General features: G+C 35.7%; 1 long non-coding RNA gene across 1 annotated transcript; it reads left to right on the top strand.

The window, feature by feature from the left end:
- Window positions 1–30,335: 30,335 nt before the first annotated feature.
- On the top strand, window positions 30,336–63,273 carry LOC150069368 (uncharacterized). Its single transcript, XR_016535427.1, has 3 exons — window positions 30,336–30,407; window positions 31,774–31,822; window positions 63,195–63,273. It is a non-coding gene; the product is annotated as an uncharacterized LOC150069368 (long non-coding RNA).
- Window positions 63,274–72,089: the final 8,816 nt, after the last annotated feature.

Genomic DNA, 72,089 nt, shown 5'->3' with positions numbered 1-72,089 from the left:
CTTTTGGACATGTTTTCTCCTAAGTTCCTTCTCATAGTAACCCAGTAAGTATCTATCCAGCCAAGAAAGGGGAAAACTGATATTTAGAAAATCATATCACATTCCTTGAATTAACTTTTGAATTACAATACCCTTGCAAAAGGTTTGTGGTCATAATAAATTTCCCTACAAAGCAAATTTCACTCTGCTGTTGATGAAGATGGACATTCAGACAAAATAGTTTGCTTAGATAACGAAAATGAACACAAACTTATAAAGGAATTACCAAGCAATAGCTTTCCCAAACAGACCTCTTTCTAATTACTATTCTTTATTTTTATACATGATCAATTATTAACTTTCTCTTTATATTTTTATATATCCTTCACAAAGTACCTGATTTTGTCTCATTAAAGCCAATGAATTACTCATATCCAAGCATATCCACAAATAGAAGAAACAAAGCTACATAGTGATTACCTTGTTTATTACTTTCCCAAATGATCCCATTTGCAATAGCCCCCAAAAGAATAAAATACTTAGAAATTAACTTAACCAAAGATGTAAAGGAATTATTTAAGGAAAACTATAAAAGCCTAACAAAAGAAATTAAAGAGGACACTAGGAAATGGAAAGACATCCCATGCTCATGGGTAGAGAGAACCAGTATAGTGAAAATGGCCATACTGCCAAAATTGATATATAAATTCAATGAAATCCCCATCAAAATCCCAAAGACCTTCTTTACTGAAATAGAAGATATAAACCAAAGGTTCATATGGAATAAGAAAATACCTAGGATAGCCAAAACAATTCTAGGCAAAAAGATTACAATACCAGACTTCAAACTCTACTATAGAGCCATAATAACAAAAGAGCTTGGTATTGGCAAAAATAGACCAGAAGGTCAATGGAACAGACTAGAAGATCCAGAAATAGAATCACAAACCTATAGTCAACTTTGTATTTGACAAAGGAGCCAAAGATATACAGAGGAACAAAAACAGCCTGTTCAATTATTGGTGCTGACAAAACTGGGCAGCCACATGCAAAAAATTAAAAATTGACCCTAGCCTTTTGCTATGCACAAGCATATTAACTCAAAGTGGATCAATGACCTCAATGCCAGACCAAAAAACTTAAATTGCTACAGGGTAGAGTTGGAGAGACACTGGAACTCATAAGCACAGGCAAAAGATTCCTGAACAGAATCCCAGGGTCACAACAGATTGGAGAGAGTCTCAAAAAATGGGACTACCTAAAAATAAAAAGGTTCTGCACAGATAAAGGCATAGCTACTAAAGTAGAGAGACAGCCAACCAACTGGGAAAAGATATTTACCAATAAGACATCTGACAAATGCTTAATATCCAGTATCTACAGGGAACTCAAGAAACTAATCCCCCCAAACCTAACAAACCATTCACTAAATGGACAAGGGAACTAGAGAGAGAGTTATCAAAAGAAGAGTTTGAAATGGCAGAAAAACATATGAGAAAATGTTCATCATCTATGGTCATAAAGGAAATGCAAATAAAAACAACCCTAAGATACCACCTTACCACAATAAGAATGGCCAAGATTTTGAACTCAGACAATGACAGATGCTGGTGGGGTTGTGGAGAAAAAGGAATCCTACTGCACTGCTGGTGGGATTGTAAGCAAGTTCAGCTACTCTGGAAAGCAGTGTATAAGTTTCTTAAAGAACTGAAAATAGACCTTCCCTACCATCCCACCATAACACTCTTGGGCATCTATCTTGAGCATCATAACCCAGGATATGATAAGGACACCTGCTCAGCTATGTTCATCTCTGCACTATTCACAATCACCAGGCAATGGAAACAATCCAGATGCCCTACTGCAGAAAAATGGATACAAAAAATGTGATATATATATATATATATCGGAATTCTACATAGCCAACAGATAAGATAAAACAATGGCATTTGCAAGGAAGTGGATTAATCTAACGAATAATGTTGAGTGAGACAAGACCAAAGGAACAAAAGGCACATGGCATCCTTAATATGTGGCTATTAGATCCAAACAGTACAAGAGTGAGGACTCAATTTTTGCACAACCAATGCTATGGACATGGTATTAGAAATATAAACACAACTATATAAACATAAAAATCTATGACCCTATAGACATAATGTTTTATTACATAGATTAATTTTGATTATGTTCTAAAATTTAAGTACCAGTGATTGTATATAAAGATTCCCTTCTTGAATACTTGTTTGCTAAACATGTCATTTGAAATATGATGCAGAAATCAATGTTAATAAATTCTTTAATAAAAAAAAGCTATCATGTCAGTTGGGGTGGCTCACACCTGTAATCCTAGCAACTCAGGAGGCTGAGATCTGAGGATTGCGGCACTGTGGTAGCCTTGAACTGAAGAGCTCAGGGACAATGCCAAGCCCAGATTTCAAGTCCCATGACCAACAAAATTTTTTCTAAAAGTTATAATTCCACAAGTAGTGTATAAGAACAATGCATTTGATGCCCTTTCATCATTTTCCCCATTCCCTTCCAGCCCAATTCCTCCACTCAATTTTCTTAACTTTGTAATATATACATTGTATATTGTAATTGCCTTCTTTGGTACTTCTCCTCTTTATTCATCTACTCTTTTTCATTTTTCATTCTTCCCCCACCTTTCAAATACCAATATCTTGGTATTTATCTTGATGAAGTGGGAATTTTTCTATGGAGTTGTTCTATTTGAATTTTTTCTTATATGAAATATAAGATATATACATATCATATTTTGGCTAATGTATTATATAAACTTGCTTATAGCCCATATGTGTTTATTAGTTGGAACATTCATAAAGTAGTTCTAGCTTCCATATATGAGAGCAAATATGTGTCTTTTTTCTTTTTTTCATATATTTTTTATTGTAATTAATAGAAGGGTTACATTATATTCGCCACACAGAAGGTGCATTAATTCACATACATTGATACCCTTTCTCATGTCTTGGTCCCTGTTTCCTTCCCCCCCACCCCCACTCATCTTGTTTTCCCGCCTTCTCTATGCAATTTCAAATAACCAAATACAAATATATCCAGTATATCAGATAACAAAGTAAGATACTGTAACAATAAGAGATAAACAAGGGACAGCAAAAGAGATGAGAGATAACATAGTACATTAAGGACAACAATCATATGGCTTTTGTTTCTATATCCTAGAGGTCCTTTCATTTAGCATCATACTATATGGCCTTATGTATCTAGGTTTTGCTCTATTGCAAATAGAAGCCCAAGGCTTCTATTGATTATGACAAATGAGGGAAACCATTGAGCCTATATTCCTTTGAGTCTGGCTTACTTCACTTAATATGATTTTTTTCCTAAGTCTTTCCATTTCCTAACAAATGGGGAGATGTCGTTCTTTCTACGTGTCTCTTTTCTGTCTGAACCTGGCTTACTTCACCTAGCAAAACTTTTTTCCAGGTCCACTCAGTTTTGTGCAAATGATGCAATATCATTCCTCTGAATGGATGAGTAACATTACATTGCATCAGAGATAAACAGTTTCAAACTAACACCAAAAAAAAGGAAACTTCCTGTGTCTGAACAAATTAAAATTCTTAATTGGATTCTCACTGGTCTCAGAATATCATTGGATTATTGTTGCATATATGGTTCTCACATTATAAATATCACCCTTTACTTTGCTCTTACTTCAGTACAACCCTACTAAGGGACAATGGATTAACTTTTGAGTCCAATTTAATTTGTTTAAACAGCTCCATTGGTAGAGCAAATATGCTCATTTCTTAAAGCATCTACAATCCAGTTAAGCACAATAATTGTATGCTTGCAAACACTCAGTGCCAGCATTTTATTTTTCAAAATTGCCTATGGCATTTTTCTATTGCAATGACTTTTTTTTTCTTTCTACATTTCCTAATCACATGAAAATGCATACATTTTTGTTTGACTGGAAGTCTAATCTTAATAAAAGGAAATTCCTTTCTACTTTCTGAGAAAGTGTGTTTTAGATCTAAATGCATATTCTAATAGTAGTTATTAAATTTGAAAGATAAAATGTTTTCCTTCTGCTCTCATCCTTGAAAAGCAAATCCAAAACAAAGAGAAAATAATACAGAAATGGAACTCTTATCTTAAAATAAGTGGGATGGAGCTGGGAGTTTGGCCTAGTGGTAGAGTGTTTGGCTAGCATGCACGAAGACCCGGGTTCTACATACATAGATACTCAGTACTACTGAGTACTAATAAAACGCCTGAAGTGGTGCTGAAGCTCAAGCCCAGGACTAGAGACCAGCGTTAGCCTTGAGAAAACCTAAGGACAGTGCTCGGGCCCTGAGCACAAGCCCAGGATTGGCCAAAAAAAAAAAAATAATAATAAAGTAAAGGCATCACTTTCGCCTAATTTGAGAATTTATCAGCAGTATACTTATATCAAAATGGTACCTTTGGTTTGGAATAGTGTTTACTACCTAGGGCTGAACCTCAGCATGAGTTGTGGAAGAAGATTTGAATGTCTGTCCACATCTCTGGGTTTTCCTTTGTGACTGTTGGGTACACTCACTGATAGTGTATTCTCCGTAGAAAGTTTTAGTGCTCTCATTCTTGCTAGTAGTTACTTTATGATAGTCTTTACTTAGAATAATGATCTTAGTAACTATCTTGAAAGACAGATTTTTTGACACCCCACCCAATCCAAGTTAACAAGCTGTAAGACAGTTAAAGTGGTTTTTCCTATAGAAGAATGGATATTTTGAACATTATTTTCTCTTCTTTGGTTACGGAGTGATATTGCCCAGTAAGCGTCTGTCTTCTCAAGCTGTGTCAAATACAGCGGGTCTGCCTACAATACGAGTTTTATAATGACAAATTTATATTGCAGGGCAGGGCCCCTGAGGCAATAGGTCAAATATAAATAGAGATGCACTTTTAAGAGCTTTGGGTTTATTTTTTTCAATGGGACAGAGGGAGTTTCCTCTTTTAAAATCACAAAAATAGCCACGGTTAGAATTCTTCCCTGACTCACAGTTTCAAGGTGATTTTTCTTTTCTTTTCCTTTCTTTTCTTTGATGGAGGCACCCAGCTATCTTTCTCCAGTTTATCTCCTCTTTTAGGTCTCTTATAGCAGCTGGGTGTAGAATGAGAGGGAAAGATTTTGTGTTTGTGTTGTCACAAAATGGTCTGTCACTACTTGGTAGCAACAGAAATATGAATCTAAAGCATTGCATATAAAAGCAGGCTGTCAGTTGGCAGGAGAGAGATGTGTCAATAGACACAAACAACACTGCTACTTGTGCCAGCTCTGTGAGACACAGAAATCTCGTGGAAAGATCCTACACCACAAACTTGTAGTGGAATCTATAAATAGGAGTGTAGCCCTTCCTGATTTGAAGATCTTGATAGTGAAAGCTTTCCACTAGGATGATTCTAAGTCAATAACATTCTCTATTATGAGCTTTCTACAAGGCTTAACATTGCTAATAGAATCATGAAAGGTAATCTGGGGTCCTCGTCTTTCTCTTCCTCTCCTCTCCCCTTTCCTCTCCTGTATCTTTCCTCCCCTCCCAATTCCTCCCTTTCCTGAGCCTGTCTTCTCCCCTTCCTGTAGCTCTCTCCTTTAAATGTAATGGGTGGCATTTTATCATCTATATCTAAAATGTCTCTCCAAAGGAAGGTATTAAAATTTTACCAGCCCATGGTGCTAGGAAGAGTTGATAGGATCTTTAGATCCAACCTTCCTGGAGGAAACTGGTTACTGAGAGTCTTTCCAGCCTTCCTACAGCCTTTCCCTTCCCCTCTCTCTTCAAAGTATGTCTGATTTTCTCTGCCAGCCACTTCCACCATGATGAACTACCTTGCATCATGCAACTCTGTAGCAAATAACTATAGACTCAACCTCTTTAACTATGAGCCCAACAAGCCTTCCCTGTTTTGAAGATGACTTTCTCAGGTAGTTGTCACAGAAGCTTATTGCCACATTCTTCCAAGTAAAATTCGTATACACAAAAATTATGGGGCATTTTCAAACTTGCTCTATCATGAAAATTTTTTAAACTCTTTGAGCCTGTTTCTGTCTCTTGAAAGACTATAACAACAATACATAAGGTTGCCATAATACAGAATTTTGTATTGGAAGGTTTATTAGAATAGTGTCTGTTACATAAAAATGTCAGCTGTTACTGTTTTGTAACATTAGATCTATTATGAATTGTAATTTTTCTTAAAGGAAATTATTTTGGAGAAATAGCACTATTGACTTTACAAACACAGATGTAATGATGTCTAGACAAAAAGGTTTTATTCTTTTTTTCATGTACAATGCATCTTTTTTTTATTATAATTAGTAAAAGGGTTACATGATATTTGCCAGATAGAAGGTGCATTAATTCACATACATTGATTCCCTTTCACATGTCTTGGTACCCCTTTCCCTCCCCCCCCAACACCCCGCAACCGTCTTGGTTTTCCCCCCTTCCCTATCAAATTTCAAATATCCAAATACAAATAAATTCAATATATCAGATAACAAAGTGAGATACTATACCAATATGAGATAACCAAGGGACAGCAAAGGAGATGAGAGATAACATAGTACATTAAGGACAACAATCATTCATTATATGGCTTTTGCTTCAATATCCTGGAGGTCCAAAAAGGTTTTATTCTTTAAGATCAAGAAGCTGAAGTAAGAACAAATACAAAATTTCTTTGTGTTTCTACTGGTATCTGAAAGGGGCTAATTTGTAATGATCTTTCCTGCAGGTAAGTGAATAAAAGCTAAAACTCTAGGCTATCCGTCTTATAACTATACTATATACTATTGACATACAGACTTTCACCTTTTCCTTCATAGTCAGGGTGACTCATTGTAGTTTAAGCTTTCTCAGGCATGAGTCATTGAAAGAATTATCAGAGTTATTTAATATTTGTGATCACAAGAAGCTGATTGTATTTGGCTGCAGGAAGTATGACCAATTTTATACCCTTTCTTTTTATAATTTAACATCAAATTAGTCATAAAAACAGAACGTCCAAGGAAGGTGCCTGAAGAACATTAAGATGTAAAGTATATTTTTAGTTCCAAGTGGTTGCATTACTACTAATAAGTTTCATTTGAGACAAAATAATAGCATCTTCAGGCCTTATTCTGCTCAGCATTTTAAAAATAAACCTTTATTTTTTATTATCTTTAAATAGTTGGAGAAATAAGTTGCCATTTAACAAAGTCATTATGAATACAACATATCTTGATCTATGTCACCCTTTCAGTATTCTTACCCATCCATCCCCTTTCACCCTCCCCTGCTTCTTAATGTGTAGGATATACATTGGGTATCTTTATTGCAGCCTCTTCCTCTTCACTTCTTTGATTTCTTTCCCTCAACAGGACAAATCCAGCCCCAAGTCCTTTGGCTTAGCTCACCCTTGACTCTTTCCACCAAACTATACATATTCGGAAGATATGGCTAATTTGTAGCCACATGGGATATGAATAATGTATGTCTTCTGTGCCTGTGTATGCTGAGTGAATTCCATCTGCCTATACACGTTTTCCACATTGATTGCCCAGTTACTCAAAACAAAGCTATCAGTATACCCACATTGCTGTGAAGTCCTCTCTAGCATAAGCCAATGTGTGCATAAGCACACTGCCCCATAGTATAACCTTGTCTTCTTTAGCGAGTCACTGATCCCAGCCGTATAGGCTTCTATCAGTGATTGACGATGTTTGTTCATTTCTTGCCAACACAAATGATGACCACTTTCTCTTAAGGTGACCAACTACTGGGAATATCCAGACCTTGTAGTTTTGTAGAATATATTTTGAGTTCAGCTTTCCTGTGCTCACTGCCCACATCTGGTAATGGGCATCATTTCACCAAACTCTGAATGAGCACATTTCCTAGTCCTTTTAACCCTGTACAGAACACTAAGTATACTCATAGCCTTACAGTCTTCACATTTGTCAGTTGTGGATTGTCAGCAGTCAATACATATATAGATATAACATATTTGAAGCGGAGACAAGGGCCACAATCTTTCATGGTTAAGATACCTGGGAAGAAGGACAATTCAAAGTGCATTGAGAGTACTTCAGAACATTCATTTGCTCCACTAAAATCGAGATTAAAATCCATTGCAAATCCAGATTACCAGTGCATAGATAATATGAAAACACTGGGGAGTGGAAATCTCATTTTTTTTCTAGATACAACTGAAGAGCTTCTCTCGGACCAAATGTCTGGAAGATTCTATAAAAATCAAGACTTTGTAAATCTCCAGGAATCTGTATAGATTATGTTAGGAAGTTATAGAAAGAGTACTGATTAATACATGAAAGAAATGATTGTAGAATTCTCAAAAACTTCCAAGTTTTTCTCAGATCTCTCTACTGCCTCTTTAATAGACTACAAGATTTATGTATTAGAGGTCTCAAAACTGAATTTCCTTGGCTTTTGCTTACTCATCCCATGTATGATCTGAATTCAAAATAAGTTAATCACATGGACAGAAGGCTAAAGGAAAAAAAGTAACAAAATGCTTGAGGTTCAAATAAAACTTCATTAGACATGTGTTTCCACAGCAGACTATCAAAGGAGTTATTTCCTCTTCGTATCCAAAGGAATGCTTCTCACCATGTAAGAAATCTTGATGGCTTCCACTTGTGTATGTGTTTCTCACTATGCCACCCACCTTCTCTAAACTTCTTGAACATGTTTCCTGAAGTTAGTAGGACTTCCACCACTGTCACTGGCTCCATTACTTTTTAAATTATGGCAACTGAAATGTGGTAGAAAGGCATAGCAGTGTTGCTAGGGAACAGTCAAAGAAGAAGGCCTGGCATAAGCTTGGTTCTTGGGAGGCATGTGCCTGTTTTCTGAAACTAGACCCATCCTCCTAATTGCTCTTTTAGCTGATTGAATTCATCACTCTCAGTAGCATTACCAGATGGATTCATCACCTCTCAGTAGCATTACCAGAAGAGAGTGAAGACCCTAACACATGAGCTTTTTGGAAGAACAGCTCAAATCCAAACAATAGCACCTCCTAAGGGGAGGGAGAGAATTCTGTTCATTTCTCTTTTCCGTTTATTTTTCCTTCCTTCCTTCCTTTATTTTTTTTGCATTTTTTATTGTAATTAGTAAAAGGGTTACATGATATTTGCCAGATAGAAGGTGCATTAATTCACGTACATTGATACCCTTTCACATGTCTTGGTACCCATTTCCCTCCCCCCCCTCACCCCCCACCCGTCTTGGTTTCCATCTCAATTCTACTTGTGTTTTCATCTCTTTTTGTTTCACATCCTGGCAATTGTCAGGTAGATTGCAATTTGAGTCTTATATGTAATCCTTGTGACCCCATCCTTCTTTATTTCCTTGTTTTTCCTTTGTGATATAGTTCAACAACTTTGAGATTTATACTTTCAGCAGATTGAAAGAAGCTTGTATAACTGATATCTAACCATGTCTCATTAAAAAAAAACTCTCCTAAGTTAAATTAATTCCTGTTGTATTTCAAAAGCAAATGAAATAAAATTCTTTATTTTTTTTGGTAGTATCTAAGAAATTGATTATTTTATGTTGTCGTTTTACCACATAAGTTTCATTTCATGGGAGAAATAATTTTATACTGGGCACCATCTGCAGTAAAAATAAAAATGTTCAAACTATCATTGAGCTGGTATATAATCTATAATAAAGATGTCTAATAAAATCAATCTTTCATATTTCAGTCTGTTGTTAATTCTGCAATGACTATCTTGTCCTATCTCAAATTGAACTTTTTCATCCATTACCAAGAGATTTATATTCACAAAATCCTCGATAGATTTTACAAAAACTTTTTAATAGTAATAAGACTATAATTTTACAAGTACAGTGTTTTGTACTAATATTAAATATGCTGAATACAGAACAGGAATAAATATAGAATTACTACTAGCTTTCTCAAGGCTAGAGCTCTATCACTTGGGCCTCAGCACCACTTCCGGCTTTTTTCTATGTATGTGGTACTGAAGAATAGAACCTGGGTTTGAGTGCTAGGCAAGGACTCTACCACTAGGCTAAACTCCCAGCCCCTTAAATTCTACTTTTAAACAAACTGGAAACATGCATTATCAAAACCTACTTGTTAGCTGGGCACTGGTGGCTTATGCCTGTAATCCTAGCTACTCAGGAGGCTGATATCTGAGGATCCCAATCTGAGACTGTGTAGGCAGGAAAGTCCCCATGAATCTCTTATTTCCAATAAACTATCCAGAAAAAGCTGGAAGTAGTGCTATGGCTTCAAATCATAGAATGCTAACTTTAAGCCAAAGAAGACCAATGAAGGTGTGTAGGCCTGAGTTCAAAACCCAGAACTGGCAAAATTATAAAAAGCAAACAAAGAAAAAACAAGCTGTTAAACATTTTAGAGAATTAATTGGTATAAACGTGTTGCAACAGTTTGAAAGTGTATCAACATTATTAAAGTGGATTACTAAAGTATTTCTGTCATTGATCGAGTATACAAGATGATCTAATATACATAACTTATGTATATTTCAGGATGTACAAGGCCTTTATAATTTATAATAGAAAAAGACTGTGTCTAATCCTGGATTAAATTATTCATATTACTCATTTAAATTATACTCATTTTACAAATCATATTTTCAAGAAATATTTAATAATGAAGCATAATCTAAAAGTGAGTAAAATGATAAAAAATTATTTTTAAAGAAAGGTTAATTAATAAAAATGATTGTTAAAGTAATTAAAGAAAGTTTAGAACTTAGTTAATAATTTTACTGGAAACTTGATTTTGCCAGTAATCCCAAAGCAGAACAAAACTGAAGAAACTGAGAAATAGAGTAATGAAACAACTAAATCAAGTCATTTATTTCTTTTCACTAGGAAAATTCACATGAAATACTGTAAAATTCTTATCAGAAAATGGTGTGGTAAAGAAGGCCAGATAATAATCACCATGTGTTTTGTCTTCTTGCACTGAAAACTAGGACTCTTCTTATCCAACTGAGTAGATATTGATAGTCAGTGAGGTAGAAGAAGCTCCTTAGGGTGGGCATTCTCTTTTCTTTAATATATATGCTTTTATTTTTACTATATAGGTGAAGTAAAGAGAGATTACCTAAGTCAGGCAATGAACACAGTTTTTTGAACACTGTCATCTCTTTGTTAATTTTCTCCCACTTTTCCTTCCTATCTCACAACATGTATAGCTCATTTTCAACATAATGTCTAGTAAGTACCACAATTCACTTGTTTATCCTTTGTCCCACCATTTCTACCTCTCCCTCCTTACACTCTCCCCAAAAGATAAATTTACAAACAAAAAATATTGAAAACAAAAGCAAGAAAAATCAACTCCTGTTTCCATTTTTTGAAGTTTATTTTGATAAACATTATTTTATATGATTATATGTGCAGAACTATTAAGCATGTATAATCCTCTCCCAAGGATTTTCTTCACCTCCTTCAGGCATCTTCTGTAAAATTTATATTTTTTTCTCATGGAGGAAGAACTTGAAAATTGATACTCTTCACTGTTCCTTTAAATTGTTTATTTTTTCAGAATGAGACAAATTTGCATAGTTATAATTAGTTAAAAGGATTTCATAGTTTAAGTCTAGAACCACATATCATTATTTAATTTTTTTCTAAATATTTTTAGTTATAAACTTGTAAGTTGTGTGACAAATTTAAGTACTTAATGTCTCAGATTGTCTGAAATTACAATAATAGTAAATGACCTATTTGAATTTTCTAGGTAAAAAGAAAACCATATCAAAAAATAAGATAAAATAAAATAAAAAATATATTGGTTTTAGTGATGTAAAGTTCCTATACCACTAAAGAATTTTAGCTTGCTGCATAGTTTGATCATGTTTTATTGGACTGCAGTATTTGTGAAGGGGGCTGTGGTTATACTCTCTTCTATTTCAGTTACAAAATGCCTAAGGAAAACCATCTATGAAGAAAAATTATTTCCATTCACAACTTCACAAGTTAGTCTGTGGTCAGTTGGTCCCATCGTCTTTGAGGCAAACTTCAAAAATAGTGGAAAAAGCTGCTCACCTCGTGACTGCTGGAAAAGCAAAGAAAGAAAAGAAAGGGTGTGGGTCTCAATATTTTTAAATGGTCAAGCCTCCAATGAGCTAGCTGCCTTCCATTAGGTCCTACCCACTAAGGATATATCTCATTATCAACTCTAGAATCAAGCCTTCAACACACTGGACTTTGATGGACATCTAAGAGTCAAGAGTAGAACAGATAGTATGCATATTCATGGAACATGAAGGCATTTAATATACATATGTGCACACACATGCTGCATATTGTAGCTAAAACTAGGTAAGATGGACTAGATATTTATACATTACAGAGGAAACTACAGAAACTTTGAAAAGAGGATTGTCTTCTATCACCATCATCGGGGGATAATGAGGATATTCTACACAAGCACTCATTGGCAAATGAGAAAAACCTCAAGTTTTCATCTACAAATGACATAGAAAACTTCAAAGCAAACTAAGAAGGCTCAACCTTAAAAATGGAGGAAAAGATATTTGAATAAGAAAAATAATAGAAAACTGGAAAGGGGCATAAAGGAAACAGCTTCATTCTCTTCAAATTTCACAAAAAATACACTTCTAGAAAATTGCCATTATCTATTCATTACCTGAGAAACAAGTTGTTTAAAATAAATACATACAGCCAGAATGGCAGCAATTTCAATTTTTGCTTATCGAGGTTTAAATAGGATCACATGAGTAAATTATGTTAGACAAACCTTCATACTAGCTGCCTGACATTACAGTTTAGTTTTCAGAACATACAGGAAAACAGCAATTCCATTCTGTAGAATCACTAAGATAAAATAACTTTGGGGATAATTCTCAGTGAAGTAGTTCTTTGTAAGACGTCTACAGTCTAGAACATGAAAGACTTTATAAAAAAACATATTTTGGTGATGGGGAAAACATTAAATTCAGAAAATATTCAATTTCACAACAGCTGCTAATACACATAAACAAGAATCTTTAAGATGTCATTCTGGTAGACTTTATAACATTCAGGATAGATTATTCACTTAAAAAACTCCCAGCCTGGGGCGGGGAGTTTGGCCTAGGGGTTAAAGTGCTTGCCTAGCATGCATGAAGACCCGGTACCACATGTAGAAAAAAGCCGGAAGTGATGCTGAGGCTCAAGTGGTAGAGCTCTAGCCTTGAGAAAGTCCAAGAACAGTGCTCAGGCCCTGAGCCCAGGACTGACAAAAAAAAAAAAAAAAAAAAAAAAAGAGAGAAAAAACTCCCAGCCAACTGGAGGATCTATATTTAAAGAATAAAGACTTCATATATAATTCTTTGTACTGCTGAAGTACTAAGTTACAAATGAATGTTGCAGAAAGTCATATGTTGCTGCAGTCTTCAGTTCTTTCCCTGCTTTTCTACACTGAGTAATCATTACAATAACTAAATACCTATTGGGTAGTGTAAGTGATTGAAGAACCTTTGCTATTCCTTCTACTTAGAAATGGACTTGATCCCTCTGCAAATAAATGTCAGCTATCTAGGCGATGCTTGAAAGGAAGGCACGAAGGATCTCCTGAAATGTCTAAGAATATGTCAAAAAGGCATTACATCTTCCTTTTGGGACTCTTGAACCATCTATTTTGGGGACACCAGTCACCTTTAAATAAAACAAAAATACCTTAATCTAAGATTGCCATACTATAAGAAAGTGAAAGCCAACTATGGAGTATTTTGGATAGAGAATGTTAGTCAGCCAAATCTCAGATTCTAGACAATCAGGTTATTAGCCAGATGCATATATGAGATACCACAGAGGACTCCTGTCCTGCTACCATTTGACTACAGTCACAGAAGTAATTGCCTAGCTGAAAAAATTGACAATCAAGGCAACCTAAAAAATGCAAGAAACAATGATAAAATATTTTAAGGCAGTAAAGTAGTTGTGGTTTATTAGATGGGTGTAGTTAACTGGAAAGCGTAAAGAGAACTCTGATTTCATACAGCAAATTTCTCACCTGTGATCTGCAGAGCTCTAGGGATTCTACAATGGATAATATAAAATCAACTCTGATGTTTGAACTTTGAAAATCATGTAATGTCTATCTCAACAGTGATGAGCAATGGCTGAATAGTTCAGTTATAAATTACATTATTAAATACATATAAAGCAAACAGCAATCTGTATTTATTGGTTTGAACCCATTTTCCACCTGGAGCAGTATTGACAACCAATGTTTCCTGCATTTCAATAAAAAATGCTAGGTTGGGACAATAACTTGTTCTTCCCAAATCACCTTCCTTGATTTTCCTACTCGTAAATCATGCACTGTTTTGTGGGCGAAAGAAAACTCCTTGTGTAGTAAAAGTTGGAGACAAAGCTTCACTTTGAAGAATTATCATATACTTGAATTCATCTCTATCAGCTGCTTTGCTATTCTAGAAATAGGTACATTATTCATGAATATATCCATTAGAAATTTAATTGAATTACATAATACTTGCACTTAAAACTTTCCCAATTTAGTTATTTACTATGGCTTTCTACTTTAAATTTACACTGGTGATCTATGAACATGCCTAGGAACTATGATCTATGAACATACAAAGGAGTATGTTAGGCCTGCCTAACAAACAATTCTGATGTGGCTCATGATGAAGAAAATGGAAAGGATTCCAACCACAAAGTGCATGATACAAAAGTCAATTGAAGCTATGTCTCACAGTTTTGAAAAAGCTTTGTAGCAAACTGAAGACCAAGCCAGGAGCCAGGAGCTTGTGCATAGAGTACTAACCTATACAGGAGGTTAAGATCTGGAAGATCATAGTTTGATGAACTGAGGTGGTAACATAACAGAATAGATATATGTAATACGTAGCAGTGTTTTAGTCAGAATTGTTAATATCATTAGCTGAGTGATAATATGTAGGGCTACTATATATATTATATAATTATATGATTATATTATAGACGTTACTGGATATATATAAATGTGTGTGTATATATACATATATATATCCCATTGGTGGAAAGAACAAAAAGAATGTGAAAATGAAAGGCGGCTATGTCTCAAGGCAACTAACTTGGTAGATTCAACTTATTTCAAATTGACTGGTGAGATTAAGGGCAATCTAATCATAGAAAGAAGGTTTCTGGATCCTCCCTGAAGACTCTATACCTGGATACCATCTCACTGCCCTTTCTACTTCTTCATGGAAACAAACTCTGCTATAGAACCGTGAATATAGTATGTTCTTGATAAATATTGAAGTGAATAAGCAAGAAGAATATAAAACAACCCATTCAGTTAATCTTTTTTTTCCTTAAAGCCTTAGGGGAGAATAATAATGTTCTTTAAAAATAGTTTTAGATATATTGGATTTATTTGTATTTGGTTATTTGAAATTGGATAGGGAAGGGGGAAAACCAATACGGGGGGGAGGGTGGAGGGGAGGGTAATGGGGACCAAGACATGTGAAAGGGTATCAATATATGTGAATTAATGCACCTTCTATCTGGCAAATATCATGTAACCCTTTTATTAATTACAATAAAAATATAAAAAATAGTTTTAAAATGCATGTGACATGTATCTCAGCTAATCATACATATATATATATATATATATCCATATAATTTTTTTTATTGCCAGTCCTGAGCTTGAGCTCAGTGCCTGAGCACTGTCCCTGGACTTTCTGAAGGCAAGAGCTCTACCACTTGAGCCTCAGCACCACTTCAGGCTTTTTTTTCTATGTATGTGGTACTGAGGAATTGAACCAGGGTCTTTATGCATGCTATGCAAGCACTCTACCACTAGGCCAAACTCCCGGCTCCTCTCCATATAATTTTAAGGTAATGATCACATACTCATATGAATCTGACAACTAAATCTCATTATCTCATTACTTTCTATGTGAGAAAGTCTTTATAATAGAATATCCAGTGACAATATATTAGATTGATCAGATACTCATGAGACTAGAACAGCTTTAATTTGTTGTTCTAGTTCCATTTACACTTTCTGTTCTCTTCTACAACATGAACACATTGGAGTGTCAATGTTCAGAGTTGCTTATCAATATTTACTGATGTAACAACTCTATTTTCTTAGTAGTTTATGTGTGAATTCTGACAATTTCTGTATTAGCATATCTGATGACAAAGCACTGGTGTTTCATCTCAAAACCAATACTGGATGACATTTTACTTTCTCTAATTTAGTGCTCTGTCATTTTATTTGGCCACTCATATGGCATTCATCAATTAAATTTACCTCCAATATATGCTTGCTAAGATTCCCTTTAAATCACCTTCTCTGGAGGACCATGCTAGATTTTTTTTTTGTTAATCTATCCGAAAACTTGCGTTTCCTCAGACATAATTAAATGATAATTGTAAAGCCCTAAATGATCTCGGCTAAGAAGATGTAGGTAATAAAATAAGTAATAAAAGGAGCTTTTTGTAGATTCTTTTTATAAATCATGAGATGTTTTGCTGAGAAGTAGTTGAAATTTCATGAACAAAATTCAGTTTGGGGATAGGAAATATCTCTATTCTTTTTTTATTATTAGGGATGATGTAAAAAAGGGGTTACAGTTACATTCTTCAGGTAGTGGTTGCATTAGTTCTTGCAAATTGATACCCATCTCATGTTTTTGTCCCCATTTCTCTTTCCCCAACCCCTCCTAATCATCTTCCCCTTCCCTTCCCTATTTCAAATAAACAAATCAACATATATACCTTATACCAGGTAACAAAGTCAAATACAGTAACAACATGAGATGTCACCTCTATTCTTATCACTTAGGTCCCTTATATCTCACTTCTTGGTAGATTCGACCCAGTGATATGCGTTTGCTGAAGGATTCTGAGCAAAAACCTCAGGCTCACTAGAACCTACACCTGCAAATTATACAGACCTTTGTTGTTCAATTAGTCACACATGACCAGGAGCCAAATAATATAGGAAGGACTGATTTCACCTGTCAGATTTAGCCAGATGTTTTCATCTTAAGGCTAGTAAAGGGTTAATAAATCTTAATGAGTTCTTGTAGTCTGAGCATTCTGATAGTGTGATATTGCAGGGAGCAAAAAGGGCTAGGTATGCAGGAAGTACGAACTTCAATCCAAAATCTATTCTGTTGAAATAGATTGTGGTACAAGGTGGAGTTCTCCAACACCACCCATCCTGGGGGTGACACACATAGTTTTAAGAATAGTCTACTGCATGCCACAGTGCTCCTGTTCATCTCTGAATAGAAGGAAGGTCTACGGATCTTTAGGGGAGAGTGAGAAATAAGTTTCAAAAGAGGCTTGAACAAGTGAATGGTACAAAGCCTGTACCATAGAGAAAGGCAATAGGCTAATTAAAGTTTTTGTGGATCCACTTAATTCACTAAGCTAAATAAAGGAGCTATGACTTAATGTGTGGCATAGTTAGTGTGATGTAGGAACCCTACTGGTTTTTTTTGTCTTTTCTGGAAATAAATTTGAATCACATTCTTCCAGTTACTTTAGAAAAGGTGGTGCTGTTAAGAAATTACATGTTATTGAGATGCAGTACATTGTAATAGAGGTCCATAATTTGACCTGAAGGAAACTCAAAAGAGAATGTTTCACCTAGACTATGACCTATTCTGTGTAATGGAAGATGAGGGCATTCCTTTTTCTCCAGGTCTATTTATCAACAAGGCAAGGCATACTGAGCTTGGCTAAAAAAACGTTCTTTATACTAATGCACACGTGGTTATATCCTCCAATGTTTCCCCTCCACTTAGCACACATCTTCAGCGTGGTCTAATAGGCCTTTCTCACCATGGCCCTCTGGCTTTTCTCTCTCACATCTTTGCTAACCCACTCCCCTCAGTGCAAGAGGTAGGGCACTGTCATTCAGAATGTCAGTAATCCCATCTCCCCCAAGGCTCTCACAGTATGAGGTAAGAGGCACTTTCTCTCCTTTCTATCAGATCTGGCCACTTTCCTTCAACACACAATCTAGCCTCAACCTCCTTTATAATGGTAACAATTCTCACATTTTAATTGACATTTAAATTTCCCTTTTTAAAATAAAAAAACATAAATGTCATCATCTTTACATTTAAGGTAAATATGGCAGGCAGCATTTATGATTGTTGCCAATAAACTCTGCTTCCTGTATTCTTTAAATCCTTATCCTTTTTGTTTACTTGCAGAGCCAGAGATTGAACTCAGGCCTTTTACATGCTAGGCAGCTGCTCTACCATTGAACTTCAACCCCAGTCCCTCCTGTCCTCTTGAACAGAACTTATCCATTCAGCAGAAGAAAGGACTAATCACTTCAAAGATGAGGTTACAAACGGACTATGGAACCCATCATGGTCACATTTGGTCTTCTTCCCTGAGAAAAGTCAGCAGTTATATGATGTGTGAATTGGGGAAGGATTTAACTGGAAAGGACCAGAGTGAAGATTTCTAGTCTGAAATGAAATGAGGCCCTCAGAGAATAAATGAAATTCTGACAGCTGTTACATCAAAGATCTTAAAAGTGGTTCATTCCCAGTCTTATATTCAGCTATTACTACAGTGTCGTGGGAGACTGTGAGTCTGAGATATGCTATGAAACTGTACCCCTATCCATACTATAGGAAAATAAGCAGTTACTGTTTTAAGCCTCTTAGTTATGGGGTAATATTGTATGAGCTATTAATACAGAGTAGGAAATTATCATTAAATTATAAAACTAAATTATATGGAGACAGACTAAAGTTCAGTGCCCTAACAAAATGAATTAGGCTTCACTTTGCTTTTTTAAGGTATAGGCAAGACTTGTACCTCTCTCTATAGCTTTGTTGATATGGACTTAATCTCAAAAACATCAATCAAGAATTTATATCACAGAAAGAACTGCTGAGGCATCTGAGAGTCTAAACTAGATGATAGATTATATTCCAGTCCCCTTTAGTGATGGATTAAACCACTGCATCTTCTGATAGCCACATTAATATACTTGGGCAAAGAAGATGGTTGAAGTTACCTGAAAGCCCTGTAGAGTGAACAAAAGCAGACAGAAACAGCAAGAGAATTGAATTTTGAGGGGAATTCCCTCCATCAGCAAAGTTTATAGAGCATCTGGAATTCTAAATGAAATCGGAAGGTCCACCAGTCTGGTGGCAGGAGGGGTAGGCATCAGACCGCCAACATGACTCCAATGTGTGGGAGAAAATCAGCCATGGAGGACAGAGAGAGTAAAAAAATCACACAGAATACAAAGAATTCAGAATCGGCCAGGAGTTTGGCCTAGAGTTAGAGTGCTTGCCTAGCATGCACAAAGACCCAGGTACCTCAGTACCACATACATAGAAAAAAAAAAAGCCAGAAGAAGTGCTGTGGATCAAGTGGTAGAGCTGTAGCCTTGAGAAAACCCAAAGACAGTGTTCAGGCTCTGAGCTCAAACCTGGCAAAAAAAAAAAAAAAAGAATTCCCAATCCACTTCTTACTGCTAAAAAGAAACACTACTCAATGTTTTAAATGGGTAAACAATTTCAAGACTCTTAAAATATCACATATATATGAAAGATCTGTTCACTTCCATTATCTGTGCAGTTTTTACATGTTTGAAAGGAATATAGTAAGCAAGGAAGAAAGGATGCAAGCAAAGAATCAAAGAAGGAAGGAAGGAAGGAAGGAAGGAAGGAAGGAAGGAAGGAAGGAAGGAAGGAAGGAAGGAAGGAAAGGAGGAAAGGAAGAAACAAAGAGAAAATCAAATACTATTCCTGCTTATATGAAGCTAACATGTTACATTATTGTATATTTATTTCTAACTTACTAATTTGTAGTTTCAGGAATGAAATTTGCATGTGAGAATGGACAGGTGAAAAACCCAGAGTCAAGTAACCCACAGAGGCACAGTTAAAGATGACAAAAGAGTTTATTGGCCAGCCAGCTGCTGCCCTGTTTTGGATTCCAAGGATGTCTCAGAACAAAGGGCAGTCCCAACCTCTAGTAGGGGAAGGTTTATAAAGGCAAAAACTACACTCAGGAGGCCAGGTAGGTTCACAAGCAAGCAAGCTGATTCACAGAAGCTAAATTTGCAGTTAGTCTTAACATAAGCAATTTCATAGGCAATTTTCAGGTGGAATTGTCCTTAACCATTTCATGAGGACACATGCTGGAACCATTACCTGCAGGGGACATTTCTACAGCTGTCCAGGTCCCAGGATATCACAGAAAACACCTGGGGGTGTAGGGGAGGGGGAGGCAGGAGGGATCCACAACTGTGATCAGACCAAGGATGCTGCTGTAGGTACTTGCAGTTTCAGGACAGGCTGCATAATCTAGTTTGGGGAAAGGGCTGAGGGTCTACCTAAAATGAGGTTCTTTCTTACACAGGATAAAGAAAGGCAGGTGTAGAATGGAACACAATGGGAAATCACTCCAAGGAACCACTAAAAAGCAATTGAAATCCTTAGCAGGGAGGTTCTACTTGTTGACACTGGCCTCACTCTAGTGAGTAAGAAGCTTTTCCAGGCTTTCCTAGCCTCATAGTTATCCTGCTATCAACACTTGGAATTAATCTTGAAGTCAGGGAAGTAATTACATGTCTTTCCCAAATGGATGCCTTGAGTGCACATCAAATCTGAAAGGGTGGGAGGGGAAGGCCCAGCAGAGAGAAGGATTTTAGCATTGGCCTTGTGTCAGTTTACTAGTGTATGGTAATAACAATAGCAAATTCACTTTCACTATTCTTTTTAATGTGCTAGGGCTTGAACTCAGGGCCTGGGAGATATCCCTGAGTTTTTTGCTCAAGGCTAATGCTCAACCACTTGAGCTATGACTCCACTTCCACCTTTTTTGGTGCTTATCTGGAGATAATAATTAGCACACATCTATAACTCGCCTAACAGAGGATTACAATAGCTCAAAACCTAGGTACATAAGCTCACATATGGTTGAGACTAAATGAAAGGATCTCTAGGATAGGGAAAAAAGAACTTTATCTTATGTGACTGTTGTTCTTAATGTACTATGTTTTTTCTCTTCTCTTTTGTTGCCCTTCCATGAATCTCATATTGTTACAGAATCTGACTTGGTTACCTGGTATATTATATATACGTTTATTTGTTTATTTGAAATAGGAAAGGGAGAGGGGAAAACAAGATCATTGGGAGGGGGTGTGAGGAGGGAAATGGGGACAAAAACATGAGAAGGGGTATCAATGTGTGAGAAGTAATGTACCTACTACCTGGTGAATGTAACATAACTGTAACCCCTCTATCGATTTCCCTGACAATAAAAAAATTAAAAAAGAAGAGTTTCATTGATTTTCCTGCCCAAGCTGGCTTTGATTTATGATCCTCAAATCTCAACCTCCTGTGAGCCACCCATGTCAGGCTACATTTTCACTATTCTTTTTTTATTATTGCTTTAAAATCTCCTATCCAAACCCAGACCTCTTATGGCTTTCACTAGTTAAGTTCCCCACCCCCCACACTGACAATTCTTCCTGGATACAGCTTTGGATCACTCCACTTGTTAAAACTAATTTAGATAGGATGCTACTGGACTTTAGATACTGGCTGGAGTCCCCTAAGTTTTCAGATTCTTTTGTTTTACCACCCTCCATCTGCACAATAGAAAGAATGCTAAATGGAGACTCAGGACCTGCAGTCCTGAGCCACATAATCACATGTGTTCCATGCGATAAGTATATGGCACTGGAATTGCATTCTCCTTTGAAATTTAAATGAAATTGCTGAAACTCACTAACCCACAATTTTCCCATTTTTGTGAATTCTTGAGGATTTAGTCCTTCATAATTACATCTGGGTTGGTGATATGACATTTTCTTTATTTTCCTTGCTTTCTTTACAAGGATGTTCTTCTCTACTTTTTCTAGCTTAGCTGTGGAACATCCCATCCTTAGATTTCACCATATCCACTCTCTCAGGGAAGGCAACTATGCATGTGTACGTCCATTTTAAAGTTTGAGATGAGAGAAGACAACTACAGCCAACTAATAAACAAAGAGTAAATTTCGACTTCTATTTTTTCAAGCCCTTGGGAATTCCTCCCATAGATCTGTTCCATGCTTGGTTTTTCACCAAGTAATAGCCCAAAATATGCGCCTCTCCTGATTCCCTCTGTGTTTCCCGAAGTCATTTTCCCAATAAACTAATTTTTATTTCCAGATATTTATGTAAGAGCTTTTCGAGACAGAAATATATCTCCCTACTCTGAATTATAAATTCAAGCAGCCTGGCAAAACAAGTAAAAGTGATATATTCCATCCTGACTCTTTTTCACTCTGACATGGAATTCTCAAGTAAAAGGTAGAAAGATTTCTGTCTCCATTGATCTGCTTTGTGCCATTCCTCCAAAGCAATATACTATTAGAACTGTCCTTTTAAACGTAAGTGCTATTTTTCTGCAAACTACACACATTTTAGCATATAAAATCCATTTAACTAATTTTTGTTCCTTTTTTTCCCTTGTGTAATAATTATCGCTCAAACTACTACTTCAACCCCCATGGCCTTCACATCCATCTTAGCAAATTCAGTAGTTTTTAGCCCATGTGATGTGCCAGGAAAAAAAATAAAGATAAAAAAATGAATAGTCTCTTTCTTTAAGCTATTTATTCTTACTAAATTAACTATAATACTGGATTTCTCACAAATATTATTATGTGCAAATATTCATGTATAATCATACACATAGATTTATATATGGTTATATACACATTATGTATATTATATATTTACTGATGGACAGCATTTCTGAAGAATTAATAAAAATACCTATCTAACATAAAATATTTCTTACATTATCTGTAATTATTGATATGCTATACTTGAAATTTTTCAGTTTAATGGCACCATCAAATGTAAAAGGGAATATGAACAACTAGATTTTCCTAAAATAGCTACATCTAGAAGATTTATTTCAAATAGTTTTTCATTACATTGCTTGTTGTCTGGAACTGACTAACATCAGCAAGTGATCTAAATCTATTAAAGAAGGAAAAATTTATTGGATTCTCTCAAAGAACTGGAATACCCTCTAAACTCCCTAGATGGCTACTCTAATTTTTCTGATACTGGAATTACAGTATGGTTGTTTTATTGGTTGTTCCTTTCACCAAACACCTGATAGAAACAACTTAAAAGCAGGATATATTCATTTTACTTGTGCCTTTACACACTTAAGTCTCTGATTTCTGTGTCATTGACTTTGGGTCTATGGTGAAGTAGAACATCACAGCCTCAGGAGCCTGTGATAAAGGAAACTTCCTTACTTCATGGCAGACATAGAGGGGATGAAGAGAGAAGGAGGCTAGAGGGAGGAAGAGAGAATAAAAGAGATTGAGACAGGGCGAGAGGAGAGATGGGAGGAGAGAGAGGGAAAAGGAGGGAGAAGAGAAAGAAGAGTAGGGAAAAGAGCAGAAGGGGGGTTGGGAGGGAAGGATAGCCAAGGAGCTAGGAAGGGACAGAGAGAGGGCCAGGGAGGGAGAGAGGGAGGGACACAGGGAGAAGGGAAAGAAGCACCAGTAAGAGAAGGAGGGAGGGAGGGAGGGAGGGAGGGAGGGAGGGAGGGAGGGAGGATCAGGGAAGAGAGGTAGGAAAAGAGAGAGGAAGGATGGGGGATAGAAAAGGAGAGAGAGAGAAAGTGGGACGGGGGATAGGAGGGACGAGAGGGAAGGAAAGAGAGAGGGAGGATGAAGGGATAGAAAGGGAGAGAGGGATGGCGGGGCAGGGAGAGAGGTAGGGAGAGAGGAAAGGCCAGGGTGGGGGAAGGGAAGGACAGAGCAAGAAGAGGAAAAGGCCAGGGATTAGATAACCCAAAGGAACCTTTGCTCCAAACTACTACTCCAGCTCCATTTTATCTCCTAAGACTTCTCAAAATCTCCCCAAATAGCACCAGTCTATACGAGCATACATGATTAGTTATTGAGAGACATATCATAATATACAGCAATCATCTATTTTATGTTACATAGTTTTCTTCTCATAGCTAGATAATGAACCAAGACACGTTCAAAAACATAATTTGTTTTAATTGACATGTATTAAATTATACATAGTATGATATTATTATAACCCTGTATGAATATATGTATTTGGTCCTATATACAATACCTAAAACAACATGGAAACAAATTTAATTTAGTCTGAGGTTTTGAATTAGTTTTCAATTGACTTTTGCTATTTTCTCAGGTTGCTGAATACTGAATTCTATTAAACATGTGGGATTGGTTGACAGATAAAAATATAATATTACTTTACTTCCAGACTGGAAGAACCAGAGGTGAGGCTGGAAGCTAGGGGTTAATCCATTGGTTGTCCAATAATTTGATCTTAAACAAAATAAAGAGATACTCGAACAAAGGTTAGGATACTTGAATGGGAAGTTCACATGGTCATACTTGGTTCCTTCATTTTGAATCATGTATAAAATAAAGGTAGACAAAAGTAGTTTCATCTCTAATTTATATATTTGCTTTTTTCGTCAACAAACTTGCATAAACAGGATGCTTGTTAACAACACATCTTGGCTAAAACAGCAGAGATTGAGATACAGCTAGCTACATGCTGAAAACAACATGCTCTACTATTGAGGTAACTTTTTGGATCTCTTCAATCAAAATTCAAGAGGGGTTACTACATAGAAGATGATTTGTTTTTGTCCTTGACAGTATTATGTTTTTTCCTTGTCTACTACAACAAGTATGTTAAACAGGACTTTTCTTAATCTGTTTCCTCTTAAAACTAAAGGAAAGATCATGTGAATAAATTATACAAGCAGATAGATACCCTAAGCAATTCAAGAGTATTGAATTCGTTACTTCGTTTATTCTTAACTTTGAGCAAACTAGTTGTGTGGCAGTAGCAGTCTCTTTCTCTCACCAGGGATCAGCTCTTTGGACGACAAAGAGGTTAAATTAGATACCAATGAAAGTTACTTCAAGCACTAAAAAAAATCACAGTGCCAAATTCATAGAAAATCACAAGTGGTGTCCAGGAAATATTACAAACAGTCACAAATAGATTCTTCCAAGTTTTCAATTAACTTGCTCAGCCAAGAACATGATGATAAAATTGTAATGTAATTGTGATTAATGTTGTAATCAATAGGATAATTTTTATCATAAAAAATCATGAGGAGATATTCCACAGCCACAAAGATAACACAGAAGTACAGGTTTTAGATAATAGTAACAACATTTTTATTTATGTAGTGTTTTACACCTAATGAAAATGTTTGGGAATTCTGGCCTAGCAGAATAAGGTCATCACCAAAACCTGCCTGATAATGGCATGGTGGCAATGAGACACAAAAGCATGAGCAAGGCAGAAGGACAAAAGAATAAGGAAATAAGGACAGGATAGTAAATTTCTGGCAACACAACCTTACAGGGAACAAAAAGATCCACCAATCATAAAAGTTTCTAATCTTTACTATTTAAAGACTAAGCTTCATAATGATGAATATGGCTAAAAATGGTATGAAATGACTGACTTGGATTGTCTTCCTATGGCATATCTGACATATACTCTCTCTTCTACGAAACTTAGCTATTATTCTTACTTCATTACTATTATTATTATTTTCTTTAGTTATACAAAGGGGTTTCAACTCAACATGTCAGTTTCTCAGTACAATGCAACTTGATCATCAATGTACCCCTTTTATCAGTCTCCCCCATCTCTCTCATCCTCCTCCATTCCCTCAGTTTTCCTCCTTTCATTTTCTCATAGTCATAGAATGTGATTGCATTCTCCCACAATTCCTATCTTTATTCATCTATCCTTCCACTTGATTTTTTTCCTCTCCCTGTTGCCTCAAGTACCAGATTTCTGGCATTCATTTTATTAGACTGAAAAGTAGTTGTTCAAATGAGTTACACCGTTGGAATCTTCCCCTGAGAATTCTGTAGGTAATGCTTTTGTATACATATGCATGCTACACTGTCTGTGTTTACATGGATATTTATACGTTAGAGCTAACTTCCACATATAAGAGAAAACAGGTATACTTTGACCCTTTTATTAAAAAATGTTTTTTATCTTGCTTGTCTCTTTGCATTTCCCATCCACTCTAAGAAAAATTGAAGTAGGGATGCTGAAGCTAACTGGTGCCATCTTGACCGCGTAGTGGATGATAGGGTATTGAGTTTAACTAGATCCATCTTGTCTTCATGGTAGAAGCCAGGAAGTCCTACTTCCCAGGTGACAGGTGTGCCTGAATTCCTAGAGATAGAGACAAGGGCTTGTACAACAGGCTATTAGGCATGCCGTGCCACACATCTCCATATTCACATCTGTCTCCTATGTCCTGGCTCTTGTCTGGTCACATTTGTGTCTCACTTCAGCTCTCCATTGGAGCTGATCTAGTTTGTTGGTAATGGTTTCTGCTCTTTCTTTCCACTCCAGCTTTCATGGCTCAATTTTCTAACACTGTTAAATGTATTCATGGGTGTTAGGAAAATGGAGAATGGGAAAAATAGCTTATATTCGATTGTCAACAGGCAAGGACTGTTTATTGAGGAACAAGGAGGGGCATGGAACTTCTGGTGAAATTGGAGGTTGTGCTAGAGACTGGATTTGGGGAGAAGCTTATATAGGGCTTATCTGTGGGGCATGTCACATCAGGGAAATGGAAACCAGTGCTGTAAAAGGAGGCCTCACTCGTGGCCCAGTGTTCATTCCTTGGTCTTGGGACTGCACCTGGCTGAGATGGTGCCTGCCAGCCTGTTGAAAGGCGTGGCTGTGGTTTGTGAAAGTATGGCCACCTCTGGGATCCAACCCTTCTGCCCTCTCAGACAGGACATGCATCCTACTTCCTCAATGAGAGTACCTCCCCTACCCTGCCCACCTTTGTGCTGATAGGCTCCTGCATCCTATATTAGCTGAATGTACTTCCTCAATAAATGAGTTCCTGTCTTGACAAGTCTCCCTGACACATCTGATTGTCCTGCGAGGGAGGGCTGGGTGCGGGAGGTTAGTAGGTCCTCTCTTTTCTCGGCTTGTCCTGGTCGGGGCATGTTCACCCTCTCCCTCCTGGGGATAAAAACCGAGGACTAAAAACCCCGACACTTAACAAGGAAGCAGAAAATAGAAAATAGGCTATGGCCTCTTAGGGGTCCCAGGAGTGGCCAGGCCCACACTGCAATGTTCCCCCAGGTTTGAGGGGCTTTTGTGCTCTGGGGACCAAGGGGAGTGTTGGCCCAGATTGGAACAACCTGTTCCTGTGTGCCTGATGTCTTGCTTGACCTGAGGGAATGAGGCAGGAATCAATCCTTCAGTGGGGCTGCTGAAAGATTCAGCATACAGTGGCTGGCCTTTTAATAAAAACTTCCGATTTGACCTCTCAAAATATGGCTTTGCTCTTTTCTTGCTGTACAACAGTATGCTTTGGTAAAATGTGTTCTCAGTAACTGGGAATAATTGAGCCAGAGTCATGAAAGCTCACCAAAAGAAAATTTCCAACTTAGAAAAGATTTCCCATGATTTGTAGGGAAGCCCAATCAGTGATTTGCAAAATTTTGAGTGAGTGGGGTGTTTAAGTCACAGATCATTCCAAAACCTGAGGAGAAGTGAGAAAGGAAGTCAGGAAATGCACTTGCATGTACTTAAGTGACAGATACAGTTTATCTAAGTAACTTCCAGGAAGATGCATCCTCCTTTATTCCAGAGTCTAAGTCTAGAGTGCTTGGAAAACAAGGAAATTTTTTTTTACAGTGTTCACAGAATTACAAACAAAGGAATAATATATTTATTCAGGGGTAACCAATACTTATTGGATAATGACCATATGTTAAGTACTTTACATTCTTCCATACATTTGATTCTAACAATAGCCCTGAAGAATAAAAAGAACTTCAATTTATACTTGAAATCCACAGAGGTTTAGTATTTTTACACACATGATAGAGAATTTAAAACTAGGTAACTCAAGTGTGACAGACTCATTCTTTTTATTTTACCATACCACTAGTAAGTAAACATGATGTTCAGAAAAAGAAAATGAACACTTTTATTTTGATTGTCTTTATAATAATTGGACCTGTTAATATAGATGTCTATCTTTGTGTAACTCCAATCTTAATGTTCTTAATAATATGTCAGTAAAAAAAATCTATCAGGAGAGATAATATGGTATGTGAAAAGAAGAGGATGTTATATGGAGGTTGTTAGAAGAATAAGTTTCAGACAAGTATCACTGTATCCAGAATCACTGGTGTATCCACAAAATAAATCTAAAATTTCTCTCTAAAATGCCATCTGAACTGTAATCCAGTCAAGTATTCCCTGTTTTAATTTCAGTCTCAACCTGTTCATCTGAGGATCATCCCTAGATCATCATCTAGTTTTCTGTGAATAACCATGATATATGAATAACCTTTGATAATTCTTATTTACTGAGTAGGTGCTGAAGCAGCAGACTTTCATTCCGCCTATTTGTTGTGATTTCCTCTAGCATTATCAGAGACGCTCTCAAACTTACATCACACAAACTGTGAAACTGAGAAATTATAACTTTATTTCTCAAAATGGGAGAATTTATGCAAGTCTATAAGTGCATGAAAATTATTGGGCTCCAAAATTTTGAAATATGGTATCCCAAGCATCACCACAGAACTCTAAAACATACAAATGAAAATCACAGAATGAGGGTCTAAAACTTTTCATTTTATGATCTTACTGAAGATATAGAAGATAAGGGAAAGGGAATAGAAGTCAAGTAAGTAAAAAGTTAAATTAAGAAAGTAAAATGTTGAGATCTCTTTTAGGATACAGGCTAAAAAATGAAATGCACAAATTCTAGAATATTAATGAACCAAGCAATTATCCAAACCTCAGTTCAGCTCAGCAATTGCAGTACATTTTCATGAGATTTGGCCATCTTGGACTCCTATGGGTTACCATATTGAGCTTCTATTAGTGCCTTTTAGAGAACCACGAGTGCCAATTTCTGATCTTACAAACGCATTTTCTTTAAAAATATGTTGTGATTCTCCGAGACTTCAGCTTCAGTTTGATACCTGCAATAATTGACTCCTGGTTAATTCTAAATTCTACTCACAGAAAAGAGATAAAATTTCTGTGGTATCTTCTGAGAGCTACCCTCAGTGTGCTTCATAGAATCTGGATCTTGCGTTTTCTCTTTGGGTGAGAAAGCATGGGTTCTATGGAATAAAAGGGAAGCAAGACTCACAAAATGAAAACTAAAAGTAGGGCTTTAGAGAAACTTCCACTGGATCAATGTTTCCAATGGGAAACAAACTAAACAGTGGACTTTCTTGGTTTATTTAGTGAAATAACCATGATTTGTGTTCAAGTATATTTGAGGAGTTAATCAGAACAATGTTTATACTCTTTTCTCAACTTTTAGGTGAAAAATAACTGCACTATAATTTTGTGAATAATTATATATTATTTAATTACTTATTATTATGATATTTTTGTAATATATGCATATTTATTGTTATTGTAAAGGTGATGTAGATAGAGGCTATAGTTATATCAGTCAGATAAAGAATACATTTCTTTTGGGGAAATATCACTCTCTCTCTCCTATCCCCGTGCTCAATTTGTGTAGTTCATTTTCAACTAGTGAAGTATCACTAATCACATGTATTGACTGAGTTTCATGAAGAGATTAGAAGTAGGCAGATTTGATCAATTGTGGTTGGAAGTAGAGAAATCAATACTTAGAAAAATGAAAGGATTTATTGTAGACTATTTTGGCAGATAATTGGTGAGGGAAGATATAGAAATTAGAGAAATTAGTTCACATTGAGGATATATTTTTAGATAAGAATCCCAGGTGAAAAGATGTACATATATAGAAAGTGTGTGTGTGTGTGTGTGTGTGTGTGTGTGTGTGTGTGTGTGTGTGTAGAATTCAGTTTTAGAGTCCCATTTCTTCATCGGTAACATGTAGATTACGGTGTTTATGTAATAGTTACTTTATGGATCAAAATGTGTTAATGCACATAAAACACATCCAACAAAAGCACATAGAGTAGTATGCACAGTGGTATTTTTCTTACATGTGAAAAACAATATATATAACAATTTGCACTTAAATTTCAATTTTTATTGTTCAGTTTTGGCACTTAAACTGAGAGCCTGGCTGCTGTCCCTAACAGGCCTGTTTATGTTCTAGGTTAGTTAGTGCTCAAACTCTAGCACCATTTCTGGTTTTTGAGTGGTAAATTGGAGTAAACTTTCTAATTTTAAAGAAAAAAATTCAGGCATGCAAAAAAGCATTATACAATGGATACTTATGTGTTAAAAGCTAGATTTATCCAATGTGTATCGGTATCTATCTTTCAGATCAATCTATTCAAGGAAACTATCACAGACAAAACCAAGAACCTGAAATTTTCTTCCTCCTACAGAGGTATGCACTATTTCGAGTTTGATGTGTCTCAGTATTAAATATTTACTTTCTTTTAATCTACCCTTCATATGTATATATTTTTAATTTGTTCAACATGCACTCTAAAAGATCGTAACACTCAGTTTACTATTTTATACATATATGCAAAATATTTATGTAGAGATAGATGCAGATATATAGAGAGATGTATTAATACATGAAGCTGATTCTTTTTGCCATGATCACTTTATTATTTTGCATGTGTATAACACTTTAGGTATAATGTTTAGTATATTTTCATCTCTCCCAAGTGTATTATCACCCATGACTTTCTTGTACAAAGTCTCTTTAAATTTTCTAGCTAATTTTTCCTCTTAATTAGGTTTCTAACAAGGTACATGAAATATCTATTGTGATTTGCATAAGGTATATTAATGTATGAATACAGCTTTATTGGAAAAAGAGAGTTGCTTATTGTATTCATTATTTTAAATATGGACATAATAAAATATGATTCCAAAAGCAGGGGAATTTTTTTCGCTTTTCATCTACTTTTTCTTTTTGTAAAATTGTTTAAGTGTTTGTACAAAGGAGATACCATCTAACAAAGCAGTTTATAAATGCAATGCATCTTTTTTCTTTTTTAAAAACTTTTTATTGTAATATGTAGAGGGGTTACAGTTTGCCAGATAGTAGGTGCATTACTTCTCATACATTGATACCCCTTCTTATGTTTTTGTACATTTCCCTCCCCCACTCCTTCCCAATCATCTTGTTTTCCCTTTTCCTTGTCCTATTTCAAATAATCAAACATATATACAATATACCAGGAAACAAAGTCAGGTATAGTAACAATATAGGATTAACCACAGTACAATACATCTTGACCAGTATTACTCCTTTTAACATTCTCATCCCCCTTCAACCCATCCTTTCTGTAATTCATTTTTAATTTCTGTGTAACCACTGCTCTTCATCAATTAAATCATTCTACTTATCATTACACTATTAAGGGATGGTCAGGTATTTATTTTCATTTTCCTTCTTTTACAAAAATATCAAGTTTCTTCTGCATATTTAGATAGATAGATAAATCTCTGCTATTTAAAATATCAAATTGAATCTGTGCATGTCATTGGCTTAACTGGATTTTATGAAATTGTTTTGCTAAGTTTTACTAGCAACTTGTCCTCTTAATAAACATACATTGCTTAATTCTTACTATAGTTATCAATTACTTGAATGTTTTCAATGCACAGTGCATGAAATGATATGCAAATATTTATAATTTGCATTATTGCAAAACAATTATTGTTGAAAACAGACTATTTGAAGATCAAATAGCTCTGTTAATCTTATATTTACATCTATTTATTTTTCTTGTTAGGGATGGACAAAAATGGTAGAGTAGAGGTACAATGAAGAAAATTACTGAGGTAAAAATTAGTCCTTATCCATATAATGAGTGAATGTTGGCCTTAATGTACTATGTTATCTCTCATCTCTTTTGCTGTCCCTTGGTTATCTTATATTGTTATAGTAGTTCACCTTGTTATCTGATGTATTGTATATGTACATATTTGGTTATTTGAAATTGGATAGGGAAGGGGGAAAACAAGATAAGGGGCATGGAGGGAGGAGGGAAATGGGGACTAAGACATGAGAAAGGGTATCAATGTATGTGAAGTAATGCACCTTCTATCTGAATATAATGTAACCCTTCTATTAATTACAATAAAAATATATGGAAAAATTATTGAACACATACTGTAAAGTGTTGTTAAATGAAATGAATGAAAATAGAAGCCACACATTGTTCCTGCCTTCAGGTAGTTGTCAGAAAAAAAATATTGGTCCTTATAAAGTAAGTTATAGCCTGAAGACTCATAGTAATTAATTGATATGTACAATTACATTTATAAGCAGAAACATAATTTGTAATACCTTACCTTGCATTTGAATTATATACCTTATTGCATTTGAATTATAGCATCCATCCTCATAAATCTCATGTATAATCCTTACCACTCTGACCTTACTCATATAATGGACAACCTCAGATCAAAACAAAGACATCAAATAAGGGTAATTTGCAATAATTGATATAATTCTTTTAAAATGGAAATGAATGAGAAAAAAAACTCCCATAGCTTCTCTGGGATAAAATGACCTTTTTACTATTTAAAGTGAGTTATGAGAATGTGAACACATTCAATTAACCAACCATAAGAAGAAAACAAAGGAAGGCCACACAGCCAAAGTTTACCAGCTATTTCAGAGAGAGGAAGATTACCATGATTACAAAACAGCTTCTTATTTTTAAACAATGGATCATCGATTAAATAAGATTTTCTTTCAGGATGTCTATTTAGAACAAGTCCTTTACTATTGTATTTTAGGGAAATTAAAAAATCAGAAGACCTAATTTCTTCATTCTCTTCAATTACTACTGTTATTAATTGCTTCGGACAATGTCAATACCTTGGATGAGAGGTTTAAAATAAGTACAGTTACTACAGTGGCTCAGAATTTTATGATATTCCATACTTTTTCCTGATTTATATGCATTCAAATTACCCATTAACATGCCTTGTTGCATTCCATATAAAATGAAATGAGATCAATGCACATTTTAAACTCATTATGCTGATATTATAAATGCAAATTACCAGCTACCTACAGTGTAGTTAAATATTATCCTGCACTTTCCTGTTACTTATGAACAATTTAGAAATAACATCTGTAATTTTAAATGTGTTTTCTTTGTCTACTCAACCTTGTAGGGAGCTCCCAAAGTGTATACCATATCTTAGAAAAAGTCTTGCAAAGTCAAACAGACTATGCTTTCTTTTCTGGCTGGATTATTGGATTAAACATTTAAAAACAAATATTAAAAACGTTGCTTTCGTGTTACAATGTTACAAGATTTTTTATTCTTTTATTATTTATTCATATGCTAAAATATTGACTGAAGCACCTTCCTTTCTACAGATCACTTTCAAGTGATCACAGTATCACACTTTCAAGGAAGAGCATTTTAGGCTGTTATAGACTCTGACAACAAAACAGCAAACCATGAGTATCTGTAGGATATATTAAAGGGATGCTTTTTGATATCTCACTGAATAATACTAATCAGGAAGTGAATACTCAAAGTACAGCAGTACTTCAAGGACAATATGGGCTCCAAAAGCATAATTTTGGATCAATTCTCATTTAAAAATACCATTGAGGATATCTCAAAATTAGTATAAGGACATATTTTATTCTTAATTAACAGGAAAAAAATGATTTATTTTCCTGTCTTGAGGTCTCAGCTTTGGAAAAGACAAGTCAGTATGACATAGGACTGAGGAAGCATCCTCCATCTGAATCACTAAAAATATCCACTGACTAGTCAATAACTTTTGTCAAGAGAACGGCAAGAGTATCAACAGGGACTTAATAATAAGTGCTCTGTTGAATTCCCTGTCCTTATCCATTTAGAGTTGTAGTTAGGAAGCTGGAAAAGGAAGGAAGGAAGGAATTTAAATTGGTCTTTGTAAATGAATGCAGATTTCTAATAACTCTTTTAAAAGTGTTCAAGAATCTTTCCTGAGCCCCTAATATGCCAACTATCAATGTCATGACTTTTTGTTCCTTCAGATTTTGTCCTAGGCTGTCTTTTCTTTCTTGAAAGCTCACTAATCTTCCCCTCCCCCTTTAACTGTCTCACATGCTTTACCAGTCTTCCCTTCACTCCACTTAAATCTTAATCTCTTAATCTTCTGAGAAGAGATTAAAGTCTTCCACTTCTGTTTAATATAGATTGCCATTTTTGTTCATTCTTTTACCATTGTCTATTTGGGTATGATCTCCACCATGATTCTCACCTGCTCATCATTGTTTCCTCAAATGTAAGACCATGCCTTAAGCATTGCTGCACAATAAGCAGTTAATGAAGGACGGACTGAATCAAAGACCATCATTTTGTCAACAGTGAGCGTGATGCCCTTCGTGTTTATAGTTTGACATAGTTGACTCCATCTGTTTGCATCCTTCTAGAACTTTTCCTGTCTATCAAGAGCTCTTTCAAATTCTATTGGCATATGAAACTCCACAGCTCCTAGCAAATAATGTAGATGAGCTTTCAAAGTATTTAAAAGGCTCAAAGTCTGTCACACTTGGTTTTTTTAGTTTTAAGGAGATTTAATCTGGCATTTTAATCTAATGCAAATAATAAAAGCCATTACAATTTAATCTACCTTATAAGTGTTGTCTTAAAATTTTTTTCAAGTAAATTTTCCTTTAGAACTAATGGAGTATTTGAATATTACCATTTTGTAAAACAGAAGTAATTTGGTAAAGAAATCTATCAAATGTTGACTGAAAATAATTAAATGATCATGGTAATCATTAGAATCCTAAAAGTCACCAAATATGGCTTATCTTCTCAGACTTAAATGCTCTCAACTGGAAAACCCATTATAAACTGAAATCACAATTGTTTCCCAATAGAAAGGGATTATTTTTAGAACCAAATCCTACTTCATAAAGAATTTGAAAAGCCTGTCTTGATTCTTCATATATGAAAAAAGAAAAGAAAAACTGAGCGGTGTCAGAATCATTTTCCTGATGTACAAATACCAGCTACTCTGCAAACACAACTTAGTATGTGAGTCAACCTTCTCTAATAAGTACTGGCCATTGTAGTGGCCAGAGGTCACCTGGAGCTTTTTCGCCATTAGCTGCATTTGCCCTCACAATTCCAGAGACTTTCTTCAAAGAAGATCATTGCCGTAGAAAGATGTTAGAAAGAAGCCCACAGCACAGAGGTGACGATGAGGTCACGCTAATGACTTCCTGTAAAACAGCCAAGGCAAAAGGGAAAATAAAAATGACAAAACTGTAGAAATGATCTTTTCAGACCAACAAAATCAGTTTACTTCTAAAGGCACATAGCTTGCCATTCTCTCGGTTTCTGAAGATTCTATCTCCAAATTCTGCTTGGTCAAACGAACTTATATGCATTTTTAAAATTTAAACAGAGTCAGAGTAGTTCTGGAACAGGAACACGTATGTGCATAATATCCACACACAGGATCTGAAATGAGCATTTTATCCTGTTTACATGGAAGCATTTCCTGAGGGCTTTTCCTGAGTTTTATCTCTTGAATCTTATTTGTACTTCAACCCTGGGCAAGATGGTAGGACCTAAAACAAAACAAAACATTGTCAAAACAATTTAGCCAGCAGGAGTTGGTAGGATCCTGATGAGATGACATGCTTCATTATTTAAGGGATTTGGGATAAAACAATAAAAGTTGAGATTTTAAATAATAGTAGTCACTACATCAAACATTTCTCTTTTCTAAGTTTCCACAATATGAATGTAGTATCTTTGCCATTGTAAACAAAATGCCTCACAGTGGTTGTTGTTGAGGGGTTTGGGGGAAAAAGGTAAGGTATTAACTAAGGTGCATGAAAACTGTTTAAACACTGAATTACAAGAATGAATTACAAGAAAACTGAGGAAAGAGAAATGCCATTTAATCAGAAAATAAGTGGCTTTTTTATTAAAGAATTTATTAACATTGATTTTTACATTATATTTCAAATGATGTGTTAAACAAGTGTTCAAGAAGGGAATCTCTATATACAATCACTGACACTTAGATTTTAGAACATAATTAAAATTAGACTGAGGGTTTGTATGTCATAGATACATATTAATCTATGTAATTAATACATTATATCTATAGAGTCATACATTTTTATGTCTATATAGTTGTGTTTATAAGAATCAAATTACCAGTAGTGAAAACTGATTACTGTGTACAGTGAAGGGTACAGTTTGAAGTATTTCACAAATACTTCCCACGGTCCTTTGATGTAATATCGTACATGGAATCTCTGTAGCCACATGGAGTAAAAACTCACATTTGAAAGCACACTATTTATTAGAAGCTAAGAACCAGGTGAATAGAGATAAGCAGTAGTAAATTTCTCAGCAGTTGTGCTGGTAAGTAGAAGTCCACAAGACAGAAGTCTTTCAAAGGAGAGATAAGGTAATCTCATTTACCACCAAATCTCTGCCTTCTGCCATACGCAGGGGACCCTAATATATTCGTATGAAAAAGTAGAAAAATTAGTAAGGTGGAACCAGAAAGCTAAGCCAAGGAAAGCAATTCCCTGATACATGTGTAAATGACAAGGCAGCCACATGTGACTCACAGCTTTGCCAAGGAACATGGGAAGGAAAGAATAGAAAAAGGTGAATCAGTCTGACCTTGCGGCCAAGAAAGCCGCAGGTCAGGTATAAAGATTCTTGAGCGAAGTGCCTGGATTAATTCATTCCACTCATCCTGGGAAGTAGATATTTGCTCTTGGCTATACTAATGAGATCAAATTGAAATATGGTGACTCTGAAGTACTTGGATAGCACGAGAAGTAGTTGTAGCAGTAGAAAGCTGTACCATCTGCAACATCTCAGCTTGGACTTGTCCTGTCTAACATGCGCCCAAGAATTCAGAATATGAAAGCAGAAACATCAGCAATGGACATAAAAATGCATATAATCCGATCCAATCAAGATCAGTCAACTAGAAGGAAAATGAAGACTTTCTAATCAAGGATGGCCCGTGTATTAGCACCAATGCTTATAATCTCTGGATAGATTTTTTTTGTTGTTGTTTTTGAAGGGTTTAAACTTAGGGATTCACCCTTGCTCTGCAGGCCCTCTCATACCTGAGCAATGCCCAACATTTTGCTGATTTCCTTTTTTGTTTTTTTGCCAGTCCTGGCTCTTGAAGTTAGAGCCTAGGCACTGTTTTGAGGCTTTCTCAAGTCTAGCACTCTACCACTTGAGTCATAGCACCACTTCTCACGTTTTTTTCTGTGTGTGTGGTGCCAAGGAATTTTACCCAGAGCTTTGTGTATGCTAGGCAAGCACTGTACCACTAGGCCATCTTCCTGGCCTCTGCTTACTTTTATAGAGACAGTGTTTCATAGATTTCTCTGACTTTAAATTAGTTTTCTGCTACTTATGTAGTTAAGGCTATAGACATGAGTCACTTGTATGTTTATTTTAACTTTTAATGGAAAATTTCAAATATATATATGTATATATATGACATAATGGATTTCCATTTCCCTAGTGCACACTTGCTACAAATATAAATTCAAACTTATTTCATTTAAGTATTGACCCTTTCCTTTTACCTAGATTATTTTGCACTCAAATTCTTGGCATCACAGAAATTCATCTTTAAAACTTTGTGAATAGTGGCAAGAAAAACTATATTTTATTATTTTTTATTTTATTTTATTTTATTCTGATTGCCATGGGGCCTGAACTTAAGGCACTTTCCTAAACTCTTTTGACTCAAGGCTAGAATTCTTGCACTTTGAGCCACAGCTCTACTTCTGGTTTTCTCATGGTTAATTGAAGATAACAGCCTCACAGATTTTCCTACCCAGACTGACTTTGAACTGCATTCTTCAGGTCTCAGTCTCCCAAGTAACTAGGATTACAGACATGAGCCACCAACACTCAGCAAGAAAGACTTTCTAAAAGCATAATCACAGTACTATGTTAGTGAGCTAAAATAGTCCATTAACTTCTTAGTACTAACAACTATATAATCACTCTTTTGAGTTTCCTTTGTTGTTTTGTCCTTTCTGTAACTTATTTATACAAATCATGATTTGTATACTTTGGAATTGGATGATATCTTTCCTGCTTTAAAAAAGATATAGATCTATATCTCTCTAAATAATCGTTATATACTAAAGATATACCCCCCACAGCATATACATACATACATACATACATATATATATATACCAGTATCACTTTTAGTTATTTTTTTCATATATTTTTTCACTTTTAGTTATTTTTAGCAAATTCTTTTTTGAAGAATTCAAAAATTATCTTGGCCTGTGATTCTTTTTCAGGCCTGATTTTTGCAGATTGTGTTACCATGGTAACACTCAGCATGTTTCTGTATCCCCTTCATTTCTGTATATTGATCATACTAAAGGCTTCAGCAGATTTAGCTCAGCTTTAGCAGAAGCCTGATAATTTGAGGGTATATTTACTTTAAAGAGACACTCAATGTAAGTGAGCATTTTGCAAAAGATGAAATCATGTGTTATCATTTTCAGAATGTATAGTCACAGGAATGCAACTCAAAGATGCTTTGTTTTAAATAATTATTTACTCACTTTACATAAAATAGCTGTACAGACAACTGCCAGAATAGTTGTAAAGACTATTTTTTGTAACATCCCTGAAATGAATGTGAAATGACACCAAGTTGATGATTTTGTGAAATGCAAAAATCTCTGTTCCAAAAGTTGCTGTTACTTTAATGAAATAGTCTGCAAAGATTAGATCTGGCTTGGGGAATCACAGAGGACACACTGAATAAATAAAGAATAGGAGCTAATACATTAGAAGATAACCTGTGTTGTCTAGAAGACAGAATTATCACTGAAAAGCTGACCAAAGGTAGAGCATGACAAGGAGAGAGAAAATTGTGCTTTTCTATGTTAGGTAATACTAAATATCTATGTTTAGGTTAATACTAAATATTAAAACTAATCTGACGTTGAAAAACAATAGTGATTAGTAATGAGAAAAGCTGACTAAGGATAGAATAATTCTAAAAAGGAAATGGAATGACAACAAAAATTGAAGCCATTAAAAAGATTTGTTTTTCCAAAAGTTCTATGCTGCTACAAATGTTTAAAGTTGAAGCTTCCGCTGTGTCTCATTTTAGGTTTTATTACAGACAAGATAGTTGTAATTCTGTCTTGTTGGTAGGGATATAGGTGGCTCATGCTTGTAATCCTAGCTACTTGGGAGTCTAGGATCTGAGGACTGCAGTCCAAAGCCATCCTGGGTAGGAAAGTCTGTGAGGCTATTATCTCCAATTAACCACCAGAAAAGCAGAAGGAGAGCTGTGGCTCAAAGTGGTAGAATTCTACCCTTGACCAAATAATATTGATTTCATTTGCTGTGAATAAATCAATTGTTTATATTAATAAGTGTTATAAAAATAGGGGAAACTAATGGTGGGCTAACCTAGTAATGGCATAATTAATATTATTGGACTCAGTTGTCAATGGATCAAATGCATCAAAAAAGAAACTCAACAGAACTACTTGTCCAAAGATATTTCTCAAGATATTTTATTTAGGAGTCCTCTTCTAAAGCATTCTGAAAATTGCAAACACATCTACGTGCTGTCCTGACACTGTCCACTTGATAGTTATGCCAAGGAATTCCTCAGTTCTGTAGCTCTGTTCCACAGTAACATCATCTTAGGCTGTACTGCGAACAAGAAAACATAACCTCTAAAAAACAGAGCATGGTCATGTTTATGTTTTTATATTTTCTTGGAATGAAACTGTGATTAATACATTTTATGTCCACTGAGAATTTGCCCAAACTTTCTTCCCTGACATTTCACATAGCAGAAAGATAGCAGATGTTTAATTTATCCTTCTGACATTTGCTCAAACATATTTCTAGTAATCTAGGCAATGTGTTCCACCTAATGCATCTTACCTGACCTATCAGCATTTGACATAATGAATTACATCGTTAGTCATTGGAACTCTCAGTTCTGGCTTCTGGGATGCCACACTTATCATTTTCCCTTCACACCTCTGAAGGTTGATTTACCCTTCTGTTTTTTCTGTCTTCCTCATCTTTCTGACCCTCAAATGTTTATGGGCAATAAGGATAAATCTTCTGATCTTTAATTGCTACTTCTGCCTCTCTCTCTGTCTCTCTGTCTCTCTGTCTCTCTCTGTCTCTCTTTCTCTCTCTCTTTCCCTCTCCCTCCTTCCCTCTCTCCCTCCCCCCGCACCAGGCTTATTTAGTCCAGTAAATTCAAACATCAACTACCTGCCCGGATTCCCAAATTTAGAGTACTTATCTTGATTCTTGATTTCTCACAAACTATAACTTGAATTTTCAACTACCTCTTCAGGATATTCCCTTGGGTATCAATTAAGCGTCTCAAATGGGTTGTATCCCAAGTAAATCCTTGCACTCAAAATTCATCCTGCCTCTCCATCATCTTCTCTACCTGGTAACTAGAGGAGATCTACTAGCTAAGACAAACCTTGTTTCCTCTTCCTCTCAGCTCACAAATCCAATCTCAACATACCACTTTGATTCTGTTCCATAATATGCAGAAGATGATTTTATTTTCACTTTTTCAGGCACAATTACCACTAGGACCAACTGTCATCACTTCTCACTAGGATTAATTCAGTGGCCGTCCCACTGATCTTTCAGCTTCAATTTTGTCCATTGTCCCTCAATCTGTCCTCATTCTGGCTGTCAGAATACCTTTTGCTGTTGTTGTTATTGCTACCTTTCTCACTCTTTTTAACAATTTACTTTATTGTTACTATAAAGGTGACTGAATACCCTTTCATGAAGTGTCTTCTGTTCCCTCATTCTCTCCCATTCCTTCCCTCCCATCTCTACCCATGAGTTCCATCGTTCACTTTCATCAGTATCCACTGAGCTTTACTGCTGCACTTTTCACCCTTTTCTCCTCGAGTTCTGTACCATCCCCCCAGCCCTTCCAAAGATGTACACCATAAAAGACAAGAAGACAGAATTATCAACATTTTTAAAAAGAGAGATATCTGTTTCCATATCTCTAAGTTCATTTAAATATTTTATATAAATATAAAGAGGCACATAAGCATGGCTTCTTTGTGTTTCTTTCCTAAGAGAAAAAGGATCCCTTTTAATCATGAGCATCTTTGCAAACAATTTTCCATATTACCCAGAATATTATCATGCCAACTAAGTCAGGAAAGCAGATTATGGGAAATAGAGTTTAGATGACTGGGCACTGTCCTTGGGCTTTCTTAAAATTTAAGAACAATGATTGTTCAAAGCAACTGCAAATTTCAGTCTACAACTCTCATGAAACATTACATTTCATAAGGTTACTCATGTTTTCAATTTTATTTTCTTCTGCTATACCTCTGGATTTTAGAAAAATACATAATGTGATATAAATGCAATAACCACACATAGAATAAACGTACAGATAACTCTCAAGGGCTAGTAACATATGCTAAGCTGAACTTGAAAATTATTTTCAGTGGACAGATTGAGAGACAATGCACAAGGTTGAAGCTGAGCAATTAGTTAGAAGGCCACTGAACTAAGCCAAATGAGAGGTGATAACAGTTGGAGCCTTTTGAAACAGAATCAAAATGATATATTGATATGCCAACAGAGTGTTATATATTACAGAATTCAGTAATGTCAAGTATCATTTTTCTCCAAATTAATCCTAGGTTTAATGTAATACCAGCCAAAAACATATTCAATGAAGTAAGCCAGACCCAAAGAAACATAGGCTCCATGGTTTCCCTCATCTATAATCATTAGTATATGTGTAGGATTCTCCTAGCAGAGGATCACGACAGCTCAAAAGCTATATATATATATAGATATATGTATATATATGTATATATACATATATAGAGAGAGATACATACATACATACAGGATGAGGCTAAGCAAAATGAGCTCAAGGATATAGAAACAAGAGGTTTATTTTTCTGATTGTTGTTCTTAATGTACTATATGGAGTTATTTCTTTTCTTCTCTTTTTTCCCCTTATGGTTTATCACATGTTGTTACTGTATCTGACTTTGCTACCTGGTATATTGTATATATGTTTATTTGTTTATTTGAAATAGGGAAGGGAAGGGGAAAGGTAAGATGATTGGGAGGTAGTGGGGGGGAGAAAAGTGGGAGAAAAACATGGGAAGGGTTATCAATGTTCATCAAGTAATGTACCCACTACCTGATGAATGTAACTGTAACCCCTCTATACATCACTGCAACAGTAAAATACAATGAAAAGCATATTCAATTTTATAAAGAAACTGATTAGTTTATTTCAATGTTTACATGTAAATCCAAGACCACGAGTCATCCAGATTACAGAAAACAAAAATTTGATACTTACATGGAATCTGAACAATATATTCCTGATATGAGAGCAGGCCAATGACCAAAGATGTAAAGTTAGTAGGGAATTTGATACTTATTTTCAATGATAGATAAAAAAAAATATCTGGGGCCAGGAGTATAGCCTAGTTTTAAAGTGCTCACCCAGCATGCATGAATCCCTGGTTGGATTCCTCAGTACCACATACACAGAAAAAGCCAGAAATGATGCTGTGGCTGTAGTGGCAGAGCACTAGCCTTGAGCAAAATGTGTCCATGGGCAGTGCCCAGGCCCTGAGTTCAAGGCACAGGACTGGCAAAAAAATATCTGGATACTTATATTAAAACATTAACCCTAACACACAGTTTTAAGCATATATTGAAATTAAATTGACACAATCATAGAATACAACTACTAAAATACAAAAGAAGCCCTAAGAGAGAACACTTATAACATGTTGGGGCAACCAGTTTTTCCACTTGAACCACAAACCAATTTGCTTTTATTTTAAATTAATTGTACTTTATTGTTGTGTCTGTATTGGAGCTTGAACTCACAGCCTCTCCCTCTTACTTGTCTTTTTTGCTCAAGTTTGGCACACTGTCACTTCAGGCTTTTTTGCTGGTTAATTCGAAATAAGAGTCTTATAGACTTTTCTGCCCAGGCTGGATTCGAACTTCGAGTTGCAAATCTCAGCCTCATGACTAGCAAGGATTACAGGGATGAACCACTAGTACCCAAGCTAAGCTACACATTTTAGAAAGAAAAAATATTAAAATTATTTCATCCGAAAAGTCAATGTCTGAAAGCCATAGTTACCAGTTCCAAAAGACAAAATATAAAATACGATAATTTCTGCAAAGCACTCACTCAACGAGTAACTTGCATCACAATATATGTCTTAACAATACAGAGACAATGAAAAGCTGGTTAAACATTTGAGAGAAAATTTTACAAAAGGAAATACACAAGTCGACAGTAAACATTTAACACAGCCATTTGAGAAATGGATGTTGAAACCAGGATGAAATATCACCACAAATGCATTCAAGTAGCTCGTTTTAAAATCCTGAAAATATCAGCTCTTAGTAGCACACTCAGATATTGCTGATAGAAGCACCAAAGGTTACAGCCACTTCTAAAAACAGCATAGCAATCGCTTTTATTGCTAAGCATCTGATTACACACCTAGAAATATACTTAAAAATGAAAACAGCCATACAAAGTTACGTACAGCTGTGATCACATCAAGATTTTTTTTTCATAGAGGACAAAAACTAGAAATAAGACAACAAAAATCAAATATCAATTGGGCAATGGAAGAAGATTTTGTGACATAATAGTACTTTGGAATATTACTGAAATGTAGCGTTTGCCAAAGAATAAAGTAATAAAATAAGTCACACAATATGGTTGTTGATGCTAATTAGATGTGATTATAACAAAGATAAACCTTAATAACATTAAGTATATCGGAATTTACCTGGGGATTGCAGGAACAGCAAATTAGCATGAGAATACATTCAGGATGAATGAATTATTCTGTATTTTTTTTATTATTGTTATACTGGTGCTCACAGGTTTGTGTATATAGGTACCATAAATTCAGCAAGTCTTAGTGTTTAATACCTAAAAATAATGCCCTTATAAAGAAAAAAAATGATTTTACTTTACTTAGTAGAATGAAAGAATTTTAATGATTTGTTTTCTGAGCTAAAGGCTTCAATAATGACTCAGATATTTTAGCAAGCTGTATAAAGTTATAAAAATTCCATTCATATAGATTTCACTACTTAGCACAGGATCTAGTAAACATAGAGCCCTAGAAATATTTATGGAGTAACTAGAGATGAAAGACAAAATGAAGAAGAAAGATGAATCTTGGTCAAAAGAAGAGAAAATCCAGGATGGAAAATTTAATCAAGTTCCTTGATCTCTGAAGAAACAAGGTAACTAGGTTTGTTAAAGCAATTGTGTCTCACTTAGCCAATGATACAAATACACTGGAGAACAGAGTGACATTTCCTCTATTATGTTGTAAGGAGATTATTCTGTTGGGGTATGAATTTTGTTTCAAAGAAGGACAAGGATGACTATAGGTAAATGGGGTAGAAGGTAATTATCACAGTCTGGAATGCGCCAAACCTTACAAATAGAAAAACAAAGATTCATTTTGGAAAAGGGAATCAATAAAGAATGCTAAATCCAATGCACTCTTCTTTGTCCAGGGTGAAAGTCAATAGAGACTCCAGGATAATACAAATGGCTGCAACAAAGAAGTAGATAATGAGCCTGGCACATTTGGTTGACAGATTTGATTTCAAAACGAGACTTAATATTCATTTTTTCTCCAGTCTTGAGGCCTGAATTCAGGGCCTGGGTGCTGTCTTTGAACATTTTTTGGCTAGAAGCTAGCAAAAAATGCTCTACCACTCTGAGCCACCACACCACGTCTAATTTTCTGGTGGTTAGTTTAAGATAAGAGTCTCATGAACTTTCCTGCCTGGGCTGGCTTGGAATCTCAATCCTCAGATCTCAGTCTCCCAAGTGGCTAAGAGTACAGGCATGAGCTACCAGTGTCCATCTGGTAACTTTAGTTTTTAATATTTAAAACATTTTCATTTAGTGTATATCACCATCTTATTTTTCAGCATCCCATTTCTATAAACATATTATATATGCATGCAGATGATGGTTGGCTGAAATCTGGCTTGCTACATCACACTTCACAACTGACTGCTAATCTGTAATGTTTTCAGCAGGAAATTTCTCACATGTGAGATGAATAATACCAAAATATAGAAATATGCTGGGAAAGATGCAATTTCATTAAGCATTGAGATATAATGTTCTAGGTGAATGTGTTAGATGGGATAAGAGTTTTAAAATATTATATAAATAATCAGTAGCTTTGACTTCATTTTCCTAATTTCTCCATCCTAATAAAAAATAGTCTGAAGCAGAAAAAATCGCCTTTCACCTGATTCCTTAGTGATGTCTGCTCTGTCATGAATTACTTCATTAAAACTAAACCATTCATTGTTATGAGGATTAAGATGACTTGAAATTAAAATTAATCTCCATGGAGAAAGACTCTTTTATTACTTGTATTTATAGGCACTGGAAATACAGGGAGCTTGTAACCTCACATAGTACTATAGCTTTAAACCTACAAACTTTCCGAGGAAGTAATAGGTCAGATTTAAAGTTCTGTCGCTGACGTTGCTTAAATCTGAGACATTTGAGATCAAAATACAGAAGTGTGTCAAGAAAGATGGTTTTGCGATCTACTGAGGTTGAGGAAGAAGATTTCAGGCTACTATACACCAAAACATCTGTTCCAGGAGCTTATAAAAACTCTCTATTAGAAGACACAGGTCAAGAGAACATGCCAAACCTTGAAAAGGGATTTGTAGATCTTTTTAAAGCCAGTTCTGAGGCTTGGACTCAACAGGGCCTGATCATTATACTTGGGTTTTCCCAAGGCTAGTACTCTCCCACTTGAGCCACAGCACCATTTCCAGCTTTTTCTGTATATGTGGTACTAAGGAATTATACCCAGGGCTTCTTGAATGTAGGCAAGCACTCTACCACTAGGCCACACTCCCAGTTCTGGATTTGTGGGTTTAAAATTTGTTTTTTAATTATTTTTATTTGAAGGTAGTAAAAACAGAGGGCTTACAGTTACAGAAGTAAGATAAAGAGTATATTTCCTTTCAAACAATGTCACCCCTCCCCCCCAATTTTTCCTCCCATTCCACCCACAAGTTGTACAGTTAATTTTCAAAAGTTTCTATTGAGTGCCTCTGCTGCCTTTGTTTAACCTTTGTCCTTCCATTTCTGTTTCCCAATGCACTACCAAAAGCATGTAGACAAGCAAATAATACAAAACAAATAAAAGAATACTAACACAGCAAAACAGAAATATCATCTTGTTTCCATTTCCTGGGGCTCATTTTGGTAAACATTATTGTATATGATCAAGTGCCCCAGGCATTGTGCAAAAGGGTCTTGCAAAAGGGTTTTTGAAAGACATGATAGGAGTTTGGATCAAATGTCTATACTTCAGTGTTAGAACTCGATGCTTGTGAACTTGTTAGTGTGTAAACATTGTCAGTCAGATACAGAAATGGAAGATACATATTTCTACCTGTGTGATACACTGAGTAATTATTGCATAAACTTTTGCACACTTATGTGTTCACTGAACAAACTGTACTCAGGGGAAAAGAAAAAATATACATCTTGAGATACTTCACTTTACCATAATACTTACAAATGGCTTATAAGGTACATAAGTGATGCTAAAGCATCATAAAAAAGTAACCCCATATTAAGTTCTTTTATAACTTCATAGGCTTTTGTATTTATGCATGATATAGTTCTTATAATATTTAGAGATAGAGAAAATATGACTTCCAATAGTAATCAATTATTATTTGAAATGACTTTTGAAATAATTTGATTTAAAGATATGGTATCATTTCCCTAGTACCCTATATGCTTGTAAAATGAATGAGATATTTTTTCTTGTAAGCATGAAGACTTGCATTCAGTGTACCATGCTCTTACTTAGCCTGATTGTTCCTGACTGGTACTCGACCACTTGAGCCACACCTCCAGTACAGCAATTTACTGGTAAGTTGTAGGCAGAGTTTTTGAGAGGTTTTCTTACTAGGCTAGATTTGAACTTCATTTCTCTAGGTCATAGGTTACTGAGTAACTAAGATTACAAGTGTGGGCTACTGGTGCCTGATGATAAACTAATTTGTAAAACAAGAAATAGGATTCTTTACTCCTTGGAACTTTTGTTATCTCAACTATTCAGTTCAGATTGTATATACATCCTCATAGGACATGAGAGATTTAATACTAGAACACATTGTCATTAATGCATCAGATGAGGTCTGGGGAAATAGGAAACAAATACTAAACTTATTTCACCTATTCATGTAAATCTATGCTCAACTTTTTATAAGCAATGCCTATTAACCAGTCACTAACATTATATTTTAGTAAGTTTGCACTATATTCTGATACTCTAAAACTTCTCACTTAAAACTGAATTGAAAAGTCTACCTGAGTCTTTGTATTCTGGACCAGATTGTGTTAGTCCCCTTAAACTCCAGCCTTTTGTGCTCTGCTTTCTCTCAAGTGCAAATATAACAAGGTTTATTCACCACTTCACCTAAGGATTTCTTTGGTTCTGTTGCTGAGCTTCTCTGACTTTTCACCTACCCTCATGTAAATGCATGAAAAGAAGGAGGGCACACAAGGCTGTATGGAGGAACCCTTTGGGGAATTACTCTGTTAGAAGGCTATTCAGGGCCGGTAGTTTGGCCTAGAGGTAGAGTGCTTGCCTGGCATGCAAATCTGCCCACAGATTAGCCAACAAAACTTAAAGTTCTTACCTAGTATTCAGGTTTCTTACAGCTCCAAAGCTCAGTGACAGCGCCTTGCACCCTCGAACCCCAATATCCAAACTGACCTGACTTTCTGTCTTCTTATGAGAAATCCATACTTACACCCATGAGTAAATACTAGGCCTGGACCCCCTACTCTTCATCTCTCACAGTTCTCTTAGCCTATATCACTAAAATTTAAAAAATTATATTGTCTCTTGGGCTAGGAGTTTGGCCTAGTGGTAGAGTGCTTGCCTACATGCATGAAGACCAAGGTTCAATTCCTTGGTACCAGATACATAGAAAAAAGCCGGAAGTAGTGCTGAGGCTCAAGTGGTAGAGCTCTATCTAGCCTTGAGAAAGTCCAAAGACAGTGCGTAGGCCCTGGGCTCAAGCCCAGGACTGGCAAAAAAAAAATTATATTGTCTCATAATATTACCTAATTTCTTGGGACCTTTTTTGAAAAAATTAGCACATTCTAGTAACTTGAGAAGAGAAATGCTGTACTATTCATATTTTCTTTTTGCATTCTAGATCATAGAACTTGTAAAAGGACTCATACTAGTTCCATAATAAATGCTTTCCATTGATTAATTCTCTTCCCAACACACTTGATAGGATGCTAAGGTAATCCAATCAAATGAGACCAAAAAGAGAGTCTAGCCTTCCCTAAGAGCAGAATCATCCCTCAAGAATAACTCAGGATGTTACCAAGTCTATAGAAATGAATAGGCACACAAGCACACACACACACACACACACACACACACACACACACTCACAAAACCACCGAATTTGTGCTTCATTCTAGAATGTCCTTACTCTTTGAAGGAAGTTTACGACCTGTATGAATAACTCAAATTGTTAGGGAAAAAAATAATTGTTTTACTTTCTTGGGGAGCTTGGGGCACAGAAAAACCCACTGAACCAAGAAATCACTGTCCAGACTCCAGTGGTGCTTTTATTGAAGGCATACTAGGCAGGTACTGTAGGAAATTGCCCAAGGACTGTCCATGGAAAGAATGGTCTCCTTATGATCTTTGAAGTCTTTCATAATGCTGTGATGTTTTAATATGACTTCAGTTAGATCTCTCACAGGTCTCTTTTTTTTCCAAATTCAAAAATTTCCTAAATTCCTGTACTTCATAATTCAATACAATGTTCTTGTACTTCTGGGTTTACACCATGTCTGTCATCTCTCCCAAAATGCACTATCATCTTTTTACTTGACATATGATTGATGTTCAAAAGTCTATCTAAAGACTATTTCTTCCAGACCCCTGAACTTTCTACTCTAGTTAATTTTTTATTGTGATATATCTAGCATTATTCTTTTAAATGATTTAGAAAGAATCTGTTGTTATCTTTCTCTAAAAATTTCTAATTTACAAGACAAAGACACAGATCATTTTACATAATGACTTCTTCAATACATAAGAAGCCGTCAATAAAATTTAACCTTTAAGTAAATGAATACTTAAATGGCACTGAAATAAGAGTGAGTGTGTGATTTGTTATAAAAGATATGAGCAAAGCAAGATCTTTTTTATATTTTTTTATTTCAATGTATAGACGGGTTACAAGATCTTAACTGTAAAGAAGACACTCAGAAAAATGGAACTGAAATGAACTGATGAAAAGAAAGTACAAATATATGGGACTGTCAAAGATACCTTATCAAGAACTAATAGATACTAGATTCAAGATTTTGAGGAAGAGGTCTGTACATGTGTCCCATTACATGTAACTTTTATACTCAAATTTCTAATATTTTTAAGCAAGCCTTACATATAAATTATATGTTGATAAACACACACACACATACATATATACATACATAATATATATTGTATATATAGCTACATTGATCAGTACTGAACCTAGGTTTGTTTATCACTTAACTCATTAGGTGAACTTACATATTTCGAGCCAGTTTTCCCACCTACAATATGAGATGACTCCTATCTGGCCATAGAGAACAGATAGCTTTGCATATGGTAAATGTAATATACATCTTAATGGAATCTTTACTTTAGAAAAAGTAACTAGGACTGCTTGAGCAGGCCTCCTCTTCTATATAAGTAGTATAGCAGTTACATCTTCTCATCCATTCACTATAAGATGAGAGAAAAGAGAGAAAACTGAGAAGATTGGATATCAACTATTTCTTATTTTTCATCCATGTTTTTATATTATATTCTCTCATTCTTTCTCAGTCTGGCTGCGAACAGTTCTAAGCACCTCTAAATCCCTGAGGCTAAGCAAGATTAGTTTTCAAAATGCTTGCATAGTAAATTATTTGCCTGTGTTATAATTTTTTTATTTTTTTATTGTCAGGATACAGTTACAGTTACTTTTGTCAGGATACAGATACAGTTACTTTCGTCAGGTATTAGGTGCAGAGGTATCACTGAGCAAACTATTTTTAACAACACTTCCTGTCTCTCCTTCCAAACAGACTAAGTGACTCAGAAAGTAGCCTCTTTGATGACTGCCACCCCCCTCTCATTCAAGGTTGTAAAGACAATGGTAATATTGTTAAACACTGTTTCTGCTGGGCTGGCTACATCAAAAGTACCTAGACCATGAGTTTGTCAGAGTTCCATTTGGCATGTTTAACAAGGGCAAAATATTTTTGAGGCTGATATGCTGCAAGAGATTTTACAAAGAATATTGTTGCTTTGCCAGAATCTTGCTTGCATCTCTCCTTTAGTTTAAATTTGAAGCAAAATATAATAATGAGACATAAATCTACTGAGTAATATTCAAATATCTGTCTGCTGGCAAAGCTCATTAAAAGCCACAGGCTTTTTTGATGAACTATTGCTTCCTGTCAGACACTAAGACAAAATAGATCTGACCTCAAAGAACCAGCTAAAAATTGCTTATCAAAAAGAGAATAAATTGTGGATCAGCCCATATACTATGTACAAAAAAATCACTGGCTTTCTAAAAGGGACAAAAAAACAACAAACGAACCGCTTGTAGTCGAATCCATTAGTGATCAAAAAACAACACCACCACTGGCTTTCTGTGGTAATGTACCTTTGAAGCTTTAAAGACCAACAAATACCAGCGTCTAGCAAATTTCAAAATGACTAATGTTTCAGATCCTTTAATTCATAGAGGATAGTCCTTACATGTCACTCATCTAGTAAATAAGAAAAATATTTTAAAATAAATATAAAAATCATATCTGCTCAATGATGCATTTGAATAGAGTATGTACTTCACACAGAGAGGGTACTTTATGGAATTATACTCACTGCTGTACAAATTAAAGCCCAAAATAAGACAACATATTATCACAGGCCTATACTTATTACTCTATATAATTCGTAACATAGCAGCTTTCAGGAAAATTACATGTTTCTATAAAAAGCCAACCCACAGTCTTTGGATGAGATTATTCCTTTGAAGCCACATGTTACTAAGCCTAGGAATTTGGAGTTTTAAAATGTCATACCTATAAAATAAAATACTATTCTTGATGCTAATGCCTATCTAAAATCTTGTATAAGCTGCTTCTGTAAAATTTCATTTACAGCAACACATGGCATATAACAACAAATATTTTTCTTTGACTAACTATGATTATAATAATGCTAGAAAAATGTGTATATATATTCATATATGACACATGCATGTGTATATATAGGCATCATTCTCTTTTTTGAGCAGACATAAGACACAGAGATATGCTTTATTCATTTGTCTAGAAAAAACTAGATTAAAGCAGGTTATACATCTTTTTCATTTAGTGAATTTGAGGCAAAATTCATTTCCAAAGGTTATTCTTAGTGAAGCAGGAGAAACTAGGGAAAATGAGGAATAGTTGGCTTACAGCAAATACAGGAGACATTCCCTCATGTACTTCCCTTTATTAAGGGAACACAAATTATTTTGGAGGAAATGAAGCAAGATAACTTAAGGAAACTGAGGACTGGTGAAGGCAACTCAGAAATACGATATTTAGAAACTTAGAAATGCACTTTACTTCAAAGAGACAATAGGATGCATTTCTTTCCAAGGTATGCATTTCTCACCCCAAGAATTAATACCTGTCTGACAGGATGTATGCCTATCTGCTGTGTTTTCGATGCTTGGATTCTCCTGAAAAGCACGTATTAAAACTTAACTACAGTGATAGAAGATGGAGACTCTGGGAGGCAATTATGGGATGCATGATCTTATAAAGGAGACTCTAAGAGCTTCTTAGCCTTATACTATGTAAGGATTCAGAATGATTGATAACCCTCAGGTGCTGATTAATTACTCATTCTCAAATACTTTGCTATAGCAGCCCAAATAGTGTGTAGTAGTCAGGTTGTGTGGGCGGAGTGGGGGAGGGGAGAGAGGAGGTTATTTGCAATTTGTGGAATACACACATACACACACACACACACACACACACACACACATCTGTAGTTTTAAGACATAATTCTGAAGCTCATCCACAAAGAAAGACAGTTTTCCCCAATTACTTGATAACACCCCACTACTTTTATCAGCACTTTGGTAGTCTGGGCTCAGAGGATCTTCCAGATGTGATGTCTTTGATATGAAAGAGCCATTAGAAAGGAATTTGGAGATCAGAGGAAGGAGGAAGTTCTGTTTCTCAACACTTCAGTGTAGATACAACACAGCCATATACTGGTGAAGATAACATATTGTTGCTTTTTTTCTCAAGGAGGGTATGGAATCAGATTAAGTTAAAAGAAAAGCCTTGGTAATTATACAGTGACATGGCAGGCGCCAACTTAAACTACTTGATCTAGATAGATGGTTGTAGTTTACCGATTAAAAGTTCACAGTAACCTTTACCTTTATTTTCCCCTTCTCCTCCCTTTGAAAATCCCTTTAACAGAAAGTTGAATGCTGCACCTTGTCACAAGCCATAAACAGCTGGAGTTTTAACTTTTCCTAATGACATCTCAATGTATACCAAAAGGTCACCAGTTAGTATTGGTCAGTTTGAGGCTGATGAAGACTGAACCCTAACCCTAACTGATAAATAATTTTTGGTTGAAGACCACTTCCTACTTGACAGCAGTCATGGATGCTTTCTACAACTCACTAACGTGTTTATAAATGTTCAGTTCTTTTCTCCATGTCTTGCTTATTATAGGAAAAATATTTTTCAAAAGAGGTTAGCTTATGCCAACAAATTTGAGAATCTAAAAGAAATGGATAAATTTCTAGCCAATATTAACATACCCACACTGAACCAAGAAGACCTAATCCAACTAAACAGACCTATTTCAAGCATTGAAATAGAAATGGTTATAAGAGACCTTAAATCCAAGAAACGTCAGGGCCAGATGGATTCACAGCTGAATTCTATAAGGTCTTCAAAGCAGAGCTCACACCAACACTCCTCAAGCTCTTCAATGAAATTGAAAACGAAAGCTCTTTGCCAAACTCATTCTACGAAGCCAGTATAACCCTCATCCCAAAACCAGACAGAGATTCATCCAAAAAAGAAAATTATAGACCCATTTCTTTGATGAATTTTGATGCAAAACTTCTCAACAAAATGCTGGCCAACCGTCTTCAGCAACTCATCAAAATATTATACACTATGATCAAACAGGATTCATCACAGGGAGGCAAAGCTGGTTCAACATATGAAAATCAAATGATATAATTCAACACATCAACAGGAGTAAGGACAAAAATCACATGATTGTCTCAATAGGTGCAGAAAAGGCATTGGACAAGATCCTTTATGCTAAAAGCTCTAGGGAAACTAGGTATCCATGGTACATTCCTCAGTATAACACAGGCTGTGTATGACAAACCCACAGCTAGTATTATACTTAATGGCGAGAAGCTAAAGCCATTCCGTCTAAAATCAGGAACAAGACAAGGATGCTCGCTCTCTCCACTCCTCTTTAATTTAGTATTAGAATTCCTAGCCAGATCAATAAGGCAAGAAGCAAGTATAAATGGGATCCAAATAGGAAAAGAGGAAGTGAAAAGCTCCCTCTTTGCAGATGACATGATTCTGTATTTAAAGAACCCTATAGACTCCACTCCCAAACTCCTTGAGCTGATTCAAAACTTTGGCAAGGTAGCAGAGTATAAAATTAACCCTCAAAAATCAATTGCCTTCCTATATGCCAACAACGAGAGGAACGAGGCAACAATCAGGAAAATATATGGACCAACCTAGATGTCCCTCAGTTGATGAGTGGATCAACAAGATTTGGTATTTATAAACAATGTAATTCTATGCTGCTGTCAGAAAGAATGACATCACCCCATTTGTAAGGAAATGGAAAGACTTAGAAAAAAATCATATTAAGTGAAGTAAGCCAGACTCAAAGGAACTTAGGCTCAATGGTTTCCCTCATTTGTCTTCATTTCCCCTTGAGCTCTCCTAGCAGAGATGTACAATAGAGCAAAACCTAGATACATAAAGCTATATAAGATGACGTTAAATGAAAGGACCTCCAGGATATAGAAACAAAAGCCATATAACAAGTGATTGTTGTCCCTATTGTTCTATGTTATCTCTCATCTCTTTTGCTGTCCCTGGTTATCTAATTTTGGTACAATATTTCACCTTGTTATGTGATATATTTTATATATGCTTAATTGGTTGTTTGAAATAGGAAGGGGAGAAATCAAGTTGTGAGGGGGAGGGAGGGAAATGCGAAACATGACATGAGAAAGGGTATTAATATTTGTGAAGTAATGTACCTTCATCTGATGAATATAATGTAACCCTTCTATTAATTACAATAAAAATATATGAAAAAAAGGACTAAACATAGAGCTCCCCTATGACCCAGCAATTTCACTACTTGGCATTTACCCAATCATCCAGAAACAATGAAGAAGAAGAGGAAGAAGAAGAAGAAGAAGAAGAAGAAGAAGAAGAAGAAGAAGAAGAAGAAGAAGAAGAAGAAGACGACGACGACGACGACGACGACGACGACGGGGGAGGGGGGGAGGGGGGAGGAGGAGGAGGAGGAGAAGGAGAAGAAGAAGAAGAAGAAGAAGAAGAAGAAGAAGAAGAAGAAGAAGAAGAAGAAGAAGAAGGAGGAAGAGGAAAGAAGAGGAAGAAGAAGAAAAAAAGAAAGGAAGGAAGGAAGAGAATTAAATTAAAGTGGAATTCTTCAGTAGGGTCTAGGTCCAACATAACTAATACCTTATCAATGTATTTATGTTCAAGAACTAATGTACTGACTAGCTGACAAATGTAACTGTAATCCCTCTATATATTATCCCTACCAAAAATATAATTACAAAAAGAGAAAAGAATGAATTCAGATACATACAATACAAAAGTGTGAAAATAAAACAGGAAAGCAACCAACTTCAACCAAAAGAGTTTTTGATCAGGATGACATATAGAGGGTGTACATATTTGTAAAAACCCAATAAAAACAAAAGAAAAATTTTACTAGAGCTGCTCCCCCCCAAAGAAAGAGGAGACACAGAATAAAAGAAAAAATCAATCTCTTAGCATTTCAGTCTTGAACTTCAAGAGTACAGAACTACAGGTACAGTTTCATTATTTAAATCATGTATCTTGTGGTCTATAACCTGTAAGTGAATTTTTCTTATGTAAGTCACATACTTTGTACATTAGTAAACTAATACACTACTTCCAAGTTTTCACTGTTATTCATAAGACTGTAGTTACACAAAATTATTATGCACATTGCTGATTATTTTCTCATACAATAACTTTACAAAAACTAAAGTCCTTGAAAAAGTTTAATAAATATTTTGGATGTTCTTCTGAAAAATTTAACTTTTTCCTTTAAGTTCAACTCTTCATGAGAAAGTACTCTAAAAATATAGCATTTTATTCACAAAAGAGCCACAGTACCTTAAATCTTACATTATGTACTTTTAAAGGTCATTTAGTACAAATACTTTAATCATTCTATATGGACATATCAGCATTATTTACATATTTCATAATCAATGGGTTTTAAGTTATGACTTTTTCTATTCATATTGCAATTTCTATGACCATCCTCATGTTGCTTTGTTGTGCAATGATATCTATTAGTAAAGAAAATTCTTGCTTTTGCTACTTGAAAGAGTAGCTAATATAAAAGGAATTTGCAAGTCAGATTAGCTGGTTCAATGTTAGTGATACTCTGAATGGCCTTTGATCTTGGCTGCAACCCAGCTTCTCCATGTCAAAAAATTAAAGTTTCAGCACTTACAGTCATGACAAGAAAGTTTTATATTTTGCACATTTAGGAAGATTATTGGCCTGTAGGAAACACTTAATGTAGTTTAATTATATTTCTGACAGTATAACATAATCTTAATTCATTTTCCTAATGGTATTATAGATTTATTCTTCACTAGTAGTATATATAATTTCCTGTTAATTCAGTTTTTGATAGTGTTGAGTTTATCTTTATATATATGGTTTATAAACTGATTACAGTTATTATTCTGTTGTATAGAAATATAAATATCTCTGGGGCCAGGAATTTGGCCTAGTGGTAGAGTGCTTGCCTAGCATTCACGATGACCCAGGTTCGATTCCTCAGTACCACATACATAGAAAAAAAAAAGCCGGAAATGGTGCTAAGGCTCAAGTGGTAGAGCTCTAGCCTTGAAAAAAGTCCAAGGACAGTGCTCAGGCCCTGAGCTCAAGCCCAGGACTGGCAAAAAAAAAAAGAAATATAAATATCTCAATTTAACCATTTTTCTTGTAAAGGATTGTTAGATGGAATCCTCTTGTTTTATTGCTATTGTAACCATCACTACTATAAACATGCTCATACATAGTTCTAGATATCCACTAGCAGAAGTGTTGCCTTGGTAATAAAAAATATAAATATCTCAAAGACAAAATCCCATGCCAAATTAGAAAGTTGATTATGGAGCCTTAGATTACATACTAATAGAGGGTCTCAACTTGCGTCTTCAAAATCTTAGCTATTTCTACAGGAATTAACAAAAAAAATCAGTACAGTATTCCCAAGGCATAGAAACTAATTAGCCTTTCCTCCTCAGAAAGAATTCAATAGTGAGCATGTTCCTGAAAAGTAATAAAGAACTTAAGAGAAAAACTCAGAATTGGAGTAAAAAGTGCTATTTCATATCCAAGTAATCTGTGTCATCTATAAGTAAATTCACTCAATAACATTAGGATTGCAGACTTTCCCCTCTCCTCCACCATCCATAGCTTGACTTGTGATAAGCAGAGCAATACCATCTAGGCATAAGGGAAATATTCAATGGATGTTCTGAAATATGTGCAAGAGACAGGTATCCAAGTCAGAGGAAAAGGCCTCCTGTCTCCCCTCTCTACTGTATGACACCAATCACCCTCAATTTCTTGCCTTTTTATTTAGTCACTTCTTCAGTATTCATCTTTAATAATGTGTAACCACAACCTGTCATTACAATCAAAGGACAAAATCCAAACATAAAAATGTGAATAAAGGCGCCATTAAAAAATAATCAGCTTCCTCATTACAGAAGCACTGCAGTTGCTTTGATTCACACTCAGCTCCATTATCTCATTTGTTCACCCTCCGGCTCAGGGTCGGGCCTTTCTTCTTGAACAGCCAGCCTTATTCCACCTTGTCACCTACAAAACGGAAGAGAACATTCACAGTACAAATGACTTTTAACTAAATCTACATTTAACCTATAAAAAATAAGATGATACAAGGGCACTGGTGGTGTATGCCTCATTCTGGCTATTTCTTCTCCAATTAACCGTCAAAATGCTGATATGTAGACATGGCTGAAATGGTATAGCACCAGTGGATCCAGAACGCCATGGGGATATGATGCCTTGAGTTCAAACCCCAGTTTCCATTCCCAACAAAACTAATATGGCAGGATTTGCCACTGGAGTACCTACTCCAACATGCCAAAGAAGCTTGTACATAGTCCCAGACCTTGAAATAGAAACAGAATGGAAACATACATTAAATATATTTTAAAAATGTATTGTGAAAATGGCAGGCAAAAGCAGTACTAGTTTACCAACAACTGAGCTTGATCCTTTCAAATTCCTTGTCTTAAGGGATAAGGACCACTTGGTTCACTTGTACAAGACCAAAGAAAACTGTAAAAGTGAAACAATTACTGGAACAGATGTCAGTAGGCACAAATTAGAGGCTGTATAACCTTGGGTAAGTGATGGAATGCTCTGATTTATAGACACCCTTAGGGAAATAATGATCATGGAATTAGATCTTTTCACTCAAAATTAGAAGTATTTTTTTTTGTCGCCTTGCTCCACATACTAAAGGAAGGGATTAGTAATCCTTCTCTCTTTGTTAATCAGAGTTGCTGTGATCTGATTCACATATGAATTACATGATCTCTGAGGGGCTTATCCTGATCTCTAAGTCACTTTAGAAAAAGAAAAAGGGAAAAACTTAGGCTCCTGTTTTCAACTTTGTCTGTAAATTAGAATCTGGGAACTGAACACTCTCTCAATGCCCAGCAAAATCTCACAGAAGCTGACTTATTTAGCCCAGGTGAGATCATGCCACTAATAATGTTTACAAGCTCCCTGGGGTTACTCCGCAAGTAGGGTCCAAGAAAGCTGTTCCCGAATACATGACTGCATGGAGAATCCTGCTTTGTCCCTTCACATTAACCCACATGCCTAACACTCAGAACCACTCAGGTGGCAAGAAATTAGTCAGCAGGCCTGAAGGAAATTGGAAAAAAATCTATTGTCTCTTTTATTAATCCCCCTGGCGAGACTTCTTGTAGTGGTAAACTGTTGCAAAATGAATGGAGTCTGTCTTTGGGTCACTGAAGTGAAAAGCGGGCGATTGGCTGGATGACTAGATTCTATGTGTTCTGTACACTTGTTGAGAACCTAAAAACTTCCAAAGTCTATGCACCAAGGCTAAGTTTCAGCAATAATCATGCCAATCTTTGCTAGTGTGTGTGCGTGAAGAAACAAGATGCCATCAAATTCTTGGCAGCCTCTTTCTCGTTCATCACTCTTCATTCTGCAGGGTGGGCACCAGGTTGTCTCTTTTCACTCTGAACTTCGTGGCCTAGACAATCTGTTTTCTCTAAGTATACAGCACCTTTTTTCCCCCTAGGACTACTCATTAGTTCTATTAATATTCTCGCCAAGATGTGAGATCTGTCTACCTTTCATGTTTTCCAGTGATGCTCTTGGCAAAATCTACATCAGAGAACTGTAATAATTCCATTTCAACTGACGATTAAAAATATATATGTTTCAAATGAAAATGAGGAAGCCTGTAAGTTTCTTTGTAAGGTGAAAGTACAGACTGTGAGCATATGCTTGGTTAAAAAAAAACAACAAAATAAAACCCAAGTTTTTAATACACTGTGGCAATATAGCAAGGTATGATAGCTCAAACCCAGCTACTAGGGAGGCAGAGCTCAAGGATTCATGATTTGAGGCCAGCCTCAGGCAACAAAGACATTTGAGAGAATCGATTTTAACATGTGATTGGGCATAATGGCACACATCCATGATTCCACCTACTAAGGAAGCACAGATGACCGAGCATAATAGAAGATGCCTGTTGTCTCAAGCGACACAGGAAGTACAAGTAGGACTGTAGTCCAGATATCCAAGGCATCAATTGAAACTGTCTAGAAAGTTAACTCTGCAAAGTGGACTGGAGGCATGACTCATGTGGTAGACAGTGCCTGCCTTGCAAGTGCCAGGCCCAGAGCTCAGTCCTTGTACTTTTCTCTCCCCATAAAATACAAATGCCAGTATAACAATGAACTGTGGAAGGAATGTGACAGTGCATTAGTATTCATATGTATGGCAATAAATTAAAAATTTGAAATTTAGAAACATAGATCAAGGATAACTAGAGGTGAGTAAATATCAAGTAAAAGAATATGAGAAGGGAGAGGGTGGAGGGAGGGAAATGGGGACAAAAACATGAGAAGAGGTATCAATGTATGAGAAGTAATGCACCTACTACCTGACAAATGTAACTGTAACCCCTCTATACATTACAAATAAAAAAGAATGAATGAGATCATTAGAATGGAGTTCTATTGGTTCTCTTCTACCATAAATAATCTCTAAGCTCTTATAAATGACAGGAGTAAACTTGAATTTGGGTCTATCTCTTCTAGAAGTTGGGTCTGTTTCTTCTAGCCCTCCCTGGCTATGACTGAATAAAATTATTATAACATGATTATTAGAATGAATGGCTATTGATAAATAAGCCTGGAAATCATTCAGATAGTAAGATTTTTGAATAAATAGCCACGAATTAGCTGTTAGGTCAAATCCTTATCAACTATCCCTTAAGATTATTGTCACCTTTCTTTCTCTCCACTTTGTTATCACATATTAGTTGCTGAAAGGTTTCATTGTGTTATTTCCACATCTACATACATCTCAATAAACTCACTTTTTCTAAGCTCTCCCTCTCATTTCCCCCTTCATTTTTTTCTTTTATCCTTGGTTGTTTTTTTTTTTTTTTTTTTAACCAGACCTGGGCCTTGAACTCAGGGCCTGGGCACCATCCTTGGGATTTCTCAAGGCTAGAGCTCTACCACTTGAGTCACAGCATAATTTCTTGCTTTTGTTACATATGTGGTACCAAGGACTCAAACCTGGTTCTTCATGTATGCTAGGCAAGCACTCTATCACTAGGATAAACTCCCGGCCCTCCCCATTCACATTTCTTGAAACAATTTCAACTTACTCTATTGTCACTTATGTGTGTAGACTACTTCAACTATATCCTTTCCTCAGACCTTTTCCCTTTACCTTCCCCAACCAACCAAGATACACCACAATTTAGCAACTCCACTCCAATACTTAATACAATTGCATATATATGCACATGCACACATACACACATATATGGCAATAATAACATGTGAATTAGTGCTTTGTTTATAAAAACTCAAAACTGAATATTATCAACATGCTCAATTGTAGAATGGATGAAGATTTGTGACATGTTCATTAAATGGAATAATATAAAGCAATGAGTTAAAACTGGAGAAAAAATAAGCAAAATTTTTGTAAAATTAGTTCAACTTCAAAGCTATGCAACTTTATGCAATTGTAGTTATTCAAGGAAGTAGAGATAGATTCTGGGAATGGGCAGTGGAAATATTCCATTTTTCTAACTGAATCCTGGTTAGGTTGTAGGTAAATTTGTATACAGCTTTGCAATTTATATTCATACTAATATCTTATAGCTGTTGTTAACCAAGAAAACGTTTTAAAGGATATACAATTTTCTTGTTGCTTTTCAACTCTTGCTTCTCTTTTACATGTATTGACTTTCATGCCATATTGGATAGCTTGGAAATCTTCAAATATGTCCAGATCTGAAATGTATTTTCCTTTGCATATATCTTTTTTCTATGAAGTTTTCCTTAAATATTTATTATGTTCTTTTTCTGCCAGTTGCCTTTTATTCAATCTTCAGTAATCACATGCTCTGGAAAACCTTCTTGATCTCTACTTTTGTTTAATCTTTTTTTTTTTTGTGCCAGTCCTGGCCTTGAGCTCAGGGCCTGAGCCCTGTCCTTGGATTTTTCTCAAGGCTAGAGCTCTACCATTTGAGCCACAGTGCCACTTCCAGCTTTTTTCTATGTATGTGGTACCGAGGAATCGAACCCGGGTCTTCATGCATGCTAGGCAAGCACTCTACCACTAGGCCAAACTCCCGGCCCCACATTTGTTTAATCTTACGTATCTCCTAAGATGTATAACCAACAGCAGACATATATTTGTCTTTTTTCTGTCTCTGCATTTGTCATGCTATCTCTTTTTCCTACTTCCTTTCCCTCCTTCCTCCCTTTCTCCTTTCCTTTCCCTCCTTTCCTTCCTTTGCTTTCCCTTCCCTCCCTCCCTCCCTCCCTCCCTCCCTCCCTCCCTCCCTCCCTCCCTCCCTCCCTTCCTTCCTTCCTTCCTTCCTTCCTTCCTTCCTTCCTTCCTTCCTTCCTTCCTTCCTTCCTTCCTCCCTTCCTTCCTTCTGTTTTTCTTAATAGTTTAGAGAGTCATGCTATATCCAGGCTCTTCTCAGTCTTTTTTCCCTCAGTCCCCTGAATGTTAGACAATAAGTATGCATCATTTCTTCTAAATTTTTGATGGAGGATTTTTAATGAGTATGATACAATATTTCATTGAACTGCTTGTTATTTACATGACTAGTGATAGTGAGCATTCTTTGTGTTATTGGACTTTGAGAGTTCCAGGCAGGCCTGAAACAAAGTTAAACACATTGAGTCATGATACAATAAAGTGATGGAAAACTAAATTTGAGAGATCTTAAATTCATTCATCAATGAACGCCAGAGGAGAGAAGCACAGACACAGAAACATCACATATTCATAGTCATATGTCTGCAGAACTGAGAGAATAACATCAACATAGCACCAGAAACCTAGAACATTGTGCCTAGTGATAACATCTCTCAAAATGAAGATTAATGCTGATGTTTCTACCACACATCCTCAAATTCACATTGCTATAAGATTCCTATAGTAAAGCAAATATCACACATAGAAGTAAAATTATGTCAGACTGAAATAAGATATTGAAATAGCCAAGAGCACTAGAAAGATTGTTTCTGTGTAAAATCAAAGCTAATATTGACTCTTTAACATAACAATGCTAACAATGGTCGTGTGTGTGTGTGTGTGTGTGTGTGTGTGTGTGTGTGTGTGTACATGTGCACTCATATAGGTTTTCTAACATTAAGTATTTGTGATAGAAGCCATTTGTCCTATAGAACTTTACATATTTTCTCTCAGGTCCTTTAGAGAAATGATTTGCCCACATTTGTGTGTGAACTCACAAATCATAAGTCTGATGATACTTTAATGATACTTTAAAGCAAAGTTTGTCAGCAAATGGTTTGAAAGCCATGCTATTTTGTCCATTCACAGAGGGACCAGATGAATGAAAAATTATTATTGTAGGGATAGAGCTAAGTACTAAAATTAGAGAAGTTTGATAAATAAGCCCATGATAGAAAATAGGAGATTCAACTGAGTTGAAGGCTTGCTAGCTTTATAAATTAATTTTTCCCTCTAGAGGTTCATTGTAGAAAAGGGAAATAAAATCACAACATCTGCTTGTTTGAAGCTCATAAAATATAAAAATACATGATGATGATGATGATAATTATAAGAAGTGAAGTGATAAAGGAAATCATTAGTGTTTAATTATGAACATTGCATTTAATTAGGAAAAGATACATGGGACAGAATAAGAATACCAATGACAAATCTCTACCTGATTTCTAAACTGGATCTTTTAATGTAATTTCTTTCACCCAGCTAGTTAATCTTTCTGTACTTCATTAGCATCATCATATAATTAATCCAACATTAACAATTGTTTCATGTTTCCATTAAGTATTACTCTTCTTCCTCTCATAGCCCTTCCTTCCAACAGTCTGCCATTTACTGAGCACTAATTCTACCATCCTCTTCTTTCTTTTAGGTTCTAACCTGTCCCTGGTTTTGAAGCATTAGACCCTCTGCATGGCAACTCTCTTATTTAAATTATGAATAGTTATCGGTACAACAATAAAAAACTATTTACATTAGTATTTTTGCAGTCAGAGTCAATTTGCTGTATAAAGCTTTCTTTTCCCTTTATTTGTAGTATATAGATATTTCTTCCATTAAGTGTTTTAAAGAAATGAGAAGAGCTTGGGGATAATTATTGATATGACAGAGCCTTAACCTGTTCCATGAAGCAGAGATGTCTAACTAGGTCTTTTAGGCATCATAAGTAGGTACTCACTCCTGATCTCTCTTCTCCTCTTTGTTCTTTCTCCCTCTTACACATATACATCTTATGCATGCATATTAACATAGACACATACAAATAAAGCTCAGCGGATTCCCTTAACTATTGAGACCTTGTGCATACATTTCAGATAGCCAGACTTCACTAATTGTACCTATAGGAGTTTATTCCCAAGTGAATGTTTGCAATATAATAATAAAATTATATCAATCATCATAACTCGAATGTAAAAAAGGTTATATATATATATAGATATATTCATCTTAGTAGTTTAAAGTAAACATCACACAGTTAATTCCATAAAATGGTGTTAATTCTCATATTTGATGACTTGTCCATGTGTCCTATTGGACAAGCCATCTGTGGTCTAGTTGTTGGTGAACCAGAGTTCATCCTTATCTCTCCATGGAAATTTGTGCTCTAACTTCTCCGCTATCTCATCATCCTCTCTGGCTCCCAGAGAGACTGTTACCTGTGCCACTAATGTCAAATACAAGGTTTTGTCTTAGTATAAACATATCACAGATTCTGGGGTGTGTGTGTGTGTGTGTGTGTGTGTGTGTGTGTGTGTGTGTGTGTGTGTAGATAGAAGATAAAAATTAAATTGAGGGCCGGGAGTTTGGCCTAGTGGTTAAAGTGCTTGCCTAGCATGCATGAAGACCTGGGTTCGATTCCTCGGTACCACATACATAGAAAAAAAGCCGGAAGTGGTGCTGAGGCTCAAGTGGTAGAGCTCTAGCCTTGAGAAAGTCCAAGGACAGTGCTCAGGCCCTGAGCTCAAGCCCAGGACTGGCAAAAAAAAAAAATTAAATTGAACTCTATGCAGTACATTACTTGCCATGCAATAGGTGTTTCATGTGCATTTACTGCTGAGTTAAAAGTACATAATATCAGGAGATATAGCATGAAAGATAATAGAAATGTGAAAACTTCATAGTAAGTGCAATCACTTCCTGACTTAACAACTATGTCTGTCTTTTCATTATTTTCAAGAATAGTACATGTGTCGCTCATCTTGGCTACATTTCAATTAACTGGGTAGGTAAGCTTTACATAGCTGCCTGCTTTCATTCTTGCCATAAAGTGATTGCGTTCTCACTGCTTAAGGCCTGCTATGCAGGGGGATTTCCAAATTTTGATTCATATTTTGATTAGTATCAATCAGTCAAAAAGTCAATGGAAATTGAATCAACACTATACGAAATTTATAGAGCAAGTGAGGAATGAAAATCTATTTTACAAAGTTACATAGCACAGATAAAATGTCATAATATAACATTTAATGGCATACACAATTATGTCAAGAGAAAGATCATGGAGGAAACTTCAGGAAGAAAGTGATGCTTGGCTTCAACCCTGGAGAATGACAATCAAGTTGACCTCTTCCACAGGCTATTCTCTTCTTAAGATTTAAACAAGTAATTGTGAATTTATTTGTCAGATATGTTGAGTGCTTGCTTGAGACTTACTGTACAACTTAGACTAGGTACATTGTTTCATTTCAAACATCCCTGTAAGAACATAAATACTTTGAGTTACTGAAATATGTAGAAAGTTAAAAGTTTGAAAAATAAGTTAGCAATTTCATCAGCAAGCTTCTGACAATTTTAGGATGGTGAATCCATGATAGAACAATGTAAGTGAAAGAGATTAGAGAGTAAGTACAGTATTAAATGCATGACATAAGAACACCCATAAGGCAGTGGTCACACCTGCAGTGAAAAGAATGGAAGGGTAACTGCAAGGGGAAAAAATAATAAGATTTGCAAATGACTTCTAAGGCCTAGCATTGTAGCTCAGTGGTAGAAAACAGTGATTAGCATACTGCTGGCACATGCCTTCTTGCTCAATAGCCAAAAATAATATGTTATTACCTGATGAGTTCTGAAAGTGAAAATGGCTAGGACTTCAGAGTTTCCGGATAAAGCATCACTTACAGAAATAAAGAAGGTGGACCTGTACTGGAGGGAATTGTGCAACTGGGTGTATATGCAGACTTTGAAAGCATGGTAAATATACCAACTGAAATGCCTAGCAAGACAAGGAGTTCAAGCCTAGAATTCTGAAGCCTGGATTGAGTATTTGCCAGAAGTTACGCTGAACTTAATTACAGGTTCATTACATTCTTCCCAGCTAATTAGTTGGTGAGATGCCTTCAATGAGGGAAAATAACTAAATTCATATTAAAGGGTTCATTAGGAATTGTTACTGCAGCACCAATGAGAGGAAATATCAATGTTTTGATTTCTTCAGATGATTGACAGTAATGAATATTGGCTTTGCTCAGATAAGGTGAAGTAATTTAGGATCTCCAAAATAGTAGCCAAGGATGATTTGTTGATTTCATCTATCGTCTGCTACATGAGAGCCTCATTTTGAAAAAAATTATATTTCTTCCTGAGGCCATTAGCGAAGGGAGGAGTACACTGTATTCTTTGCCTTCAGTAGGTTTAATTTTATTTTGTAATTAACAGTAACTAGTTTGGGAATTACCCCATGGTATTTCTTGGTTTTAAATTTTCACTGAGTCTTTTTATGAAAAAACAAAAAAACAAAACTCAAACTCCTCAGAGGGACTGATGTAGTTTATCACCACGGATAATTGTCCCTAAATAAACTAAGGGTAGTTAAGTGAGTATGAACAGATGGAAATAAATGGATGGAAGTTGACTATTGTGCCTCTTGGCTCTTGTTTATTTGTTACCAACAGCTTATCCTTTTCTCTTGTCAGCCCTGGCATTTCATGCACTTGAACTTTAACAATGTCAGCCAGATTCCTCCTCACAGCTTGCTCGGAATTGAGCTCCAGGGCAGAATTCTCTGCCAACCTGGCCAGAGACACAACAGAGACCAACAGCCTAATCACAGTGGTCTAAGACTCCTTGCAAAGCAGGCCGCAGACATTGGTACAGCTGTCTAGCCACATCCATGTTTATTTAACCTCAGTTAGAATGGACACAGGCTCTATTAATTGTGGCATTTCTATGCCTTTATCTTACATATGAGGAAAATGAAGCTAAAGGAGAGAAAACGATTGACTGGTGTCTAGTTATTCATTGAATTAATTCCATAGCTATGTATTAAATAAAAACTATGACCAGCCTCTCATCTGCCCACTAAAGATTCAATAGTGGCCATAGCAGAGTCAATTCTAAGTTAACTCATCCAGTAGGGGAGAAAAACATCTCAGCAGGACATTAAAACATTATAGTATGCATAATCTTAGAGTCATGTGAGCGTCTAAGAGAGGGTACTTGATTCAGGCTTGGTGAATAGATTATTTTCAAAAGACAAATAGATTCTTACATAATTTCAGTAAAGTAATACAGTAATACAGTACCAGATGCCCTAGGCATTTCAGTTTCAAAAAGTGTTCCTAGGGTCTTCTGTGTTTCTAACAGTATGACAGATATTGTAAGGAGATATCCAAACAATATAGTATCATAATGCCTGTCTTCAAATGCCTAAAAATTTGTTGGAGAAAACTTTTAAAACATATAAACCAATTAGAGGACAATACAAAAAATGATTAGGTCAAAGATGTGTATTATAATGACAGTGTCATACAAGCATACCTTGTATGATTATCTGGTAGCTTTCGATAAAAAAAAATGGAGGGGCCAGGAGTTTGACCTACTGGTAGAGTGCTTGTTTAGCATGCACAAAGACCTGGGTTCGATTCTTGGGTACCACATATATAGAAAAAAACCCAGAAGTGGTGCTGAGGATCAAGTGGCAGAGCTCTAGCCTTAAGAAAGTCCAAGGACAGTGCTTGGGCCCTGAGCTCAATCCCAGGACTGGCAAAAAAAAAAAAAGGAAAGAATCCAAAGCTTAGCAAATATATGTTTGGTAAAGCTGAGAACATTCAGCTCCACCAATCTTACTCCAGGTTCTAGATAAATTCTACTTCTTAACATTAATTCTAAAGACATTTCTTTTTATTTTTCCACACTGATTCTTAGGAGAACATTTTTCCTCTCAGAGCTAATTGTCATGGATTAAACCATTACAATATTTCACCTTGTTATCTGATATATTTTATATGTGCTTAATTGGTTATCTGAAATTGGATAGGGAAGGGGGAAATCAAGATGAGTAGGGGAAGGGAGGGAGGGAAATGGAGACCATGTCCATGAGAAAGGGTATCAATGTTTGTGAAGTTACGCACCTTCTATCTGGTGAATATAATGTAACCCTTCCATTAATCACAATAAAAAAAGAAAAAAAGAGGAACTGACACACACTCAGAGCCCATATCTGTCAATTTGATCTTTGAAATAGAGTTTTGGCAGCTATCATCAGATAACCGTGATGGCATACTAAACAAGAGTGAACCTTAATGCAATAGGATCAGTGTCTTCATTACAGGACACTCATCATAAAGAAGATGTGAAGACACACTGGGAGAATACGATGTTCCAATGGAGAAATAAATTGGAGTGGTGTATCTACAAGCCAAGAAATGGCAAGGACTGCTACCAACTCCAGAGCTCAAAGGAAGGCATGGAGTCAATTTTTCCAGAAGCTTTGGAATTAACAGAACTCTTAACTGACAACCCAATGATAAACATCTAGCCTCCAGAGCTCTGAAAGAATAAAGTGCTCTTGTGTTATTTTGTGACACTAGACCAAGAAAATTAACGCACAAACTAAACATGTGGCTCCTGAGTGGAATTGGACTTTTGTGTCTATTGTAAAAAGAATACTTACCTTTAAGATTGTTTGAAATGCTAAGATAATTGAGGAAAGGTAAAGGATTCAAAACCAGGTTAACTTTGAAAATTACCTAAAGTATTTGTTGCAGGTAACAATTTCTGAAAGCAGCGATGGATGGTGTCTCCCTAGTAGCAGTCTGAGACATAGTCATATTAACAAAAATAAAAGCAGTCTAACATTACCTGGTGTAGGATTCTTTGGGGAAGTGATCTTCCTCTCCCTGTCGGGATAATGTATAGAGGGGTTACAGTTACATTCGCCAGGTAGTAGGTGCATTACTTCTCACACATTGATAGCCCTGCTCATGTATTTGTCCCTTTTTCCCTCCCCACCCCCTCCCAATCATCTTATTTCCCCCCTTCCTTTCCCTATTTCAAATAAAAAACTAAACGCATAAACAATATACCAGGTAACAAAGTCAGATACAATAACAACAAGAGATGAACCATAAGGTTAAAAAAAGAGAAGAGAAAGAACATAGTACATTAAGAACAACAATCATACAATATAAACCTCTTGTTTCCATATCCTATTATTTTAAACAAAAGAGTCATAAGAAACTTGTACTTTGTCCAAGATATATATAGCAAAAATTGTACAGGTATTTCATGTGAATTCAATTAGCTGAGTTGACTTACAATATAATTTATTTATTTATGTATTTACGTATTTATTTATGTATTTACATATTTATTTATTTATTTATTTACTAGTACTGAGTTCGAATTCCTGGCCATGTGATATATTGGGCTGACTCCTCCATCAGCATTCTCTCACTTGGACCATTCCTTAAGTCTTGCTTTTTTGAAGATTATTTTGGAAGTGGAGTCTTGAGGACACACATATATATATAATACAGGATTTTTTTTAGAGGTCTGATCATATTATGGATTCTTTTGGTATTAACAAAAAAATTCAGTTACAAATAATTGAAGCCATCACTAAACAAACACAAGAACTTCACTATATTTCAGGAAAAATAATCCAAAACATTCTTACAGTGTTAGAAGAATAAAGTACATTTGTCATAGTATAAATTATTATACTCTCATACAAGTGCAGTTTAAAATTTTTTAAATTAAAAAACTGAACAAAAAACTCAGGCTTAATTCTATCTGTACATTCAGGAACAATCAAATCTTTAAGAGCTTTGGCCTAATGGGAAATCTTTGGGCCAATGCGAATATGCCTTTGAAAGGGATTGTGGGACTCAGACATTCTTTAAATTTCCTGGTCACAAGAAGAAACAGTTACAGCAGCAAAGAGGAAGAAGAGCTAGTTACTGAGCAGACCACTGTGCACCTGCAGGTGACCCTTGAAGAGAAAGGAGCAGAGAGACATTATATTCTGAAGCCTTCTTAGTGGAGACTATGCAGATGAGAATTCTTCGATTGCAGCCACTTCCTTTTCTATCCACAAGGCTGTACCTTGCAATGCTTTTTGAAAATGAGAAGAACAGCACACATAGAAATTAATTCTTTTCACAAATAAAATAAGTAAATATGAGCATTATTAATAAATGAAAAAGGCAATAAAAAGGAAAGGAGGGAAGAAATGAGGAGTATAAAAGTAAGAGAGAACAGAGGGGGAGAAGGGGAAGTAGGGATAGAGAGAAGAAATAGAGAAGGGGAAGGGAAGGGGGAAGGAAGAAAGAAATACTATAGAGAAGGGGAAAGGAAAGAGGGAGAGAAAGAACTACGGATACTAAGTATAAAAATTATAAAAAATGAGGAAATAAGTGACTATAATTTTCAACATTAAACAAATAAGTTAAAAACCAACAAACTAGACTCAAATGTGAGAAAATTCTTAATTCATCAAGTGGCATGTCAACACTCTCCCAGAATTCTATACTAGAGAAATATGTAAAAGTAATGGAGATACGTTTGATCTAGAGATTAGAGAGATGTCAATGGAAAAGATGGCAACCAATAATGTTAATCTATGGGGTAAATCTATTCCCAAATAACTTTATATATTTGTAGCAAATATGTTTCACTAATATTATATTCAGATTAACATATTATGTGTACTGGATCTTAACAGTTTGAATTACACAGTAACTAAGTGAAGATATTAAGATAGTTCTAGCACTTTATAGTCTTATATGACCAAAGTGAAACCCAATGTAAACACTAAAAATGAGACTAGAGAGTTAACTAATAAGAACCTCAAACCAGCCTGTTAATGCTTTGCTCCCAATCATGCCCCAATAAGGCAGACATTCATTTTACCAAACTCTTATTTCACACATTGTTAAAGCAGGATTCACCGAGCCTCTTCTGGGTCTGCTAATGCCTGGTTCATGAATTGATCTTTTCTTAAACACTGCTGACTTTAATCTGTCTAAAGTTTTTATGGTCCCCATATGGTTAATTTCATCAGCTTGACTGGTTGGAGGGAGTAGGTTAATCCAGTGTGTCTCTGGTTATGCCTATGAGTTTTTCAGAGAGGACTTACCAGGAGGGAAGAAGACATATCTTGAGTATAGGAATCCAAATGGAATAAAAATGTAAAAAGAGACCTGAACATGATAGACTGAAATCTCTGAAGCTATGAGCCCAAATACAACTTTCCTCTCCTAAATTACTTGTCTCAGAATGAAAAGTCTGACTAATACAGTGCCTTAAACAAAACAATATTTCATATCCCCAAACACATATAAAATCCTGAATCATATGTAGAAAGATTCCTTTATTTCTGTGAGGATCGCTATTGTTACAATATTTTAAATCAGTTTAACTTCACTATAGTTTAAGGAAATACCAATTCTCATATATTGGTGTTGCCAAAATGCCTCAAAGTCTCACCCATGAAGAAAAATTATACATACATTGAACTTCAGAGCAAATCAGTACATTATGTGTGCTGAAAAATATGAAAATTCTCATTTATAAGGACCCTCTAGTAAATTGGATGTCATGGTACTACCTACAAATAAGAGCATGAAAATGTTAAACCTGAGTTGGCCATAATTTCACAGATTTAGACAGAAAACAGCCCAGTGTCATCCTTGCCCTTTCTTGAATAAAATTGGGGATTAGTAATGGGCCAGAATAACAATATCTCTAACATCATAAGGGAAAGAAAGAAGGGGTCCTGTTAGGTAGATAAAGGTAAAAAATGGCCAATATAACATGTAACAGGCAACATGCATCCCATCATGGTGCTTCTTGTTCCCATATAACCTGGGTTGCCCCTCAAAATCCTATGTGAGTAGGGAGGTAATGCCTGGTGTATGATTGGAGATGACCAATTAACTTTTTACTCATGCTCTAAGATGGGAACCAACAAGCATGGGGTTACATGTGCAGAAACTACCACAGAGTTAGCAAAGAAGCACAAGAAAAGACAGTCATGGAGAAGGGGAGGTATGGAAGGAGCCCCCAAACTATAACACATGCTCTCCAGGAAGACTATAAAGAACTCCAGGCAAAGGGCCCCTTTCTACAGAGATGTGCTCTATTTCCACTTCTAATAAACTTGTACTTTAAAATTCACTATTCCCCTGTCTCTTAGTTCTTGAAACAAATGTTTTTATTATCTTTAGGTAATTGTATAAAGGAGTTGCTCTCTGGCCCTAAAAGAAATGCAAATCAAAACAACTTTGAGATTTCACCTTACTCTAGTGAGAATCACCATTATCAAGAAATCTAATAATAACAGATGCTGGTGGGAATGATACTATACTGTTGGTGGGAGTGTAAATTGGTTCAACCACTCTGGAAAGCAGTGTCGAAGTTCCCAAGAAGACTAAAAATAGAGCTCCATTATGTCCCAGAAATTCCACTCCTGGGCATTTACCCACATGGCCACATACAAGGACAGTCTAAAGCTACCAGCCCAACCATCCTCCTTACAGCATCA

The sequence above is a fragment of the Megascapheus bottae genome, chromosome 1 (genome assembly GCF_031878675.1).
Source record: "Megascapheus bottae isolate mThoBot1 chromosome 1, mThoBot2.hap1, whole genome shotgun sequence".
In the NCBI taxonomy this organism is placed as follows: domain Eukaryota; kingdom Metazoa; phylum Chordata; class Mammalia; order Rodentia; family Geomyidae; genus Megascapheus; species Megascapheus bottae.
The sequence above is the reverse complement of the archived record's forward strand: the minus strand, read 5'-3'. Positions and strand labels throughout refer to the sequence as shown.